This window comes from Phaseolus vulgaris, chromosome 11 (genome assembly GCF_051622355.1).
Source record: "Phaseolus vulgaris cultivar YP4 chromosome 11, ASM5162235v1, whole genome shotgun sequence".
Taxonomy (NCBI): domain Eukaryota; kingdom Viridiplantae; phylum Streptophyta; class Magnoliopsida; order Fabales; family Fabaceae; genus Phaseolus; species Phaseolus vulgaris.
Window position 1 is genome coordinate 48,268,263 of NC_143508.1, and position 72,089 is coordinate 48,340,351.

The following is a 72,089-nucleotide window of genomic DNA, read 5'->3' on the forward strand; positions in this document are numbered from 1 at the left end:
ATAGAAAAAATGACGAATGTATAGTAAAAAATTCATACCAAAATACCCAAGGAAGAAGGCGTAGTAAGTCCTAGACCGAGAGTGAACAAAACTGCGTTTTTGAAAACAAAACGTCATGGTTATTTTTCCCGGTATCTTCATTTTGTGATTTGTTTATGGACGTTCCTCCTTATCTGGGTGCAAACAACATATGAAAGCACTTGTGTGAACTTTTTCAGCGCAATACGGACCCAAACCAAATTTCCAGAAAGTAGGGCAAATTTTCACAAGTTTTGGTTGAGTATAGCCTTGGTTTGCACAAAATTTCTGAAAAATTCTCTTAAAATAGTTTTTCCTGAAATTCCACGTAAGAATCTCGACTGAATTTGGGACAAAACGTGAAAAATTTAAGACCAAACGAATGAGTATTTGCCTAGGAAAAAAACCAAACAGTTTCACACAGAAACGAACCTCCCTTTCAACCTTCCTTTCAGCTCTCGCAAAGATGAATAAAAAATTAATTGCTAATCTTGTGGGACGAATTTGGGGCTCAAATATTGACCACAATTCAATAGACACAATGACGAATGTCTCGTAAAAAATTCTTACAAAAATATCGAAGGAGTAAGGCGTAGTAAGTCCCAAACTGAGAGGGAACAAAACTAGTTTTCCGAAAACAAAATGTCCTGACTTTTTTCCCGTATCTTCTTTTTGTGATTTGTTTATGGATGTGCCTCCTTACCTGGGTGCAAACAACATATGAAAACACTTATGTGAACTTTTTCAATGCAGTACATACCCATAATAAAATTGCATAAAGTATGGCGAAATTTCACAAATTTTGGTAGAGAATAGCCTTGGTTTGCAAAAAAATTCTGAAAAATTCTCCTGAAATAGTTTTTTTATTAAATTCAACGTAAGAATCTCGAGTGAATTTGGGACAAAACGAGACAAATTTTACGCCAAACCGATGAGTATTCGTTTAGGAAAAAAATCAAACGCTTTCACACACGCTAACAGTGATGAATAAAAAATTTATAACAAATCTTGTGGGACGAATTTGGGGCTCAAATCTTGGGCAAAACTGAATAGACAGAATGACGAATGTCTGGTAAAAAATTTATACCGAAATACCCAAGGACTAAGGCGTAGTAAATCCCAGACCGAGAGTGAATAAAACTGGTTTTCCGAAAACAAAACGTCCTTGTTTTTCTTTTCTGTATCTTCTTTTTGTGATTTGTTTTTGGATGTGTCTCCTTACCTGGGTACAAACAACATATGAAATCACTTGTGCGAACTTTTTGAACGCAATACGGACCCAGAATAAAATTGCAGAAAGTATGCCGAAATTTCACAAGTTTCGGTAGAGGATGATAGTCTTGGTTTCCTCAAAATTTTTGAAAAATTCTCACGAAATAGTTTTTTCCTGAAATTCCAACTTAAGAATCTCAACTGAATTTGGGAAAAAACACGACAAATTTCAGGCAAAACAGATGAGTATTAGCCTTGGAAAAAATTTAAACAGTTTCACACACAAACAAACCTTCCTTTCAGCTCTGGCAGTGATGAATAAAAAACTAATTGCAAATGTTGTGGGATGAATTTGGGGCTCAAATCTCAGCCAAAACTCAATAGACACAATGACGAATGTGTGGTAAAAATTTCATACCAAAATACCCAAGGAGTGGGGCGTAGTAAGTCCCAGACCGAGAGAGAACAAAACTGGTTCTCCGAAAACAAAACGTCCTATATTTTCTTCCCCATATCTTCTTTTTGTAATTAGTGTATGGAAGTGCCTCCTTACCTGGGTGCAAACAACATATGAAAGCACTTTTCTGAACTTTTTCAACGCAATACATATCCAGAATAAAATTGCAGAAAGTAGGGCGAAATTTCATAAGTTTTGGTAGATGATAGCCTTGGTTTGCACAAAATTTATGAAAAATTCTCCCGAAATAGTTTTTTCCTAAAATTTCAAGTAAGAATCTCGACGAATTTCGAACAAAAAACGATAAATTTCAGGCCAAACAAATGAGTATTCGCCTAGGAAAGAAATGAAAAAGTTTCACACACAAACGAACCTTCCTTTCAGCTTTGACAGTGATGAATAAAAAATTTATTACAAATCTTGTGGGACGAATTTGGGTTTCAAATATCGGCCAAAACTAAATAGGTAGAATGAAAAATGTCTGGTAAAAAATTCATACCAAAATACCCAAGGAGTAAGGCGTAGTAAGTCCCAGACCGAGAGTGAACAAAACTATTTTTCCGAAAACAAAACGTTTTTGTTTTTCTTCCTCGTATCTTCTTTTTGTTTTTTGTTTGTGGACGTGTCTCCCTACCTAGGTGCAAACAACATATGAAAACACTTGTGTGAACTTTTTCAAGGCAATACGGACCCAGGAAAAAGTTGCAGAAAGTAGGGCGAAATTTCACAAGTTTTGGTACAGAGCCTTGGTTTGCACAAAATTTCTGAAAAATTCTCCTGAAGTAATTTTTTCCAGAAATTCCTCGTAAGAATATCGACAGAATTTAGGAAAAAACGCGACAAATTTCAGGGCAAACGGATGAGTATTCGCCTAGGAAAAAAATCAAACAGTTTCATATACAAACGAACCTTCATTTCAGCCCTAGTAGTGATGAACAAAAATATTTATTGCAAATCTTGTGGGACGAATTTGGAACTCAAATCTCAGCCAAAACTCAATAGACAAAATGACGAATGTATAGTAAAAATGTCATACCAAAATACCCAAGGAGGAAGGCGTTGTATGACCTAGACCGAGAGTGAACAAGACTGCTTTTTTGAAAACAAAACGTCATGGTTTTTCTCTCCGGTATCTTCTTTTTGTGATTTGTTTATGGACGTTCCTCCTTACCTAGGTGCAAAAAACATATGAAAGCACTTGTGTGAACTTTTTCAGCGCAATACGGATCCAAACCAAATTTCCAGAAAGTAGGGCGAAATTTCACAAATTTTGCTAAAGGATGGCCTTGGTTTGCACAAAATTTCTAAAAAATTCTCCCAAAATAGTTTTTCCCGAAATTTCACGTAAGAATCTCGACTGAATTTGGGACAAAACGTGAAAAATTTAAGACCAAACGAATGAGTATTTGCCTAGGAAAAAAACCAAACAGTTTCACACAGAAACGAACCTTCCTTTCAACCTTCCTTTCAGCTCTCGCAAATATGAATAAAAAATTTATTGCAAATCTTGTGGGACGAATTTGGGGCTCAAATCACGGCCAAAATTCAATAGACACAATGACGAATGTCTCGTAAAAAATTCATACAAAAATGCCCAAGGAGTAAGGCGTAGTAAGTCTGAGACCGAGAGTGAAAAAATTGGTTTTCCGAAAACAAAACGTCCTAACTTTTTTCCTGTATCTTCTTTTTGTTATTTGTTTATGGAAGTGTCTCCTTACCTGAGTGCAAAAAACATATGAAAGCACTTATGTGAACTTTTTCAATGCAATACGGACCCATAATAAAATTCCAAAAAGAATGGCGAGATTTCACAAGTTTTGGCAGAGGATAGCCTTGGTTTGCACAAAATTTCTGAAAAATTCTCCCGAAATATTTTTTTTCCCGAAATTCCACATAAGAATCTTGACTAAATTTGGGGCAAAACAGATGAGTATTCGCCTAGGAAAAAATCAAACAGTTTCACACACAAACTATTCTTCCTTTCAGCCCTAGCAGTGATGAATAAAAAATTCATTGCAAATCTTGTGGGACGAATTTGGGGCTCAAATCTCGGCCAAAACTCATTAGAAACAATGACGAATGTCTGGTAAAAAATTCCTACCATAATATACCCAAGGAGTAAGGTGTAGTAAGTCCCAAACCGAGAGTGAACAAAATTGGTTTTCCAAATAGAAAACGTCCATGCTTTTCTTCACCATATCTTCTTTTTGTAATTTGTTTATGGACGTGCCTCCTTACCTGAGTGCAAAAAACATATGAAAGCACTTGTGTGAACTTTTTCAACACAATACGAACCCAGTATAAAATTGGAGAAAGTAGGGAGAAATTTCACAAGTTTTGGTAGAGGGTCTTGGTTTGCACAAAATTTCTGAAAAATTCTCCCGAAATAGTTTGTTCCCGAAATTTCACGTATGAATCTCGACTGAATTTGGGACAAAACGCGACAAGTTTTAGGCCAAACGAATGAGTATTCGCCTAATTAAAAAATTAAACAGTTTCACAGACAAACGAACCTTCCTTTCAACCCTGACAGTGATGAATAAAAAATTTATTGCAAATCTTGTGGGACGAATTTGGGTTTCAAATATCGGCTAAAACTCAATAGACAAAATGAAAAATGTCTGGTAAAAAATTTATACCAAAATACCCAAGGAGTAAGGTGTAGTAAGTCCCAGACCGAGAGTGAACGAAACAGGTTTTTCGAAAACAAAACGTCCTTGTTTTTCTTCCCCGTATCTTCTTTTTGTTATTTTTTTGTGGACGTGTCTACTTACCTGGGTGCAAACAACATATGAAAGCACTTGTGTGAACTTTTTCAATGTAATACGAACCCAAAAGAAACTTGTAGAAAGTAGGGTAAAATTTCACAAGTTTTGGTAGAGGATAGCCTTGGTTTGCCCAAAATTTCTGAAAAATTCTCCCGAAATTCCTGTAAGAATCTCGATTGATTTTGGGACAAACGCGATAAATTTCAGGCCAAACGGATGAGTATTCGCCTAGGAAAAAATCAAACAATTTCACACACAAACGAACCTTCCTTTCAGAGTTGTTGTTTGATGGCATTAAGTATGAAAAGTCTATCTTTAACGGAGATCATCTAGCTTCATTGATGATCTAAGTCATATAGACTAAGATATCAGGTGGTGAGAATCTGAGAGGGAGTTCATACACATAGGGTCCCGTTGTAGACACTCGGTATTGGATGTTTGAACTTATCACGATCCTTTCTCTTGGATTCGTCGGTAATCTTTGGATTAGGTGTTAGTCTCTGGTAGGGACATACTTAATGAGTCTTCCGAAAGACGAAGTGGGATTGAAATGAAATCCAATGATTGTTATTGAAAATAGATCCTTGTGTGGTCTAAATGAAGTATGAAATTGATATTGAAATTTTATATGACAACATTTAGAAAAATGTTTATAAATGATTTGTTTGTTTGGTTCTTTTTGCAAGAATTAGATATGTTATGGAATTTCTTTTCATTAGCTTACCTTGCGTTTCTTGTTGTATTTAAACTGTGATGATTGTACTACGTACACGAACAGATGACCATACAGGTGTCGGAGGGTTTGGAGAGCTTTAGAGTGTTGTTTTGAAACTTATATTGTAAATATTTATATTTTTATAAGCTTTAATCATATATTAGAAATGTTTTGAAAAACTCTAAACTTGTATAGAAATATATAGAACTTGTATTGTAATAGTTAGAAGTATTTTTTTATAGTGTTACATGTAAAGAAATATTGGTTAACAAAGCATGTCAGTAGATTGATATATGAAACAATCGGTAGAAAATACATGGTACATGGAATGATTTATAACTAATTTCATATATTTTTTAATAAATGCTACAACTACTTTTTCTTCTTATTATGAATAATGTTTAACTTTTTCTAATCTAACAAATTATTAACAACCTCTTCTTTAATTTCAAAATTCTACTTAAAATTTGTATGAATTTTTTACTTTCCAATGCCATTAAATTTTTTAATTCAAATATTCATTTAAAATTAATAATGTGATGTAATTTTTGCATTTTTTTCTGTTTTATTAAATTTTTATATCATTCATTAATAAAAATAATAGTTTATATTAAAAATAAAATTAAACAACACCAATTAATATTCAGTTTATTAAATTGTTTTTATTTTAGTATGAAAACTACTTTGATTTTATTTATTATTTCAAAATCCAAGAATGAAACATAAGTATGAATTTTTTATTTTTTTTATTAATTACGTTTTAAACTCTTTATTCTCTATTTTCTTAAAAGAAAAATTATCTCAGAAAAAAAAAAATTTCAACCAGTTTTTAGTATTCATATATATCTCTAACCGTTTGAATTTATTTTATGTAAAACTAAATTTTAGTAGTGGATGAATAAAGCTTTATGAGATTCGGACACTCCTCTTAAATTGTGTGTTTGTGTCGGATACACGTATCGAATATTGACATTTGTAGGACACGTATCGATGCAGTGTCCAATTCAAAAAATATTTGTTGGATTTCTGACAATTCTAGCACGGTTTCAACATGTTTCTGGTAGGGAGAAGAGACCTAGAGAACTATTGAGAAGCTTCGTCTTCCTTCTTCTTATCGGGTGGTCGATCTATGCTTCAGCTTCCACTTCCAGACTTCCTGCTACTCCTTTGAGTTTCGGTTACTCAATCACTCGGTCTTCTGAGGAATACCAAAAAGGGGGTACCTGCAAAAGGCACTCCGACGCTCAAGTTAGCAAATGGGAGTTCGACACTCAGATGTCAAAGTACATTAATTAATGACGTACCTACTTCTTGGAATGTGCGCTATTTATATTGTTTTAATGGGCTTACCTTGTTGGGTCGGATTAGCAAGATGGATCGTGCTTAAGGTATATTACCTAATTCTTAATGATGGTTTAGCTGACTTTGATTGAGCGTAATTGGACCGAAGGTATCGGTCGGCCCATACGGGCGTGTATCGTTCGGTCGGCCCGACTGTGAGAGTTGGGTCATGGTATTGACCGTTCAACCCATACCAGTACACAACATAATTTTAAAAATAAAAAATACATAAATTTTCTAAAAACTCAAACTTATTATATAAATTTTTATTATGATTATAAAAATAATGAACAAATCATTTTGAACCAGTCATAAAAAATATCTTTCTGCTCCAAAAAAAAAAATCTGAAACATACTTGTGCACATAAATCTTTATCATCAATTGATATAATTCATAATTATATAATATATAGATTCGTGTCCTCGTATCCTATAGAGATTATATGTATCTCCGTATCTGTATCCATGTCGTATCACTGTCAGTGTTTGTGTTAAAGTTGTTCAAATTTATTTTGAATTTTTTTATAATTTTTAGTTTGAAAATATAACGAAATATTGTAATTTTTAGAACATTTGAGCAGAAAAGGTTGATTAGGAAAAGTACCTCCAAGTGTAAATGAATCTAACATAGAATTCTGTTCAGATTCATTTTTTATTGTCATTATTTGGAAAAACTTTTATAATCAATAATTGAGGTAATGTGTATTTTAAAAATTCTTAAATATAAATATATGAATTCTTAAATTTTTACCATAAATTAATTTATATACCCCTAGAAAAAAAATCTATATGAATTATAAATATTTTTTGTCGAATATTTTAATTTTATTCATTTATGAACTTGTGGTATTTAGAAAAGTTTATGAAGGGAATAAAATTATTAAAATAAATTAGTTACTATACAATTTTGAAATTAAAGAATCGAAATATTTCTATATATCATGAATACTTCTCAGAATTTAATTAGAATTTGAATCATCGTTTTAATTTATGATTATAAGAAAATTTTAATGGTTAAAAAAAACAAAAACATGTGAATATATAGTGTTGGAGTCGTTGAAGTTTGGTGAAAAGTCAGCAACTGTTGAAATTGTGCTCCTCTGACAGTGCCGATGGAACCACCGCCGCCGCCATCGTTGTCGTCGTCGTCGTCGGAGAACCGAAGCTACTGGCGGTGGAGCAAGCGGGACTTCTTCCCGGAGAAGTCATTCGAGAACGGGAAATCCTACCGGGAGGCGCTGGCTGCCACGTGTCCGCGTCTTAAAGACCGTCTTCTGAACCGCTCGAGCGACTCGCACGAGCTGCTCGTGCTCCCACGCGCCAGCGAGCACCGTATGAACCGCTGCCTCACCTGGTGGGACCTTTCCTGGTTGGCCTTCGGCTCGGTGGTCGGTTCCGGCATCTTCGTCGTCACCGGCCAGGAGGCCCGCCTGCACGCTGGCCCCGCCATCGTCCTCTCCTACGCCGCCTCCGGCTTCTCTGCCCTCCTCTCGGCTCTCTGCTACACCGAGTTCGCCGTCGACGTCCCCGTAGCCGGCGGCTCCTTCTCCTTCCTCCGCATCGAGCTCGGCGACTTCCTCGCCTTCGTCGCCGCCGGCAACATCCTGCTGGAGGCTCTCGTCGGCGCCGCCGGGCTCGGCCGCTCCTGGTCCTCCTACTTCGCCTCCATGGTGAAATCCGATCCGGACTTCTTCCGGATCCGGATCCCCGGGTTCAAACCCGGGTTCGACCAGCTCGATCCTTTAGCCGTGGCGGTTCTACTCATCACCAACGGCATTGCCGTTAGCGGCACCCGCAAAACCTCGATCATAACCTGGCTGAGTTCGCTGATCACCACATTGGTGATCGGGTTCATAATTATAGTCGGGTTCATCCACGGAAAGGCGTCAAACTTGACGCCGTTTATCCCAAACGGCGTGGACGGCGTTTTCAACGCCGCCGCCGTGGTGTATTGGTCGTACAGCGGTTTCGACATGGTGGCGACGATGGCGGAAGAGACGAAGAAGCCTTCTAGGGATATCCCTATTGGTCTGGTTGGGTCAATGAGCGTGATTACTGTGATTTACTGCTTGATGGCTTTGTCCCTTGTGAGCATGGTGAAGTACACTGAGATTGACGTTGACGCTGCTTACTCTGTGGCTTTTGTTCAGATTGGGATGAGTTGGGCTAAGTACCTTGTGAGCATTTGTGCGTTGAAGGGAATGACCACAAGCTTGCTTGTTGGGTCCATGGGTCAAGCTAGGTACACCACTCAGATTGCGAGGTCGCACATGATCCCACCTTTCTTCGCCCTCGTGCACCCCAAAACCGGAACCCCTGTGAATGCCACTCTCTTGACCACCATTTGTAGCTCTGTCATCGCTCTTTTCTCTAGCTTGGATGTTCTCTCTAGTGTGTTCTCTATCAGCACGCTCTTCATTTTCATGCTTATGGCTGTTGCGCTGCTTGTGAGGAGGTACTGCTCCAGGGAGAGCACGGGAAGGGGTGAGTTATCCAGAGTAATGATTTGCTTGTTTCTGATTGTTGGTTCTTCGGTTGTTGGGGCTGCGTTTTGGCACTCACAGAAACTCGGTTGGATCGGTTACACGGTTGCTGCTTGTGTTTGGTTTTTGGGAACCTTGGCTTTGAGTTTACTTCCCAAGCAAAGAGCTCCCAAGGTATGGGGGGTCCCCTTGGTTCCCTGGCTCCCCTCCTTGTCCGTTGCCACCAACCTCTTTCTCATGGGCTCTTTGGGCACTGAGGCTTTCTGGAGGTTCATCATTTGCACTGGTGTCATGTTTGTTTACTATTTTTTTGTCGCTGTCCATGCAACTTATGATGTCGAACATCAAAATAAAGATAATACTCAAGAAGGAAAGAATGATGAGGGAGTGCAAGATGCTACTAATCAAGAGGTGGTTGTACCATAGCGACCTTGCAAGAACACTTCTTTTTTTTTATCAGCAAGAACAATTCCTTATTGCTGCCTGCTGCTTTGTGATATTATTAGTCTGTGATTTTTGTATTTATACGTGGGAAAGGGAGCAGAAGTTGCGATTCTTAATTATTTGGAAACTTTGTTATGCTGTTGGAAGAAGCTAAGAGTAGAACAGGGAGTGAGATGCTTTCAATTTAAGTTCCAATTCCCATGCAATCCTAAACGGTTCGCCTCCATTAAGTTAAACTGATGCTACATTGAGAGGGATGAACAACTTCTTGTTTATGAGTATTCAGAGAATGGGAACCTTGATAAGCTACTATTTGGTAAGGGCATGGTGCATTTGTTTATACGATTTACATGCCCATTAGACTTAGAATTGATTTCTATTTGGATTTTGTGAATAATGAAAAGTAGGTTCAGTCCTCTCTATCATCTGCAAGGGCATTGCACTAGGCCTATCTTATCTGTCAGAATCATAGCTACTTCACCGTGATTGCCAATTTGTCACTAGAATATAAAATTTTGGTTTGGGTAAGCTATTTTATTAGGAAAAAAAATCATCCAATTACTAATCTTTCTAGGACAATGCAAATATTGTTGAACATTAAGGTTCTGAATTGTGATTGTGATCATATAGAGTTCATGATGTATATGAGATGCTATACAGCAGCATTGCAGTTTGAAATTTTAATCATTCTCTGACATTGTAATTAAATATTCATGAAATCATTAAGTTTTGCATGTGATTTCAAGCAGGATTATGACACCTTGTAAAACTTCCCCAAACTTTTATCCTTTTTCAATGACAAATTTTGAATAACTTTTTAGTTTTAGACGAAGGCACAAAAAGCTTAAGTTTGTTCTAAACTTATAATTAGCAGTGGTCTTAATTGTAGCAAGACATGAGACGAGTCTCTTCCTGTATTGGCAGGCATCAACTTGTCTTACAGCCCTAGAGACATTTATATTCCCTTTTATACATTTCTATACTTTGATTTTTTGTCCTAACTTCATGTTAAAAAGCTGTAAGTTACTCTGCTATTAATTGCAGATTCCATGCTTCACCACTTTCTCCTTGCATACTTTGGTTTGGTTTAATTAGACAGATTGAGCTGTGAATTGGGTGAACAATTCCAAACAGTACTACTTTACTCATTTTTTAAATCTTGGTGTTTCACCTATTTAGAGAAGTGCTCCTTAAATGTAAACTTCGTGTTCATGGTAATGGCTAGCTAGTCACTTGCACAAAGTACAGAGGCATGTGCTTATATGCACAATATAAAATTTTCATTTTACTGACAGACTACACAAACTAATGCTATTCATCATGTACAATACATTATTAATTCCCAGGGAGATTAAGCATACCCACTTTAAAAGTTCATTTTCTTTCTTCAACTCCCTAGTCATGCCAATATCAAGATTATGGCAAACGGTGTTGGCAAAGAATATTTATGGAGACTTTTAGACCTTGTTCCTGCTTTAAAAATGAAAGTGATAGAATTCAGATGAATTGTTCTTGATTAGAGTAAAAACTAAGAGGAGTTCTAAAATGACCAAGTAAAAGTAAGGTTAAATACTCCATATATTTTAAGTGTATGATTCGTCTTTTATGTCAATTCTCCAGTTGATGGAAGTTAATTAACATGGTTAGCTTACTGGTATATCATACTCTGTGACATTATCTTTCAACGTGTTTTTGACATGACTCATAGGTAAGTAAGGATCAAGCTAAAGAGTTCTGAAAACATAATTTCACTTTACAAGTTACTGAAGAGACATTGTTTTATGTACTCTGTTCATGTATAAAAGAAAAGACAAGTGAATATCTGATAATAGAGTACGTACAATGTGTAAATATGTAAGTTTTCATTATGAACAAATAACCAAAGTTGTTCAGATATCTTATATTTCTTTTCCGTGCATTAAATTATGTGCACTCTTAATTCTTCATATTTATGTTTTTCCAGTACTTCATTTTTATCGTTGTTTACTTTAAAGTCAATGTTAAAATTCTAAATTATTTTTATTTCTGCTCAAACTTTTTATTCAAATTTGAACATTGTGTTCTCAATTGCTCATATTATCTGCATAAATGTCTGAAAATATTCAGATCAGAAGAGTCAGTTTGCACAACTAATCAGTTTAATTATCATTTAAATTTAATAAAAAATCATTAAAAAGGTGGAACTTTTATTTTCACATTGTGAAAACTGATTCCTTCTCAGAATAAATATAAAGTTGTTTCACTATGAAATAAATTGCTGTATTTATAAGATCATTTTGTTAATTATTGTACTTTCATCAATTCAAATTGAAAAATTAGAGATTGCTAGTCTAGATAAAAAAAAAAACATAAATAAATTAAAATGTTTAATTTTCAAGTAAAATAGGATGTAAAATATGTTCATAGGAAAATATATAATGGTATGCTTATAAACATTAAAACTGGTTTGGTTACTACAACTTTGTACTTGCATATATAGCAGCAAAAACTGCAGTACACAGCAGTAAACATTTCCTTATAACATGGATCATGTTTTCATTTTTTGGTACATTCATTGCTGTGATGACAAAGTTGTCATGTCCTTGAGAAAGACAAAACTAGAGGCTAACCAACCTACACTACTCAAAAATTTTAAAATTTCTGTGACAGACCTTTTTTAGAATTTTAACAAAGATACAAATTTGAGGTGTCAACCATTGGATGGTACACGGTAATATTTCCCTTTACACATGCACCTGTAAACTACAGGACAAGACTCTGCAATCATGCACTTGTAGCTCACTATCACCCTCTTGCAAGGAAAACATGAACCACATGCATGAGAACAATCTGGCAATGCAGACCCAGTTGGGTAGAGTTCCATTCTCATGTCTTTCTTTGCTCCATTCTGCAAATTGCAAGTAGGTAAACAGCCATTAATCTTTCCAATCAGTGTACCTAATGGTTAACTTCTGAGTTCTAATCTCTTTTCAACAACATTAAGAGTCTGTTTTCATAATCACTTTTAAAAGACAAAAAAAGTCTTTATGTTATTCTTTCATTTTCTAAAAATTTGCATGGATAGGTTTATTCAACATACCTGAATATATATATGGTTAGATTCTATGAATAGAGAAATGAAATTACTGGAAACAAACCTCCTCAGTTGCTGCTTTCTGTTGTTGCAAGTTGATAGACTTAACTGGAAACAAAAGTAGAAGCAAATATGACTGTTCTACACTAAAAATGTTCATTTAAGCAGCAACATCATCATAATGAACAAATAAATCTATTTTAAAGGGACATTTACTGCTAAAATATTAGACATTCCTTCTAGAAAATTTCAATTTCATACCTCCTCATGCAGAGTTCAGTGAGAAGTATTATGTGATTTACACAACCAATTCAAAACATTGTGCTGCCTTTAAGGTTTTACTTGTACATTTGATTGGAGCATGTGTGCATAAAAGTTGTGCAACATTCAAGTAGATGTTAATATATTATTACTTACCATGAGTAGGGATCATCCCAAGGCTCCACCCATTAGAAAGTAAAAGGAAGAAGGAAAGTAGAAAGAAAAACTTGAAGGCCTCAAATGACAAAATGCTCATATTCTCTGAAACTATATGAAGAGTTGAGATTTATTTTCATGAGTAGAATAGATGCATGAAAGTGAGGAAGAAGGAGGAAGATGAAGTTGTTGATGTGAATGTAGAATTATATATACATGAAGATGCAAAACTCCTTTTAAATGTACTATCAGGTACACCTGCTGCATTTCACATGATCCACGGCCTTCTTCTGAAGCTTTCTTACTTACCCAAAATAAAAACATTATTATTATTATTATTATTATTATTATTATTATTATTATTATTATTATTATCATTTAAAAATAGTGAAAGATTTTAAAAAACAAATACAAAAAATGATAATGGTGATTAAATTAAATTAGTGAGTGATTTGTAATGTGATGCTTTGTATCAAAACAATAATGTGTGTGTGTGTATATATATATATATATATATATATATATATATATAAATCTAAACCTTCTATTTATTATATATACTATTATCATTTTTTGGAAACATAGAGATAAAAAGTGTTTTTTTAACTAGTAATATATAATGAAATTAACATCTGATGTACATAAATTATGTTTTTCTTTTTATTTTTACTTGTAACAATTTTATTATGCCATATGAAAATGTAAGTCTAATGGGTGAGATTCATTATCATATTAACAATATGTGATATGTTGTTTTAAGTTTCAAATTTTAGAAACTGTTTTATTTATATATACAGATTAAAATTAATATAAATATTAAATTTTAACTCATATATATATAACAAAAAAACTTTTTGTTACATAATAAAAAAGTAGATATCGCAATATTAACAAAATTGTATATATCAATATCAAAATGGCATAACCTTCATATATTGAAAGTAAAAATATATAATTGTTACACTTATTTATCTACATTTTATTTCGTATTAAGAAACAATTATCACGGTATAAAGTAATTATTCAAATGAAAAAAAATAGTTAACATAATAGTAATTATAACATAAAAAAGTATTTATTAGAACGTTGACCTAAGAATAAAATTGTTTGGAAAAATTGTTGTAAATAAAAATTAGTTACCAAAATTTATATTCTATTTACTAGTTTACTAGTATATGTGTATTTTTATATATAAAAGACATAACTTTGAAAAATAAAATATAAGTAATTTTGCAAGAATTGGAATTAAGGAGTTATTCAAATTATCTTTTAGTGGAAAGGTTATACAATTATTTTGGTTAGAAAGACTTGGTGGTTATTCATTTTATTAAATAATAATTTTTTTTTAAATTATTGTATCAACTTAGTTTATAAAATTACAATAATTAATTAAATTAAAAATATTAAGATATCAAATTTATACGTATTTACTATTTTTATTTCGAGTAATAAATCAATAGTGCTAATAGTTTTATGAATTAGCTTCAACTATTGCTATAAAAAGATACACAAAAGGTTCTTGTGCATGTCAGAGCCTGTTGTACCTTTTTTTATACTATACTTTTTGCCTTATAAAATATAAATTGATAAAAAAAATTGTATTTAATTGCATTGATCATCAAGTATTAAAATTGTACAATTTGATTTTCATGTTTCAATTCTTCAAATATTTCGGTAATTCGAGTTTTTAAAAAAATATTTAATAAATTTTGCTGATGTTACATAAATATATAACATGAGATAGATATGATATTATAAATTTTGTGACAACTGACATTGATAATTTAATTTTGTATATCACATGATTTACTATAGTCTCATGTTAATATGTGAATGATGCATTACAATGTATTTATTATTACATCATTTATCTCTCTCATAATCTTTCATAACATTTTAAAAATTCACTACAATGATTTTCTTAACATCAAATTCATGCAAGTAAAAAAATAAATAAAGAATCAAAATCTTATATATTTATGTGTATCCTTTTCATCCTATCATATATGTGCATTAAAACTACATTTGTCATAAAAAATTCAACCATAGAAAATGCATTATCTTGACAAAATTGATTTGATTTCACTACCCAGCATAATAGATATTTTGTATAACAAATGCAATGTTTAAGTAAAAAAAAATGAAATTTCAATGATATAGTATAAAAATAATTTTAAAATTTACTAAAAATCAATGTGTTTAATTACATAAAAATGGTTGGTTATACAAAGTGGTTAACCAATTGTTTACAATATATACATACAAAATATTACAATCAAATATGTATTTTATCATCAGAAAGATGAAAATAATATAAGATTTTTAATTTATTTAAAATTAATTGTATACTACCTCTTTTATTAATGTTTACAAATGCAATTTTATGCTTATGCTTATGTCTCATTATATAATACTTGCACTTATAGCTTCTTAGATGATGCAAGCATTACAAGTTAAAAACAAAGGTTAAATATGTTTTCTTTATCATGCATTATGATAATTTTCACTTTCATCCCACTATTTTGAATTTTCTTAATTTAGCCTTTCTTTTATTTAAAAGTGAGTCAATATAATCACTTTCGTCAAGTTCATGGTGACTGTGTTACTTTGATAGAGATGTTACGTTTTACAATCATCAACAAGTCAACTTTGACAAATAACCTATCATTTGTCATTTATTATTTATGTCATGTCACAATGTTGTAATACAAAGTCGTTACCATTAATTTGATGGAAATGATTATATTAACTCATTTCTTACAAAATAGGACCAAATTTAAAAATTCAAAATAGTGAAACGAAATTGAAAAAACATCGTGATATTCTTATAAAAAATCCTATTTAACCCAAAAACAAATAATTATAATTATAATAATACATTTGATGTATTTAGCCTTTCCTAACAACATAACAATCCCCACAACCTCAAATTTTTCATAACTCTATAAAAAGTAATGCACATTAAGATAGTATTAATTATTAAATTTACTAGTATTAAATTATATAACATGGGAAATACAATAAAAAATAATTATGCACTTAGTATATTTCTAATTATCAAATTGTTAGCTTTCTTGTGTAGTGTACATAAGAGAATCATAATATGTGGGTAAGGAATATTAACTATCAGTTTCTAATGACCCTACAAATTAAAATAATGTTAGTACCAATTAAATTTCACATCAATTAACATTAATTTATAAAGTGCATGTTTATTTATACAAGGTACTAACTACATGTGAAAACGGGTCAAATATATAAGGGTGGTTGAATTGTGTATTTAAAATTTTTGAAAACTTTTCGCAAAGGTTTGCCTGATAGACGTGAATAGACAAATTTTAATGCTAAATAGACACACTCTCAAGTAAGTTTTTGAATGGATTGTGTATGATGTCTGATGACTCTTCATTAGACGCAACTTTAAGATGACAAAACGCATTGTCTAAATACTTCTCAAAGTTCATTTTTATAAATCTCTACTTCTTATATTAGTTACAGATTAATCATATGAAATGTAAAAATATAAGGATTGGGAGATATTTACATAAAATACTTTTATATTGGTTCGTCTGATAATTCAAATTATTAATTCTTAATCAACACTATCAATGTTCCACTAATGTAAACTAATGTGGTACGATATTAGACAAGTATTATTTGAACTAAACTACAAGTACTTTTTTACACAACCATTCATGCCTAAACACGAGTATTCTTTGGACCAACCATTCTTAGCTAAACACGAGTATTATTTAGGCACAACCATTCCTTATGTAAACATGAGTATTCCTTAAAATACAACCATGCCTAGTTAAAGCTGGATTTTCTTTGAACCCAATGACTCTTGACTAAAACACTTTGATTAATAAAGATTGTGATCTACGAGATCATGTGGTTTTGCCCACTAAAAGTGTATTCAAACTTTCATCTCTCTTAGGACATCCTAAGAGGGATACACGTTTGAACACACATTTCTAAATAGTATGAACAAAAACAATTTTCTTCCTCACAAAAAGAAGGCTAAAGATTGCTTGAAAACTTGAAATCGTTAAAACAAATTCATAAGTGTCGTCAACCTTTCTTTTTTAATGAGATATTCTCTATATGAAGTTAAAAAGAAAATAGTTATTGCAAATCCTTTCATAGTCATTGTTTACAATTCTTCCATATTTTATAATTTGGAAAAGATAATATCTCAATTTTTTTACTTTCAATTGAACATTATTAATATTATTTTTATTTTATTCTTTAAATTTTTATTTTTTATTTTTCTATTATTTCAAAATATCATTTTTCACATATACTTAATTGAAATGCTAATAACTTATTTTGTAACACACTATTTTAAACACATTTTTTATTTTTATTTGAATTTTGTTTCAGTATGTTCAATATAGTCTCATATCGCTTAGGAGTCGATGTCAAAGATAGTTTATGTACTCCTTTCTCCTTTAACCTACTAAGGTTTTTAAGAACAAAACTATGACAGAGCTCCGGATAATACTTCCTGGTTGTCTCTGCACCTCTACCTCCTTTATCACTAAAAGGTCATTTATGAGCCTTAGCTGGTGATCCGGGTTGTTTTCCTCTTGACGATCAAGCTTATGCCCCATCGTCTCACTGGCCGACCTTAACCCTTGTTATTTTGAGGTCATATCTAGTATTCAGAGTTTGCATCGATTTGGTACCGCTCTCGCGGTCCGCACCTAGATTCAATTAAATTGCAACGAAATCTTTCATAATTTTTCAATTTATTCTTTTTTATTTTAGTTGTTTTTGTTTTTTTCTTTTTCTTAGATTCAAATCCGAAAGGAGTTAAGTAAATTAAAAATCCAAAGAAGGTTATGTCCCAGGTAAAGTAAAGATATCTGAGTAAGCGTTGATTGATTGAGTCTATAGATGCTATCCCAACTAAATTGGGATCCAAACAAATTTATCTAAAATAAAAAATTAAATGAGTATATTTTTATAATGGTCCATTAAATTGCCACCAATAGTGAAATATCTATTAGAAATAATGCGTTAGAAAATCTTTTGTTACCATTGCTCATCTACTTAATATAAAAAATGGGTATTTATCTTATACAATTCAATTACTTAAATACATTTATTGAAAAATGAGAAAGTGCTTCGTGGAAATAAAAAATAAGTGAAAAGTTAACCGTGTTTACAGAAAAAAGATTTTGTTTTCTAATTAAAATATTTGGAAAAGAAACCGTATATAGATGTTCCTAACCATTTTGTGTATATTTTTTAGGTATAATTAAATTTTAGTTTTTCAAATTTAAGATAATTTTTTTTGTATTAAAATTTAAAAATATTATTTTAGTCGCTCAAATTTAAAAAAAAAATTAATATTTGAAATTTATTATTAGAGAGTAAAATAATTTTGAAAATATAATTTTCTTTCCAGGAATTTAGTAATTATGGACTAAAATTGTTATTTTTTTATATTTTAGAAACTAATTTTTCAGGATAAAGATTGAAGGACGAAAACAATATTACTCTCAAAATTTAAGAGATAAATAACTCTTTTTTTAATATTAATTATTTCGCATACATTTATGTGGGTGTGTTGTTTATTTTGCTTAAAAATTATGCATTATTTCACCTTTTTGAATTATTGTACAAATTCACTAGGAATAGTATGAAAATTAATTACCAAGATGAGAGTGGAGTACTACACTAATACTGTTTGTAAAAGATGTTTACCAATAAAAAAAAATTATTATAAATTCATTAAATATAGATTGCTTAAAACTAAAAGGGTTTATGTTTATAATTAAAATACATCAATAATCAACTTTATAAACATAATTCTTAATAAAAAAAACTTAAAAATATGTATTCTTCATTTGGTTGAAATGAGGGAAGAAATTAAGGAATTAAAAATACGGAATTAACACTACAACAAAATCATTTAATAGAAATCAATTTTAGAGACAAAAAATAATTAGTTATTGTATTGACTAAATTAGAGACCATTTTAGAAGAAAAAAAAATTGGTTTCTAAATTAATTTATATTATTCTTAAAACCAAGGTTTTAACTGCCAATTAGAAAAATCTTAAAAGCTAATTAAATACTAATTTAAAAATTATTTAATAGTAATAGAAATTAATTTTAAAAATTTTTAAAAAATAGTCTCTAAAATATCTTTAATTTAATCATTATAGTAACTAATTATTTTTTGTCTCTAAAATTGGTTTTATGATTTTCTTTATAGTGTAGTGAAAATAAAAAATTGGAGGAATCCAGCATATATTTTATCATATTTATCTTTCTATTTCTATATTTTTTTAATTTTTATTTTTTTTTTAAATTAAACATCTTTATTTTTGTATTTTATTTCACAGTTATTTATAGTTATTAATTTTGAAGCAATGAGAGTAGAGAGGAAGTGGGGACATAGAAATAAATAAGAAGGAAGAGATGCAGAGGTGATAACTGAGATAAACGTGAGATCATGATTTCAGAAATAAATGAACACCTTTTATTGTACCTTTCACTTCAAACTTCTTATGACCTTTTTAATTCATGCATCAATTTCTGTCTCTTCTTTCAATGGGGATTTTAAATTTAGATTCACATCAACTTAATTTTAATACTTTAATCTTTTAAATTTATATTTGTTTTTATAAAACGAGTTTTTAAAATTTAAATAAAATTATTAAACTTCAACTATTTCTGTAATCCCTTTCATATACGACTTTAAAACTAGTATTTAAATTTATATTAATGTACACATTACACTTATAATAAATTATCACACAAATAAATTATCATAATGAAACAATTCTATTTAAAATTCATCATAATTACAAGCATAAATACATATACACTACATATGGATTCATATCAAATGATAAGGAAAGCATTCTAAAAAATTCGTATTAAGCATTTATTTAAAAACTAACATTTTAGTACCTTAGATATATAGGTATTGACTACATGGATTGGGGTAAGCTTAAGGTATATTCATATCTAAAAGAAACTCACAATAGATGTTTTGGTGATACAATAAACTTTATTTTAACTTCTCATTACCTGATGTCTTAGTTTATATAACTTAGACCATTAGTGAAATTAGGGATCTTTGCTACAACATATCTCTTTGCTTAATACACCGATTACAAATCATTCCAAATTTGTGACTTTAAATTCATACATTTCTTATCATTCTCAACAACTTTTTTCATACAACAGAATTCATTTAAATAAATACACAATTCAATATTCTATTTACATTTATATTTAACATTCATATTCAATCAATTAAAAAAAAAAAGGAGAAACAAATTATTTGAGCAAAAATTTCTGCAATTAAGCGAAATTTCCTTCGGTTGAGCCAAAATAGAGCCAAGAACAAATATTACATTTTTGCTCTATTTTTCACTTCAACATGCAATTAATTTCATATTTTTAATTTTACTTCAAAATCAAAATCTCAAAGTGCAACATAACAATTAATTTACCAAATTATCACAACTAAATCAAATGCTATTTCAAATCCATCATCAAAAGATCTTCAAAGATAGTTTCCCTTACCTATGTTCTCAAGTAATTTTCAGTTCAAACAAGAGAATCAATCAAAATCTAGAAACCTAGAACAAAGTACCCAAACATAACAAAATTTCAATATAAGTTTAACTAAGTTGAGAGGATCACTTTTGACAGTTAACCACGACAAATCCAAAAGGAAAAATAAAGTATTGCAATTGCGATCAAACTTCAAAATGAGATTTGAAGAAATGGAGGTAGAAAGAAATTAGAAGAAAAGCTTTGTCATAAGAATACGCATATGCAACCTATGTTTATGTTAGTTTACAAGGATTGAGTTTTGTCGTTTTTCACTTTTAGGCATTATCTATATATTTAGTTATTTTGTTTAATACATCAAATTTTATGAAACTTTATACATCTTCGGTTCCAATACCATTAGGATTCCATAATGTGAGGCTCACATGACACTTTGGTAAACAAAATTTTCCATAGCAAATTAGAAGAAAGCTTGAGATGGGCATAATTTTCTTATGCAACCCATAAATATGAAAATTCTCACATTGTCATTATGGTTTAAGAAAAATCAACCTTCAAATTATGCAATCGATAAGTTATTGCTTAACTGTGCAATCTAGAGAAGTCATTTACAAAGTGTGTAATCTTGGAAGTATTTTTTAATACTGGATTGCACATTCTAAAAACATTTTTTACTTCTAAATGGTACAATCTGAAAGTCATATTTTTGCATAAAATAAAAAAAATTTAGATTACATAATTCATAATTATTTTTTACTTGCAACCTAAAAACTTTTTTTACTTATGAATTGTAGTTTTAAAAGTCATTTTTTACATTAATATTTTTTTTTCAAATTGTACAATTCAAAACTCATTTTTCCAAAAAAAAAAATTAGACTGTCACATTCAATAATATTCCAAATTATACAATCCAAAAATCCAAAAATATTTGACTCTGAAAATTGTGTAACTCAAAATTGCATTTCATACCCAATCTGAAAGGTTTTTTATGCAAAGAAAGATTTACAAATTGCACAATCCAAAACATTTTCTTCCTTATCAATCACAACACATAAACAAGAGTAGCGTCGATGGCAAGGAGGCAGCAGCAACAAGGGTACAATTTAGTCTTTTAACACATAGAAAGAGGCAAAGATATATGAAGGTGCAGGAAGAAAGTCTGAACAACATCGTAGTAATCCACCAAGGAAACCAAGACAATCCCAACAAGCACAAAGTTGTTATTGACATGAAACTTGAAGGAGGTAAAGAAGTTTTTAAACTTTTCTTTTTTACTTTTTCAATTTCTTTTCATTTAAAAAACTTCTATTCACAGATCTTTCTTTTCTTCTCCAATCTATTTAATTCCTCTCTACCTAACAGAAAATTTGAAATATCAACAATGAGAATCTTTTCAATAATTTCATCTAATATTTTCTGTCATCATCTATTCCTTTTTGGCCACCAAACTGACATTGCTTCGTTGGTCACACAACAGTCAGACTACTACTACTTGCATGTGCAGATCATCTTAGAAAAATTCCCATCGCACTTGTTCCATAAACCAAAATCTTGCAATATTCATTCAACATTTTAACTATATCTGCATGCCATTTAGAAAATGACGAGTTTATATATACACAAGCAACGGGGAATAAAAAAACAAACAGAATGCCTACATGAAGTATATATTCTCGAATTCAATGGCTGATTTTGATTACTGAATCAGGGAGGAAAGAGTCAATTTCGGTCCAAGAAACCCAAGTTGGGTCAGTAACCTGAAATCAGTCAATTACACAATTAATCACTACAGTTGAACAATCTTAATACATTAATAGACGACAGTGTGGTTATTATATCAAGAGCTTAGTATTTATCATTAATCAAGGCATAAAACTAATATCAATAAAATGAATGGTGGAAAATTAGGACAATGGAAAGTTGTTTAATTTAATTGTCATAAACTTCAAAAATTTCAAGTCTGTTGAGATAACATTAAATCACCACATCCAAATTTTGCTTTGAAATTCAGAGTTCTATCATGGTTTTGTTCTTAAAATGTACCTTGAAAGATTAAGATAAGAAAGTGTATTTATATTGTCTTTGGCCTTAACTACTAAATAATGTGGAACTATATCTCATTACTAACAAGCTTGGAAGATTCTTTTTATATATTAAGACATATTGTTTAAACTTAAAATAAGTGTATATGAAATAAGCAACTTTCAAAAAAAATAACTTATTTAATAAGCAGATAAAATTTGATTTTTAAAGAAGCAAAAAATCTGCTTATTTTATTAAAAAAGAAAATTTAAAAATAAACAAACAAACAAATCGTCCATTGTAGTTAGTGATCTAAATGAAATTGCAAACAGTTGATCACATTATCACACAAATACAGCTCTCCATCTATGGTTTCTCAAAACCGACCAAATCATGGGAGATGCGGATATTATTTTACCAAAATGGGGCATCTATAAACTATAGTCAAATGTTGAAGGAAAACAACTTCCCCTTCGCTACGTGTTTGTGTTACAACTAAGTGCTACTGTAAGACTAATCCATTAGATGGTTGAGCCTCATCACTTCAATACCATACCAACTCTTATTTCATTAAATTTAGACCTCCTCACATTATCATCTCTTAACATTCATAGAGAAAGTCACTGAGACATTCACTTGGGATTGGTGAGATGAAAGGGTTGGATATTATGAGATGCTTAAATCTCACATCAAATAGTATCAAATGTTTGATGAAATATTTGTGTTTAATTCTCGCTACTTTATAAGTAGCTTTTAGCCAGTAGGTTCCACTAGTGCTTGGGTGTTTATTAGATTCTCAAGATTTTAATCACATCAAGTCTTTTATTCACTCAGTTTAGGACTGCTAACAGCTACATATTTAAAAATCCAAAAATTGAGAATGAGGTTGTGGCTAAAGTGATTCCAAGGAATGAACTTCAATATATCAGGTCATTTGTGTGAAATCCCATTATCAAAGGCAGCAGTAGCAAAATAGCAGACAACACAATGCCAGATTTTTTAAGACAGTAAATACTGGCTTATTAAGAATAAAACTTATATACTGTACTAACGTGACAACTGATGTTATTCTCTTATCAAATTTGAAGCCTCATCTTGGTAATATATAATGTATTTATGAAAATGAAAATTTCCAAAGTGAATCTCCAAATATGATTGAAAAACAACATCAACTGTACAAATAATAGTACAGTATGCAAGTTTCGTCCCCTTATTAATAGAATGCAAACAACAGGTGCAACTTCATCCACAATTCAAAAAAGAAAAGATGCAGAAATATTGACACAAAAACAAGAACAAAATTTATAACCAGCGATTTGGATACTGACTCATACAATACCCAGCAATGCTGCTTTCAGTACTGGCGTGCATTTCGGTTGAGCAATCCTTGAAAAGATAAATAAAGATCTTTGTTATCTGACCCAAATATCTCATCTGCTTTTCTTAAAGTTTCCTAAAAGAACACAGAACAAGTGGAGCAATGATTACTTGGAAAAGTTTCAGTTCCAAATCCAACACTACAAATATTCAATATTTATTTACCTCCCGTGTTTGCTTCTGAGCATTTAATTCCTTTATGTTGGCAAGGAATGCACTGAACTGCTCATATGAAAGACGACTCCTGAAAAGGTGATACATTGAATCAACTAACTAAACTTCTAAAATAAATTGAGTCATAGTTTACATAGACATGGAGAAAGAATTCACCTGGCCTGACGAAAAAACTCCTTTCCATCAATCTTTGGAGTACGACCTAAACAATTTTTTACACATAAGTAAACTACTGAGAATATCGAAATACTGAAACACATTGAAGAAACACCAGGCGCTCTAATGCTTCAGATGGAACAAAGCCCTAACCAGCGGCATAAGATGGATAACATTTTAATCAAGAACTGCAGTAAGAGGTCTAAGAGCAAAGAAATATGACAAGCTTCAAGGACCAGAATTAGCGAGATGGGACAACAAATCAGTTAACAACGACAAATCATATAAACCTGGAAGTGCTCGTCCCCGAGGTGGAGAATTTGCTGCTGATGACTGCTGACTAGATGGATACCATGAAGAGAGAGATGCACGCCCATCATATGGAAGTTTGGTCGGAGAGGTGGCACCAGAAGTTTGCTTGGGTGATCCAGCAGCAGAATACCCTCTAGGAGACCCAGCCGTTGAAATCACCTTTGGAGTTCCAGTTGGTGTAAGACGTGGTGTGATATATGGGGTCAAAGAAAACCTTTGCCCTGAATACCTGGAAGCTATAGGAGCAAAAAGACAAGAACAAAAGGGAATTACCATGCCTGTAAATATTAAACATTTTTTTCCAGTTAAATTCAATTGTTTTAGATCAAAAGTCCAAATTCTTAATTTTCCAGTACAAAAGTTTATTTCAACGTTTTTGGTTTGATTAAGTAATATAACTTTCAGTCTTCACTATACAAGAACTTTAAATAAGCATGCCAAGGATGACAAATAATACTCAAGGAAGTGGAAGATAATTCATTTCCCAATGCTATATATTGACTATTAAAGTTAACTTTCATACATAATTTCACACGAATGATATAATACCTATATCAAGAAATAGTGTTAGTTGATTATAATAATTGAGCAACAACATTATCATGTTTGAAATCAATGATCTCTGGAAAATTCATCTACCTTCATCATTTGTTTTACCAACATCTGCAGGGCCGTTGTATGAATGATGTACCGTATAACCATCATCATCTGCAAGCAATACGTAAAAGAAATGCAAGTAAAATAACTTTCAACAAGCACTTTTATAACAATTCACATCACCAGGAAGAGATACGTGCAAAATTGATAATTAAATAATCAATGAGGTAGGGACTAGAGAGTACCCTTATCAGGATATGCCTTTGGAACTGATTGATCACAGGTTCCAATATCTATGGTTTCAGCAGCATGCTGTAACAAGAGCAAAGACTTTGTTTAGGAAATAATAATAATACAGGTCATTTTCAGCAACAAAAGCAAATGTAATCATTATAACTTATAAGTATAGCTAGATATACTGAAGCCTTACCGATGCATTGTCATCAGTTAGCGACTGCATCAGTTGTTTTTTAAAAGTCTCCAACTAGAACATAGAACAAAAGAAAAGATGTCAGATCTACATAAAAGTAGGCGGGAAGATTTAAAGTAATATCATTTTGACAATCTAGTCAAACATATGTGCTCTTACAATGAAAAATATGCATGCAGTAAAATAAAATAAATGCAATTTTGTATATACATGGAAACATACTTACCCACACCAATCATTGAGTTTGAAATCATGACATAAAGAAAAGGATATATTAAGCCTATTAGTGAATAAAAAAAATGTACAAACTCTCCTCCTTAAAGCTACTTTAATTACACTTTTCTTCCTTCTGTTAAGAAAATTGCACTCCTCTCCTTCAAGTTTACAATTCATTTCTTCTCCTTAAGTCCTAAAATCAGTAACATAGTATTCAAAATTAGTTGTCCATGCATGATATTGAAATTAGTGGAGAGCAGAGAAATGACCGTGGAAGTCATTGAAATTAGTGTAGCCCAAAAACGTGATTTTAAGTTTGAGAATATCCGAGGTGCCCCCCATAGCAAAGTCATGGAATTATTTTTAAATTTTGGAGTTTCTTAGTGTGGAAAACATGTGTAGGTAGTAAACAATAATTACGGAATTACTTTTCTTGATCTCAGAAACAATACATTGGTAATTAAAGGAAAAATGAAATCCTAATAAAAGGAAATAAATCTCTAGACATAAAGACTCTAAATCTGGAGTAAATAAACTCCTAATCCCAATGCCTTTAGGGATTTCTTACAAACAAATCTATATTTATTATCCAATTAATCTATATTTATTGTACAGTAAATGTGCAATATTTACATCCATATTTCAACACCCCTCTCAAGCTGAGGAATAAAATGTCCTCCATTCCCAGCTTGGTCAGCCACCTATTGCTTGGACAAAATGTATGGCATGCATACTAAACCTCCTATTTTTTCTGTAATGAAGTGTTGAATCTATTTCTATATGCTTTGTTCAATCATGCTAAGTGGGGGATTATGTGCAATGTCTATTGCTGACTTATTACCACGATAGAGCTCCATGGGTCCCTCCAAATTAATCTTCACATAGCCCTTGTGCCATGGACCTGAATTCTGATTCAGCATATGATGTTATGTTGCCACCACATTCTGTTTTTTGCTTCTCCATTTCACCAAGTTCCCACCTAGGAAAGTACTATCTCCAGTCTTCTATCAACAAGAGAACCTACATAATCTGGCATCAGTGTAGGCTTGAAGTGTTAGGCTTCCATTTCTTTTGAACAGTGTTTCCTTTCCAGGGCTACCCTTCAAGTAATGTAGAATTCTATAAGCAGCTTGAAGATGAGATTCCTTCAGTTGGTGCATAAACTGACTAATGACACTCACTGAATGAGCAATGTCCGGTTGTTTGTGAGCCAAATATATTAATTTTCCAACCAGTCTCTGATACATCTTTTTGTCTGCTGTTGATTCCTCTTCTGCCTTACATAACTTGAGATTAGGATCCATTGGAGTTGAATCTTGTCTGCACCCAATTTTCCCAGTTTCTGCCAACAAATCAGTTGTTGCTGAATCTTGGAAAATTATAGCTACTCCAACACACCCCCTCATGTCGAGGAATGAATATCTCGAGTGTGGGATTAGATATTTATGGACGGTCTAACAAGAGCCCAACAACAGTGGCATAATATAAACCATGGGGATCACCACTTTGGTTGTGGTAGACCAATTAATCAAGTATGCTCATGTTATCTTGTTGGCACATCCTTATCCAGCCAAAGTTTTATGGCCCTTATGAAGTGATGGAAAGGATAAGTCCTGCAGGATACAAACTGAAATTGCCTGAAGGGAGTGAAGAGCATCTGGTATTCCATGTCTCTACTGAGAGATTCTTGTCAATTGGAAGCACCAACCAGCCTGTGAAAATTCACGGGAATTCATTGGATGAGTTCCAGGAGGAATTACCAGAATTTCACCTTGAGGACAAGATGGATTTTGAAGGATGAAGAGTAAATGTGGACCTAAAGACCTAGTGTAACTAAAGTTTATGTGAGAAGGTCTAAGAAGGAAAGGGTGCAGGACAGTGGGCAGCACCATACCTAATTATAACGAAAAGCACAAATATTTAAAATAATTGCCAAGGGCAGTTGTGAAGTAGGAGGTAGCTAAAGTAAATGTGTGGGTATCATGGGGAAGATATGAGAGTATATGTGGAGGATAGAAAGAGGCAGATGGGTATGGGGAAAATTAGTTATGACTTGTGGGAGAGACTAGGCACTCTTTAATTGTCTAGAACTTGCAGTTTATTCTGCAATTTCTCACTGTAAGAGAATACAAGAATTTGAAATCACACTGATTCAGAACAGAACTTTCCTAAATTAATCCAAGAAATGTTCTGTTTTTAACTTCGTCTAGTGGTACCTATCAGAGTGTAAGCTAAAGAGTGAGTTTGTTAAACATATGGGATGAGCTGGCAGTTTGTTATGTCCGTTTCATTGAATGGATTGAGAGAATATTCAAGCTGTTGGATAGTCATAAAAGGAATGGAGATAAAAAATGGAGGAGATAGTTTGTTGGTGGGCTAGACCCTAAGGGTGGACAGGGAACTTACCTCAGAGGAGCCATAGGCACCGGGCATTGTATGCATTTCTCTCAATATCAGTATATTAAAATTCTGCGCTTGAGTTTTTTAGATATTTGTGCAATTTTTCTGGTTTCCTAACAGTATGCAACACATAATGATACGATTGGAACAAAATATTGAGGCAGGTAAAATCACAACAAAGAAGTTAATATTGCTTAACTATTTTCTTGATTGATAACTTGAAACAAACGCCCAATAACATTTCACTATCTCACCAAAATGTAAAACATAGGAAGGGATTAGGAAACTGAGCATGGTTCTAGCACAAACAATGGCAGCAGCTGAAAATTTCTGAAGAGCATAGGCAGGGCGGATATACATACAGAAAATAAATAAAGTTAAAACGACAAAATCAAATAAATATTCACCTTGGCAAAGTCTCGACTCAGCTTCTTCACCGTTGCTGCCAATTGGTCTCTTTCCTTCGTAAGCTTTATCTAAAACCAAAAGGCAGAAGACATAATCACTCACCATCAACTCTAAATAACACTATCTTGTTAACTTGTGCAAAATATTCAAACACATAAATTCTCTCTAAGCAAGAGCGTCAATGCCAAGCTTCTCATTCATCCTCTCTTCTCCTCACCTTATATTTAGTTCCTTAAAAATATATTATCCGACATCAATTACTAAAGACTCACACTAGAAAATAAATCATTTTTCCCTTTCATTGCAAACAACCAAACACAACAATTTATGATAACCAACCAGCACCAACAATCAACAATAACCATCCCACATCCACTACATCCCTTCCCCATTTTCATCCGCCTCCACTCTTCTCAATGCTTATCTCACGCGAGTACAAAAGAAGCCAATTTTACAAAATGGATAATCATCATTGTCAATCAGGCACAGGCATGCCAACAGAATAGTCTTCTGAAATAATCATTTTTGTCTCAAAATCAAAATCGCTACAACATATAATCTCCCATGTTTAACCCAGTCAGTCTTTTAAAAACCAAAAACTAATTCTTTAAATTTAATCAGTACACACCCAATTCAAGTAAAATCAATTTTTTATTCTTTGCTGATAAAAAAAAAGTAAAATCAATTTTCATATCAACAGCTGGTTCAACACTAAATATCAGTCACACTGATTTCCTCTCTCAAGCTTTTACAAAGTCTACATTTGGAAGAGCTTATTTAAACTCACCTTAGGACATAGCATACTGACTTGTAAAAGCATTTGAGAGAAAATATACAAAATAGGTGATAATTCATAAAAGTTGTTTTCAGTTTCCCTTTAATAAATAAGGTGATTTTTATGTTCATGAACACGGTCAACGCAGCATCCCAAAACCGACAACCAAAAAAAAATAGAGGTTTATATATGTATTAAGACCCTAATTATGTGCATAATCATTTGTAATTAACTTTTTTTAAAAAAGAAGGAACATGCGAAGTGAGAAGGGATAAGAAGGCAACGTTTTCGTTGAGGGCGTTGTTGAGGGTGGATTCGGACTGGTGGCAAGCGCGGGTGAGAGAGGAGAGGCGTTCTTCGAGGTCGAGGATGATTCGGTCCTTCTCTTGAAGCTTGTGGCGGAGGCGAGAGGAGTCGGATTCGAGAGCAGAGACACGGGAGGCGATGGCCATGGAGGTTATCTTGCGAGCGAGATCGAGCTGCTGGTAGGGGTCGGTTGGGATGACGGTGAGAATCTCGTCGGGGAGGTCGAAATCCACCGCATTGCTCACTGAACCCGTGCTCTGCGACATGCCACTCAACCCTCGCCACCACGATTCCAGAGAAAGGGTTTCGTTGAGGTTGTTGCAGAGGTGGGAATCAACGAGAGAGGGAAAACTATAATATTCTCAATTCATTCATATTATTATTATTATTATTATTATTATTCCATTTCTTTCTTCCTTATTTCCTCATTCTTACTTTTTTTTAATAATAATCATTTTTAAAAATTGAAATAGTTATTAAAAAGTAAAATTATTTAATTACCAAAAGCATATATCTTTTCATCATACAGATTTGTCAAAAAAATAAAACTGTGTAATTAGAAAATGTTAATACTTATAAGAAGCGTGTTCTTTCAATATAACGCGCGTTATTTTATTTTAATATATTTAACATATATTAAATTTCAATATTTTATATTAATTTTAATTTTATATATATTTTAAATTAAATAGTTCGTGTTTTGCTATTCCAAAGCGACACCCATTACATTATTTCTTAAATATAACTATTTTTCTGCTTTTGCATTATATTAATATAATTGTGTTCCATTTTTTAATATTAAATTTATAAATTTTGCTAAAAATAAATAAAATAATTTATATATATTGATTATTACAATATGTTTTTGACCTTAAAAATAAACTGAATTTTTTTTTCTTACCACAGTATTAATATATTGGAGATTTTACTCTTTTATTATCACTAAGTTTTTATTTTTACGTTTTATAATCAAATCTTAAATTTCTGAACATTTTATTACTTGAATTGAATTTTTGTAAATAAAATAAAGTGATTTTTCAATCACTTTTATTCTTGGGTTGAAATAATATAATACAAAATTTCAATTTCTCCTATTTTTGTTTGCATTTTCATAATATATTTATTTTAATAGTAACGCGTCTCAATGTTGTGACGAGAGATTAAAATATTTATTTTATTTTGAATTTTGAAAAGTGGAAAAATTTAAATTTAAAATTTAAAAATAATATAAGACAGCTGGTGTCTTTTTCTTTGGATGGGTTACTTGCGGGTTTTGTGCTTTTCTTGTGTCCTTGTCTTCGTTTTAATTTTGAATTGTTTCCCTCCAAAATGTGCTTTTTTTTTTTGTTAATTTCCCTATTTTTATGAATTAATTCAAACTTCAAATATAACCGCCATTTTTTTTCTTTCAAAAAATAATGTTTATTATCCCTGTTGGTTTTTTTCCTAAATTTTGTTTTTTCTTATTTTTTATTTTTAAATATATATATAAACTTAATTATATTTTAATATCACGAACATTCTCTTGTTCCATGGTAACTTTATTTCGTGAGGATAACTGGTAAATTTTATAACATACCTGCTTTATTATTTTAATAATTTAAATTTCAATAAAAAAATCTAACATTTTTAAAACTTTTAAAACTTTAATAAAACTTTATGACAATTTTAAATTGTTTCAAATGAATTAATTTATTAATTTGGGTTTTAATATTTAGTTTCTCTCTTTTTTTATTTTTTCATCATCTTCTTTTTTTTGTTACTCCCTATTCTTTTACTTGGTGAATTTTATCTTGTAAACATGATTTGCCCTATTTTGGTTTGTTCCTGTACGAGTGTAATTTTACAATTGGGTCTGGAAAATATTTAATTTATATAATATTTATCGCATTTAAAATAATTTTTTAAAACTAAATATTGGATATAAGATTTGATCATGTCTAACTAATTATTTTTATTATACTATTATTTTATTTTTAAATTATTAAATAATAAATATAAGATTATTTGTGATGTCGTACAAATATCTAAAATTTATTTAAATACAAAGTTCTCATATTAATATATAAATATACACATACTTTAATTGATAGAAACATTTTAGAGTTTGAAGAAAATATATGTTCAAACGGTCTCTTGTTTCAATTTTAGTATGCCTAAAAAAATGTGATGATTGAGGAACTTTTACCACACCTTGTACTATTGGAGAATTAATAATTGGTAATGCTTTGTTGGATTGGGAACATCTATTATGTAGGAATGAGAGAGGTTGCATGCAGCATGAATTCAAATCATGAATGGAAACATCTAAAAAAACAATGTCTAACACACTAAGAAAAAAAGAAAAGTGAAATAGAATTTTATAGTGGTTCATCCTAACTTTTAGACTATGGTTTCTATTGGCCCATGATTTTCAAAGACGCGTGGAAGATCTCATTTACATGTGAGCAATGTCAAAGATCATGAGTTGTTATCTCTCGTAGGCAACAAATGCCCCAACAACCTATATTGTTCTATGAAGTTTTTTATGTGTGGGGTATTGATTTTATGGGAAAGTTGCAATCGTACAAACTAAAGGAAATTCCTCTAGAGGCATACGAAAACTTTAAGTTTTGTAAAGAGAAGACCAAAAATCTTCATGATCAGTTCATTGTTAGGAAAAAGTTTGTTTAGGTCATAAATTTTGTTGTTTAATTCTAAATTGAAGTTTATGCCTTGCCATTTGTCACGTTGGGTTGGACCCTTTTTGGTTACTCATGTTTATCCATATGATGTTGTGGAGTAAATCATTCCGACCTCTAACAAGACATTCAAAGTCAATGGTTACCATATAAAGTCTTTTCATGAGAATCCTCCTCTTTTGGATGAGATGGTTAAATAATTTGATATGCAAATTCCTATCTATCCTCACACTTGACAAAGGACTCTTTCTTCTTCCCTTTTATTATTTCATTGTTTCTTTTGATATTTGATTTATTTGTTTTTACGTTAAGGACAATGTATAGTTGAAGTTTTACGTTAAGGACAATGTATAGTTGAAGTGTGGGGAGAAGAATCATAGTTTTAGTCTTTTGTTTTTTTGTTTTTGTCTTTGTTTCATTTATTAGAGTTTTTTTTTGCTTATGCTAAAATAAAAATAAATCTGTTTTCTAGGATTGTTTATGGATGACCTTGTTCATAACTATTGAAAAATTTGGTTTCTTGATCTTTGTTGTATGTATTTCCTTAAAATTGATAAATAAGTGGGTTTTATTTGAAGTTTTATTATAAAAATGCCCCTTGTGAGATTGTGAGATTTATCGCTTGAACGTCTAACAAACCATCCAATGGATCGTCCAATGGACTGTCTGATGTTCTTTTTAGTATGTTTTCACTCATTTTTACCTATACTATAAAACTTGAGTTGATTCTTTATTTTGTAACTGTGTTTTACATGTATGAATTGATATGATTGAGACATTCTTTGTTTAAGATACTAGACATATTTGTTAGAATTATAGGCCTTAAACAAGAAGGGGGTGAATTGTTTATGAAAGATTTTCGTAACTATTGAAGGTAGATTGAAAGACAATGAAGAATCAATTAATTAGAAATCAGTTCAGCCAATTAGAAAACTGTTTTTAATTTGATTGCAGAAAATCAACTGCTCGGTGGTTTATACCAGCAGTGTTGAAAATCAAAGCAAAGGCAATTTTAAAGAGAATAAGGATAGAGAGATTAACACAAAATGTTGATATTAGTTCACTCTTTACTAAGAGCTACATCCAATCCTCAACAACCATTGAGAATTCACTAAGTAATCAAACATTGATTACAAACAAAACACCAAAGTGATGATGATCTTGAACCCTTCAATAACACACACCACCGTTGGCAAACAACACAATGTTTTCATAACAACCTCTGAAACTGCACAACACCAATTCACATAGAATTACAGCGATCACAAGAGAAAGGAATAGAGTACACCTGGGTGTAAACTAAGATTAAAGCACAGTGAATACAAGAAAAACTTATTCTACACTTGAGAATGATCCAAAGCTCTTTGAAATCTTGACAATCCGATTTGAATGATTTCTCTTAGTTAGTTTTTTAACCAGAAGCGTAAAACAACTTATTTAAACTGCAACAGATGGTCAAAGCATTTAATTCAAGAACCAAAATCAGTTTTAATCATTTAAAATAGATTAAAGTCACTTAACAGAATTTTGTTAAGGTTTTTAGAAAATCAATCGATTGAAAACACGAATCAATCGATTGAATTGGTTTGACATCAAAGTTAAACAAAGTCAAGTTTTTTCAAATCCTTTTCAAAATACACTAAGTGTAAAACAACCGGTTGAATCGACATTTCAACAGGTTGAATTTTCACTTTCTTTAGAAAACATATCTTTTCAAAAGGATTAAGATTCATTAAATCTTGGATCATCACAAGAAGTGGATTTGGAGACATCAAAGCACCTTGTTCAACAATATTAGCCTATCTCTTCATAGATATTATACTTCTTAGCCCCTTTAAGCCTATAGTCTTTTTCTTGTTTTTAACTCTCACTATAAGCCTTTAAATCAGGATTGTACTTACGTCTTGTAATTACATAACATGAATAATGAATATAAAATTTCTTTTTAACCACTATAAAAGGATATATATATATATATATATATATATATATATAAAATAAGTAAAGCTCTACGTACGCGAAAAGAAAAACATTACTTGTGCATGATTAAATTGTCGCATATGGATCATATTGTAGTAAGGAAGAGGATGTAAAAAGATTTAGTCAACTTTAATACTTCATCAATTCATGTACTGAGGAGATAATTTAGTCCTTCTAGTTCACACATAAAAGAAAAATAATTGTGAGAGTCCAGAAAAAAAAGAAGTACTAGAGACAGAGACCATAAAACAATCCAAGCCTAATGATAATAATAATTTTAACAGAAGGATTGATTAAATTTTTGCTTCCTTCAAAATTAGTTGATATATAACATTAGGATCTTGATGTTTTTTAATACTAATATCTCTTGATGTTCTCCATGGGTAGAGGCACAAAACTAACAATGTGATGTAGACGAAAGTGAACAATGAAAAATGAGGAGAGAGAAAACGATGTGAGGAAAATTTATTACGTTGCATGCATTAAACGTGGCCATGCAATTGTTTATATTCAGAGAGAAGAAACAAAATATTGCGACATTGGGTTGGCCCAATTGTAAGGACCAAACCACCAACCCCCCTTCCCCCCTCAAACTAGTGGGTGAATAATCATAACACCAAGCTTGAAAATAAGCCTATGAAAAGCTTTACTATTGAGAGGCTTCGTGAGAATGTCTGCAGGTTGATTGATTGTGCTTATGGGAAGCAAATGAAAGAGACCTTGTTAAATTTTCTCTCTTATCGCATGACAATCAATGTCTATGTGCTTGATTCTTTCATGGAAGCTATTATTCTGGGTTATGTATCTCGCAAACTGGCTGTCGCATAAGAGGCTTGTGCAATAACACAAAGATCATCAAGCAAGTAGTTGAGCCATTGAATTTTAGAGCAAGTAGATGTTAAAGCTCGATACTCTGCCTTAGAAGAAGACCTTGATATTGTGCTCTGCTTTTTGGTTCTCCGTGATATCAAGGATTTTCCAAGGTAGATGTAGAACCCCATAGTGGATCCGCGAGTGATGGCACAAGAAGCCTAATCAAAATCGCTTAAAGCTTTAATTTGAATATCGATATTCTTAGGATATAATATACCTTGCCCAAGTGAGGATTTTATGTATCTAAGAATTATTTGAACAACTTGGTGATGAAGCTTTGATGGAGCCTAAACGAGCTGATTGAGGAACTGCATCGAGAAGATGATATCAAGTATGGTGTTGACCAAATATAGTAATCTTACAATGATTCTTCGATATCGAGATGCATATTGTATAGAAAAATCTTGATCAAAAAGTTTGTCATTCTTCTTAACCATGGGTGTGATAGCAGGTTTTGCACCCAACATAAAATATCAAGAGCATATTTCCTTTTACATACGTGTCTTCCCTCTTTAGTTCTAGCAATCTCTAATCCTAGAAAAAACTTTAAATGTCCTAAGTCCTTTATTTTGAAGGTTGCATTTAAAAATCTTTTAATAGTTTCTATGTCTTTCATATTATTTCCAATAATAAATATATCATCCACGTATATAAGAAGTGAAATGAAAGATGTTTCATATTTTCTAATGAAGTGAGAATTGTCTACTTTAGATTGAATGAAGTTAATAGTGTGACGAAAATATGTTAGTTTGTCATACCATTGCTTACTTGCCTGTTTTAGACCATATAGAGATTTGGTTAAATGACAATCTTGGTAATTTTTTGTTATGGTGATCACTATGCCAAAACACGTTATTCACTTCAAGTTGTTCCAGGTCTCAATCCATGACGGCTACTACAACTAAGATGATGTGTATGGTAGTAAGTCTTGCCACAAGTGAGTAAGTGTCCATATAATTGATGCTTTCATGTTGTGTGTAGCCCTTTGCTACGAGTATGGCTTTGTATCTCTCGATCTTTCCATCTACCTTATGTTTGATTTTGTAAACCCATTTGCAGCCGATCAATATCTTGTTGTGGGGAAGATTCATTACTTCCCAGGTTTTGTTGGGTTTAAGAGTTTTTATTTTTCGTAGCCTCCATCCATTTAGGATGTTGTTTGGCCTCCTCATAACATTGGGGCTCAGTTTGAGAAGAAATCGACAAAGTGTATTTTAATTGACTTGTTTATAACCTTTTATAAGACATAATTGAATCGAGAGGGTAGCATACTTTTCTGTTGCTTTTCAGTTTTCCATCATATGGTGATATAATGAGTTGATGATGGTAGTCTTCTAGAAATGTTGGTGTTTTATTGATTCTGGTAGAACGTCTCAATCCTTCTTGTTCATCATGATTCCTACCTTCGCCTTGCATAGGAGCATCATCGTACACTTATTTTGTGAAGTTATCATCTTTTTACATAATAATTTGATCATCTTTATCATGTAGTTTACAAAAAGAAAGATTCATAGAAAACTAACATCCCTAAATTTTTACCCATATATATAATAAAATAAAAGTAAAACAAACACTATCTACTTAACATATGAATATAAAACAAATATCCCTCTTCATAGGGATTTTAATATATACATCAAAAGTTTTAAAAACAAACATAGCATTCAAATTAAAACTATCACATCCTCCAGCTGCTCACTTAGGAGCTCTATTACCTGCAATCTCATCTGCTCCCGTGTACAACACGATCATCACAAATAAAGAAACAAACTCAAACAAATAACAAGGTAAGCTAGCTATAACAAAATTTTCTATATAATTTAAATTTCAAATTAATACACAAAATACATAAATTCTCATTCAATTTCTCAAACATTCCACAGAACCATCAAGTGTCTATCAACAAATTTCAATATTCATCTTTCTCATGTCAGTCATCTACTGACTCACAACCATACACATTGACTCTACTTCCGGAAGACTTGTGCGTTGACTTAAACTCAGAGATCTGCACCTGTCATACTATCTCATTGTGAAATCCACACAGCTATGCGCTTAAATAATCTCAATATCATCTCTTTCCTAGTATGACATGGTTAATTCATATAACAGGTGAAGTTAATTATCTTTCAAACAACTTACCCATTCATATGAACCTCCTTCGACTCTCACCACCTGAATAACTTCATCTATATGATTCGATTATCTCAGGAGAGTCAGGATATCTCCTTCTAGACGAATCCCTAGTCAATGCACATCCTAAACAATCTTAACACGGTATTTTCTTTCCTGAAAATACTATGTCTTGATTAAAATTCATATTCTGACTCTCACAATATCCAAATCACACTATCAAATCATACTAAAGTTTAGAATTTCCAAATCACACAACAATTTATTCACTAATCATATAAATATTTTAAACTTTTCTAAACAATTCAATTATATCTAAAAATTCACTTAAACACATAATTAAGTTCCAAATATATGCTTTCTAAATCAATCATCATCTAAAATCAAACAACCACTTCTCATCAAACATCTCATTTAAGTAATTCAACAAAATATTCACAAACATTTCAACTCATTTATATTATCATTCAAACATTTTAAATTTTCAAACACAAACAATTTCAACAACTTATTCACCTTAAAATCAATATAAAATATTCAGAATTAACCATTTCAATCAATATATTACTTTACTTTTCAAAAGAGACAATTCTGCAAGTAGAAATTTGAACTGGTGACCATGTCACTCCCACATCCAGATCTTCTAACCTAGGGTTCTATATAAAATATAAAAACTAGCTTCCCTTACATGTATAAAATATATGTACTTGAGCAGATGCTCACTAAGAGCTCCAACCCACCAAAAGCTTAAAGATAACCTAACCTGCACCACAAAGTCCTGATCACAAATCTAACTATATCACTAGGACCCTGATCTAACATAGACTAATTCTGAAGATAAAAACCTCACATGCAAACTTAAACTAAAAGGCACCCTAACCAGATGAAAACTAACTCAAAGAAAAATGAGCCAAAAATGAACTTACTCTATCTAAGATTCTGATCGGGCAATCTCGTAGAGTTCACTGCCAGGAGTCCAATGACAGACTCCGATCGTCAAACTGGTGAGCGAGGAGATCAGAATCTTAGAGAGAAGGGAGAGGAAAAGGAAGAGGGGAACAAAAATGAACTTACTCTATCAAAGATTCTGATCGGGCAGTCTTGTAGGTTTCGCTGCCAGGAGTCTAATGGTGGACTCCGATCGTCAAACAGATGAACGAGTAGGTCAGAATCTTAGAGAGAAGGGAGAGGAAAGGAAAAGGAAATTTCTAGAGAGATGGTGGTTCTTTTAAAATGAAACTTGAATAACTAATTTTCTATTTATATAGCTTTTTCACTTTAATAATAAAATATTCAGGTGTCATTTTAATTGTACCATTTCTACTCTAAGACTATTTTTCTCAGTCCTTACAAAAACAACGTTTCTGGATATGAAAACTTCTTTAGAATGAACATCTACGACAATGTAACATTTTGTACCCTATTTAAAACCAATAAATATACACTTTTGTGCCCTTGGATCAAGCTTATGTCTATTTTGTTTGAGAGTAAAGGTAAAACAGAGGCATCCAAATATTCTTATATCAGAGAAACTAGGAGTATAGTCATACAAAAGCTCATAAGGACACTTGTTTTTAATAACTGGAGAAGGTAAACGATTTATCAGATAAATTAAATATACAGGTGTAAGACAAAAGGGCTTTCGGTAACTTAGACTAGAACATAAGGCAATGTGTGATGTTAAGAATATGTTGATGTTTCTTTCTATAATGGAGTTTTGTTGTGGTGTTTCATTGCAAGAAGTTTGATGAATTATGACATGTTTATCATAAAACTCTTTCCAGGATAATTCTTTTCGTTATTGATTCTAGTAGCTTTCATGTATTTGACAAACATTGTGAGTGAAAACAAGTTGGCATTTCAAAGACATGAGATGTTGCACAAATATTATGTATAAAGTGAATTCTGGTATGTATAAGACATTATGCAGTATAATGCTTTTGGATAGAAAAATTGTTTCGACACAAATAATAGTAACACTCTAATTATTAGGTAGCTTGACTTTCACTGGTTTTATCTTATGATAGCTCATAAATAAAGATATAGAATAAGCTATGTGTTATGTAACTCTTGTGTCTAGAATCCATAAACACTTACCTTTATTACCTTTGTTGAGGCTTTGCTTCAAGCATTCTCCCAAAGTGTTGTTTATCACCTTTTCTTTGTTTTTAGAACTCTGAATCATGTCCACGAGTTGTTGAAGTTGCTCAGAATGCAAGGCTTTAAGAATTTGTTTGTTGAGCGTTTTACTGTGTGGAGACTTTTCATTCTCGATCTTGCCTTCTTCATCCTTTTAAGGGAATTTTTGGTGTAATTGGTTCTCTATTTCATCCAGGATGGAAAACCATGTTTTGAGTAACATTCATCAGTCGTATGATTCATTGTTACAAGAAGAACATTGTTTTCCATAGTTCTTCCCTCTTCCTCTTCCATAATTGCGCCATCCATGACCAACATTGTTAGTTTTGTTATTTGTTCTTTGATTCTATTGATTAGCGCTGTTAATCAAAATTTTGGTATCGATACCTATGTTCTCCTTGAGGTGTCTTTCTTGTTATAGGACTAAGGAAAAAACGTGATTGATACCTGATAATGGCTCCATTAGCAGGATTTGTGTTTTGACAACACTATAAGTTTCTCCCAACCTTTTCAAAAAACACACAACGTACTCAGAATCTTTGTAACTTGCTATAGTCTTCATCATGTTGTAGTTGCATTTCACCATGCAAACACAAGTAGGTAAAAGCCGTAAGAATCCAGTTCTTCCCACAGAGTCTTTTAGTCTGTGTAATAGTTTGTGATGCTCCTCTCTCACTTTTTAACGGAGTTAAACTCCTGCAGAAGATTCGAAACACGAAAATGGTTACTCTTTGAGAATCTTTCTTTAAGGTCTTCCCTCAATTCTTTTTGCGTTATCAATATACATCATGCTCTGTGTCATTTGTGTTATCATTATGCAACAATTCTGATATCTCTCCATTGACGAATTTGAATTTGTTCTTTGAAAGCAACATAACGATCGACTCTAATACCATCTCGATGCTCTCCATGGATAGACGCAAGAAACTAACAACTAAATTTAGACAAAAATAACTCGAAAAACGAGGAGGGAGAAAACGAGAAAAAATTCATTAAATTTTGCTTGCATTAGACGTAACCATGCACTTGTTTATATACAAAGAGAGAGAAGAAAGAAAATATTGAAACATTGGGTTGATCCAATGCTAAGACCCAAAACATGAAAAAAAAACTCCAATATCTGATAAATATGTTTAGTTCGATAATAATTCTATTCATTTCAAAATAATAATAACATATATATAATTAAGATATTTACAGACACATTAAGTATGAAAATTAATCCATCAGTGTCGTCCATTCAAAAGAAAACCCTATTAAACGTTGGAGAAAAAAAAGCTGAATAGTTTTTGAATGGAGTCGATGATAAACTTATTCAATCCCTTACAAATAAGGGCACGTAGCAATGCATGCCCAATGAAGAACAATAGCTAACATGACCACAAAGACTCGCCCATGTTGGGGTGATCAACGACCATGTCCATGGAAAAAAGGGAGTTGGTGGTGGCCATGGCAAGTCTTCTTGGTGGAGACAGGTTTTGTGAGGATGAATTGGAGGGTGCAGGAACTGGTTTTGGTTGGTGAGAGGAACTTGAAACCTGGCTCATTCTCATCTGCACCACCTCTGCTTCTGCAAGTGCCAACTGGGTTCGTAAAACATCAACTTGTTGCTGCAGAGAGGATATGGCTCCCACACATCCATACACGGGATCTCTCACCCTTGCATTCGCTTCATACACCATTGAACTCACAGCATCACTTCGTTGGTACTCTGCTAGCTCCTGAAACAATGTTATAACCCATTCAATCCACCTCAGAAACTTCTTAGCACTCACTTCAGTTAGTATTTTAACACTTTGTTGTTGTTGTTTTTATACAAATTAAAGCATTTTTATGAATGTTCCAACTCTTGTGAAAACATATGTTTGAGATCAAAATGTCTCTTGTTTTTTTGTAGGATTTTATATAGATCATTATGGAAACTGTAGGTACCTGTAATGTAACACACCACCATGTTGAAGATAATACTGAAAGTCTTATTATAATTAAATTATAAATAAATTGTAAATTTTATTTTATTATTTAATTTTTCAAAGTTGAATAAGATTTAAATTCATATTATAAAGCATTTGGATAATTAATTATGTTAATTCATATTAAAGATCCATGCCAATTAAAAATTAGAATTAAATTATACATATATAATTATAAATGAAATATAAATCTTATTTTATAAATATAATTTTGTAAATTAAGTTGAACCTAAAATATATATCATTTACCATTACAAAAGAATCATGAAATAGAAATAAATTTTAGACACAAAAAATAATTAGTTGATATATTGACTAAATTAAATATTATTTTAAAAATTAAAAAAATTATTGGTATCTAAATTAGTTTTTATTACTCATAAATAATTTTTAAATTAGCATTAATTAACTATCAAATTTTAACTATCGAGATTTTATCTATTAATTCTGAAATCTAAATAATTGATAGTTAAAACCTTAGTAGTTAATTAAATATCAATAATTTAAATACTAATATTTTTTTAGTTTTTAAAATAATATAAAATCTAGTTAATATAATAATTAATTAATTTTTATTTTTAAAATTGATTTTTATTTAATAATTTTTAAGTAGTAGTGTATTATTAAACTTGTCTTTATTCTAAAGGTGGAGATTGAGTTATACTTGTAATCAAATAATTAACATTTAGTTAACAGATTTGGAGGTTAAGAAAGTATCTTATATTATCATAGCATGCAAGAGAATATATCACAGAAAAGAATGGAGAATGGGTTTTTTGAGGGTGTTCTTGTGCTGCTAGAATCTTAATGAAGATGGTAGATTGAAAGTGATGTCCCACTTCATTTTTGCATCTGTTGAACAGGTACAGTGCAGCATGAAAAAAGTAAAAAAGAAAACACTTTAACATAAAGAACTCTTCCATGATTGGATGGAAGATTCTAAGTGAGGTGTCTGATATGCAGTGCATGTGTGTAACATGGCTTTAGCAATGATTATCAGAACAAATTGGGAGGTGAGTGAAGAATTTTGGTTGCTTACAAAAAGCTACACATCACACTCAATTAGGTTACAATGATTTGTGTGAACATGTGTGAAAAAGTGAAGTTATTAGCCTTAACTTGAGTACAGGTGAAAGGAATATTCAGGTGGAAGTTATGGGTATGAGATGTTGACCTAATTGCATGTGTAGACTGGTTTTTTGAAGTTAATCCATGGTGAAATGATGAAAATCATCTTTCTATATGCTTGGTCAAAAAAGAGTTGCATGAATAATAAGGTGTATGTGGACACTTTGTGCTTCATTGGGGAAAACAAAACATGAAGTTTTGTTGACTAAAGAGAATATATAATAGTATGAAAATCATAACCATGGCTTAAATAAAGGATGCAATAGACTAGGACAATAATATACACCATGTGATATCATAATATGTATCAAAATTTTGGCTGCTAGTAAGAATTTAAAATAATAGTTAATACTATATTGTTTACCACTCATGGTTATTATATATATATATATATATAAAGAATTATTAAATAATAATTAAATTTAAAAATAGAAAAAATAATTAGTCATTATATTGACTAAGTTAAATATCTTTTAAAAATTAAAAGATTATTAGTATTTAAAGTAATGTATTTTCTATTATTAGTAAAAAAATTATAAAATAATTTTTAAATTATATCTAATATTAAAGTTTTAGTTATTAATATTTTAAATTAATTTTAAAAGATTAATAGAAATTAATTTAGAATATAAAATAATTAGTAAAAAAATTGGTTAGATACTAATTTAGAATTTAATTTTTAAATTTTTTTAATAATTAAAACTATAATTTAAATATTAATAATTTTTTTACTTTATTAAATGATATCTAATTTAGTCAATAACTAATTATTTTGAAATTTAAATTAGTTTCAAAATTTAATAATTTCTTTTGTAATGTATTTAATCAATTTTAATTTGGTTCAATATTACATTTCTAAAATACCAAAATAGAATTTAAGATGAAATTTGCATCGTGTTCATTTAAGATCGAAATTTTCAATCCAATAATGAGTTGGCAATGTTTTCTAATAATATAAGTATCTATTAATAACTATGCATTGCAAAATTATAAACAACATTTACATGTCACTATTTAACTAAAGAACTAAATAAAAATATATAATTTCTTTTATAAAGATTGATGTTAGATATTATTATGCAACTTGACATTTCAGCATAGCTGACACCTTAAGTAATAACAATAACATGTCTTTAACATTTCAGCTATGCTAAGACCTTAAATGATAACAATCATATGTCATCACACTATCACATGATACAAGATTTTCTTTCATTACTTTTTTTTATTCTCATTGTTTTTTCTTTCATAGCATTTGGTATATATATATATATATATATATATATATATATATATATATATGAATATGATGAACATAATTAGTTAGTTAAAAGAGATATGATGGTATGTCATGAATGTGTCATGCTTACAAAAGAACATTTCATATATAATTAATTTAGCCAGCAGTTGAAATATCTTGATCTGGGAAATCAAAATCACTTTCAGACATGCATAAGTCTCCATCAATGTAACCCATGATTTTAAAGAGAAAAGAGAAAAAGATGAACTCTATAAGCTTTTTTTTCTTCTTCTTTCTTAAATATCATTGATTAAACGAACCCAGCATTAAAAAAGGTAACTGGTGGTCATAAAGAAAGAAAAGAATACAAATTACAATTCATGGCCAATAATAATAATAATAATAATTACGTTTCATATCTTTTTAACTTTATCTTCTTGACACTGGGTGTAGCTTCTGAGCACTAAAGCTAATTTATATATACTTCATCCTTTGTCTTCTTTATATATATATATATGCTAAGGAATCATACTTTAATAAAGAAGAACGATTATTGTAGATTTTGTCAAATTTTTTCATAGATGTTTTTAAAAAAACAATAATAAAGTTTTTTCATAATGAATTAAAATTAATTTATGTATTAATTAATATTAATTTATAGATTTATTTATTTATTTTAAAATTGTTTATAAAAAAAGTTGTATAAATAAAATATATGTATTATTAAGTTTACACAAAAAAATTATTAAATAAAAACTAATTTTAGAGATAAAAAAATAATTTATTATTATATTGACTAAATTAGAGATTAAAAAATTATTTGTATTTAAATTATTTTTTATTATTGATAAATAATTTTTAAATTAGTATTTAATTAATTATTAATTTTAAATTTAAGTAATTAATATCTAAAACATAGATAATTAATTAGATACTAATTAAAAATAATTTATTAATAATAAAAACTAATTTAAATATCAATAAACTTTTAATTTTTAGAATAATATTTAGTTTAATCAATATAACAGTTAATTATTTTTTTTTTAAAAATTAATTCTTATTTAATAATTTTATAATAGTATTAAATAACTGTAATTAAGTACTACGGAAGTTAAAGCGGAAAAAAAACAAAGAATGAGTAAGCCCTTTAAACTTTGTTGGAAGACTACTTTCTTCTTCCATAATAACTATAATTTAGTAAGTAACTTTATTTAAGAAAATTAAAGGCATTAAGGAAATATCAATATTTTTCATGATAGTAAGCAGAAACAGAAAACCCTAGAGCAAGTACTGATTTTTCTCTGAGAAATATCATAGAATGAAAGTATTGCATAAAATAGATGAAGATATGAGTATATGCTGTTTTTCATTTCTTTTTATCTGATCAGCACGTGACTCTGTGTGTATGTTATGTTAACCTTGCTGATCAGATTCTTCCCAATATAAATAAGCTACTTTTGGCAAAGCTGCTAAAATCTAGCAAGTGGATCTTCTATTCCATCACTTTCCTTGCTTAATACACTGATCTCTCTCTCAGACACTCACTGCTTAATACATCACTTTCCTTGCTAAATCACAGAATGTAAATCCAAGTAAACTATGTATATAGAATACACATCATATATATATATATATATATGTGTGTGTGTTAGGTTAAATTATTGCTATGGTGGTTTACTATAGCCATTAGTTACTTTGCAGTTTGAGACCAAAAGTAGCTGCAGCTTCTTGTCCAATACTTTTTCCTTATGTTGTATCTATTTTACCATAACTATTGCAGAAGTAAGAATTGTGTATGATGTTTTAATGTCTGCTTTAAAAAAGTGCAACCTATAGGATCCAAGTTGACCAACCCTAATGAAAGTGATTGGGAAGTTCTTTAGTAGATTTGACTGCTAAAGAATGATAAATATATCATGAGCAGATAGTATATATCATGAGCAGATAGTTTAGGTTCTTTACGGTAGTTGTAGGGTTATTTTTTTTTCAGAGTAGTTATTTGGAAGAATTTGTGTTGTTAGGTTTTTATCGTTGTTTCGTATGTATATATTGTTTATTATTGATAAAAAAAATGAAAGGGTGTTTGAGAATTGAACCTGTAACATTTTGTTGACATTGCTAGCCCCAAAAACCTTGTGCACACTGGCAAACTTATGGGGCTCATCTGCAGGAAAATAAGGAGCAAAGACACAGTCCTGTGCGCATCTCCTTCGAAGAAGCTTGCATGCTGCACATGGTGACAGTGTACCTTGTTTTCTACCAGCATCCTTCATTTCTTGAGGGAGAAGAAGAATAGGTCAATATGATAAGCACTTTGAGCTGAAAGATTCAGTTGGAACCTGGAGAAAGCAAGTTGGGTAGGGTAAGTTATTGTAGGATTGAAAATGAGCAAAGGAAAAACTTGATCGATGGAAAGGGGAGAGGGGGTCTTAAGGAGTGTGGACATGATGTTATATAGAGACGTTTTGGGACAGAAAATCTTGGAAGGGTCCCATGAAAGACGAGCCTCTAGATTTTGCTAGACAAAATCATGGATGTTGATAAGATCTTTTGCCCCCACATGTACATTATTTTTTTTTTGACACTTTGTTTCTTTTGTTTTTCATGTTTAACATATATATATTCTCATGTTTTGAACAAACTGCTGATTTTTATTCAAAAGGGACATGTTATTTCCCTTTCTTCATCTTTTTATTGTTTACAAGGTAAACATAGAATCAATCACTTTGTAGAATATTAGTAATCAGTTTGTAGAATATTACTATTGTTGCGGTTTCTTATTTGGCGTTTTTTGTGGATCGGATACAAGAGTTAATTGGAAGGGAAATATGCCTTCACACAGATTGAGAATCATTTTATTACTAATAGGAATGTTGACTAGTGCTAAAACGGTGTTTAATGAAAATTATAGACATTGTTTGAAAGTCACATATCGTAAAAAAAATGGATAATATTTTCTTAAAATATGAACATATAAGTGGGGACACACTAGTACAAAATATCACTATAACGACACTATATAAAGACAGTTTAGTTAAAACCATCGTTAAAAAAAACGATGGCAAACTTGTAATTATAAAGCAAACAGAAGCATTTATAATGACGATTTTTTGGGAGGATTCGTCGTTACTTTAAGGTTCAACGAAAATAAGGACGGTTCTGGAAAGGAACCGTCGTTACTTTTTAGGGTTTCAAAAATTTCGCGCACTCATTTGGCAGCAGACTTCATTTTCGCTCCTCCTTCACTCTTACACACTTCACTTTTTCTCCGTCTTCACTCCTCCTTCACTCTTACACACTTCACTTTTTCTCCGTCTTCACTCCTGGCCACTACAATAGCGCCTCTGCTCCTCACTCACTGTGTTGATCGCCATTGCTTTACGTCGCTGTTCTCACTCATTGTGCAGTGGATTATGCTCGTCACCGTAAACCCAACACCACCGACCAACTCCCATTTTCACTTTGCTACGCTCATCGTGCCCACGCCATGAACCAGTTGCCACCGCGCCACCAACTAACTCACCAACGCCGTGTGTCGCACCAGTGACGTCACGTGTTGCCCTAGCCGTCGTCGCGGCGCCACGAACCAACTCACCAACGTCGCGTGCTGCCAACCTCCTCCGCGTGCCGCACTAGCCACGCAACATGTTGCCCTAGCGGTCGTCGCGGCGCCATGAACCAGCTTCCACCGCGTCACGAACTAGCTCACCAATTGCGTGTCGCCATCCTCCTCTGCGTGCTGCACCAGCCATGTCGCATGTTGCCCTAGCTGTCGTCGCGTCCCGCGCCCTCCATCGCGTGTTGCCCTAGTCGTCGTCGCATCCAGCGCCCGCTCTGGAAAACTTCCCTTTTCCTCAACTCCACCGTGCGCGCTAGAAAGCAAAATGTAAAAAGGTTACTCTCTCCTTCATTTCACTTCTCATTGCTTCTCATTCTTCTTTTTTGCTAATTCAACATGGCAGAGTCAATTTGGGTCTTCAAGGTGTGGTTTTTAAAATCAATATTGGCTAACATGTGATGTATTATTGTATCTTATTAATGTGGAAACCCTTGTAAGCGAAGAAAAATAAAACTAAAACATTGATCTTCTTACTAGCATAAACAATATATGTATTCCATTTCAGTATTTTCCATTTATGATTACTTGTAACACGATGATGTTTTGATTGTGTCCATGAGAGAATTTGATTTCTCCCAATAGAAATATTTGGAGATGATATTTGTTTTCTGGGGCCACCTGCGCTGTGAATATTTGATCGTTACCCATGGTGGTGTGTGAAGGGGAAACCAGAAGGATGAAGAGAACTAAAACCACTGGAATTAATGGGTGTTAGGTAGGAATTTAAAGGCAATTTTTGCATAAGAATGTATAATATTTTAGTGTTATTAATGTGTTTTAATTGGAATTGTTTATAGCATTTTAAGGATGTTATTATACAAATTAATAGATTAAATAATAGATGATAATAGTTCATGAAATGTTTAATTCTACAAATTATCAAAATAAAACTTCAAATTCAGATTGGATAAAAAACACTGTATTTCATATTGGAGCCGTCTTTAAAAATATTTTTTAAATTGTTATTTACTAGTCAAAGTAACGACGATTGATTACATGTGTCGTTATAGTTCATTTATAACGACGGTTCTCCAATTGTCGTTATAAGTGACTTGTTTATAACGATACTCAGAATAACAACGGTTTAGGAACCGTCTTTATATGTACTTTTTAACCGTCGTTAATGTCTATTTCTGTAATAGTGAATAATTGTTACCTATGGGCTATTTTAATCACCCTCCAAATCCTCTTTCATGTGTGCTCATTGGTTTTTCCAGTTTTAAAAGCTTTGAACGTTTTGCACTACTACTGGTACATCCTTTGCCACTTATTTGCATTATTTGTTTGTTTTTTCTTCCATTTTTAATTATTAATGTTGCGTTTTGGTTGTCTTAGGTTGTTTGTCTCCAATTAAAAATTCATACTTCTTTGTTCCTAGCTTCCCCCACTGTCGTTGTTGGTTCCTCCATCGTTGTCATTGGTTCCTCCATTCTTGCCTCCTCCTTGTTGTTGCAGTGTTTGTATTCCACCACTAGGTTAGTTTTTTATTTATTTGATTTTATAATTAGTATTGAAGTAATTTTACAATTAATTTTAGGATTTATAATTAGTATTGTTTTAATTAGTATTATTTTAATTAATATTATTTTAATTATATAATTAATAAAATTTTATGATTAATATTAGGGTTTATAATTAATATTATTAAAATTTTATAATTAATATTAAGGTTTATAATTTATATTATTTTAGTTATATAAATAAGATTAATAAAATTTAATAATTAATATTAAGGTTTATAATAAATATTAATGAAATTTAATAATTAATATTAGGATTTATAGTTAATATTATTTTAGTTAATGTTATTTTATTTATATAACTAATATGAATGAAATTTTAGTTTTATAATTAATATTTTAGTTAGATTATTATTTAAATGATTAACTTGATTATTAGTTGTAATTGTTATAATTTAGAATTGATTATTTTTTAATTATATGTATAATTAGAATAGATTATGTTTTGAATTGCATGTATAATTAGAAGTGTTTATTTATTGAATTGCATGTATATTTATAATTCTTTAAGACGTGTTGGTATTGAGTCCCGAAATATCCGACCCTCGACAAATTGTTAAATTTGGATTGAGATAGTCAAATTTAGTAGACTTTCATTGAGATATCTTTAGTTTCTCGTTAGAGATTTAATATGTATATTTGTCTATTATTTCTTCAATTGTAAGTTTTTTGAAAGCATTTTATAAAATGCAGAGAAGGTTGTAGTGACAGTAAATGTATTGAGTCTTGAATTGTTCGATTGGACAGTTTGGGAAGAGCAATCAATTTTTATTAGTTCATTAGTATATAACTTGTAATCTACATCTCATATATTTTACATAATTTTGGTTAATTGCATTGTGTTGTTTTTCGGGTGCATACTCAAGAACAATGCAAAAATGGTACCAAAATTTCGTGAAATATAAGGGATGATGATTAAAGTGTATGTCTATTCAAATAATAAAAGTGAATCTTCTCGAATGAGATATTCATACCTAATAAAAATGTGAGATTTTTCATGCATTAGTCAACACCTCAATGACTATTACAGAACATACATATGGATCGAGATTGGATTAGTTAAGCCCGCAAAAGTGATGAGTATGAAAGAGGAGTAGAAGAAATTATATAATTACGTAATGCCAACAGTAGTGGTGATGGAGTAAATTTAGGTGTTTGTGCATTAAATGTTTGAACGGGAGAAAATTGGATGTTATCAAAATCACAGAGTACCTTCTATGTGATGGGTTTCTACGATCATATAAAACTTGGACATGGCATGGTGAATTATTACATTTACCAAGTGTGTGCATATCCCAAGAATATGTTCAGTCTATCATGGATGATGCAGTGGGTGATGACTGATTGAAGGACATGATTTGTGATGTTGAAGTTGAGTGTTTGAAAAAGTGCATGGATACAAAAGTATGTCAAACGATGCGAAGACTCCGTTGTATCCTGGATCAACTAACTTTACACGATAGTCGACAGTGTTAAGATTGATGAATCTAAAGGCAATTAATGGATGTACTGATAAAAGCTTCACATAATTTCTTTTGTTGTTGGAGGAAATGCTTTTAGAGGGAAATACTCTACCTAATCGTAATTATGAGGCCAAAAAGATTCTTTGTCCGATGGGTATGGAGTATAAAAAGATACACGCATGTCCTAATGATTGCATATTATACAGGAATGAGTTTGAATTCTTGAAAATTTGTCTGAGATGTGGGTTATCACGTTACAAGTTGAAAGATAAAGATGAAGATAATATCCAAGAGATGACAAAGCATGGATCCACAATGAAGGTTAAGTATGAACACATTTTATGGTCTGTTTTACTAGTTATTTACATCTTACCTCCTACATTGTACATGAAGTGAAAATACATGATGCTGTTTATGATGATATCCAGTCCAAGACAACCAGGAAATTACCTAAATGTTTATCTAAGCCCCTAATTGAAGATTTAAAGTTGTTGTAGGATCATGGTATTAAAGTTTTTGATGAGTTTGCTAATGAAACTTTCAAAGTGCATGTCATGTTATTTTGCATCATCAATGACTTTAATGCATATGGGAACTTATTAGGGTATAATGTCAAGGGTCATAAAGAATGTCTAATATGCGAAGAAGATATCATTTCTCAACAATTGAAACATGGAAGGAAAACAACATATCTTCGGCATAAAAGATTTCTTAGAAGTCATCATCCTTACCGGAGGTTCAAAAAAGACTTTAATGACCATCAAGAGAATGACAGTCCACCAACTCCATTTACTGGTATTAAGATTTATGAAAAGGTAAATAATATACACCACACCTTTGGAAATTCGAAAAAGAAGTCATCTATGACAAACATATGGAAGAAAAAGTCCATCTTCTTTAATCTTCCGTATTGGTCGAAGTTAGAAGTCAAACATTGTACTGACATAATGCATGTAGAGAAGAATGTGTGAGATAACTTAATTGGTACATTTTTTAACATTAATGGTAAGACGAAGGATGGTCTAAATGCTCATTTGGATTTGCTTGACATGACCATACGAGGCAAGTTGACACCAATACAGGTGGGTAAGAGTACTTATTTACCCCAGCCTTTACACCATGCCAAAAAAAAAAAGTTTTTGTTAATGTCTAAAGGGTGTGAAAGTGGCACAAGACATTCATCAAATGTGAAAAGTCTAGTATCTATGCAAGATTTGAAGCTAATTGGGTTAAAGTCTCATGATTGTCACATCTTGATGCAACAATGGTTGTCAGTAGCTATTGAATTCGTGGGATTTTACCGAAAAATGTTAGACACACCATAACCCGTTTGTGCTCATTATTCTTTTCCATTTGTTGTAAAGTCATTGATTTGGTAAAGTTTGATGAACTTCAAGATGAGATTTTTGTTATATTGTGTTAATTGACGATGTTTTTTCCTCCGTCCTTTTTCGACATCATGGTTCATTCAATTTTGCATATGCTAAGAGGGATTTGATTTTGTGAACCAATGTACATAAGATGGATGTATCCTGTTGAACAATATATGAAATTTTTGAAAGGGTATGTAAAAAAAAAATTACCATCCAGAAGCTTCAATGATTGAAAGGTATATAGCAGAAGAAAGTATTGAGTTTTGTTCAAAGTACATGTCAAAAGCCAATCCAATAGGCCATCCAACCAACTCATGACACACATGCATTCTATAAGTAAGTGTTTACGTAGCATACATGTGGTAAGCAAATCTCGATCAGAAGTCTTGAAAGCACATTTATATATATTGAATAAAATTGATGGGGTTATCCCTTATTTATATGTTCATAAAGTCATTGTGAAGGCAAACAACCCAAATCAACAAAAGCAATAGGTGTTAATGGAACATAATAGAACTTTCATGCCTTGGTTTAAAGACGAGGTGTTAAAGGATTCAACGACATTTGAAACCTTGATCTGGTAGGCAAATGGATTGAAGTTTGATGTCCTTTGTTGTACAGGTTACGAAATCAACAATTGTACATTTTACACAAAGTCTTTAAATAAAAAAGTATAGTTCAAAATTGAGGAGTCACTTTTGAGACCTATTCGATGCAATTTTCCACTTCAAAAGATGAAAATCCTGTAGTTTGATTAATGTCATACTACGATGTTATAGAAGAGATCTGAGAGGTTAGTTATACTATGTTTTTGGTATAATTACCTTTTTGGTCCCTACACTTGGGGTCAATATTCAATTTAATATAGTAGTTTTTAAAAAAATAAATTTGGTCCCAAGGTTTTTAAAAAGTTTCAATTTGATCCCTTTCGTTAAGTTTCCACCAACAACGTTAACGGTTGATGACGTGACGCACGCAGTGGCATTGGTTTGCACATGTGGACTGAAGGAAATTTTAAGGTTTGGAAATTAGGTAAAGAAGATTGAAGAAGAGGAAGGTGAAGGCGGCAGCGACTGCGATGGTGGAGTCAAGGGAGGGACGACGACTATGAAATGTTGACAGCATTTGATCCCAACACTGACTTCCATTGATTATGCCTCCACCAGCTCCACCTCTTTCGCAGGCTCGTTCCTGAAGCCCTACTCTGGTTGCTCCTCTCTTTCTATAATTACCTGCGTGGTTCGTTGATTGTGTTCAATTATAAGTCCAATTTCATGCATCCAGTTGATGGACAAATGATTACTAAGATAGGGACTAAATTTTCTTTTTTGTAATATTCACGACCAAGTTGGTTGTTATTTACAAATTTATAAACTAAGTTGGTTGTTTTTAAGTAAGAGATTAATTTTTTTATTTTCTTAACTTGAACTGAGTGATGTGATTAAGGAGCTATGTTGTTTTTGTTGTTCAGGTGTATGTTAGACCAGATGGTAGTTATGTGATGGGATTGGTTGGAGCTGACGAGTTACGTTGTACCCAGGAGATGCAGATTCAAAGACCATTGTCATTCTTGTAGGACATTTTAATATTCTTACAGGCTTGTGTGTTGATGAGGCCACACTTTCAAATTTTCAAGTGTGCTTATTATCTTGAGCACACAATGTGTTTCTGCTTCTAGAATCAAATGTTGTCAACATTTCATAGTTGTCGCCCCTCCCTTGGCTCCACCACCACAACCGCCATCGCCTTCGCCTTCCTCTCCCTCATTTTTTTTTCCAAATTTCCAAATCCTAAAATTTCGTTCAGTCCATGTGTGCAAACCACCGTCACTGTGTGCCACGTCATCAACAAATAATGTTGTTGGTGGAAACCTAATTGTAGGGACTAAATTGAACCTTTTTAAAAAACTTGGACCAATTTTTTTTTTAAAACCACTATATTAAATTGAATATTGATCCCAAATATAGGGACCAAAAAGGTAATTATACTTATATTTTTTGTACCAGTTTTCAAGTGTAAGTGGGTTGACAATAAGAGTGGTGTAGAAATTGATGAATTAGGATTCACACAAATTGGTCCTAACATAGAATGATAGGTGGTTTCTTCTTCTTGCATTGTTTTGTTTTGTATCTTTGAACGGAGTTGCGAAAGCTTGTTGGAATGAGGAAAAGAAATATGAATTTGAAGTTATGGGTTTGGGAGAGTGAAATGTGAGGTCAACTCACTAGGAAGGATTCTAGGGATGGCTACACAAGAGACTATCCTAGAGAGAACTCAAGAACAAGTGTTTATGGAAAAAAAAATGGGCAACATAACTTTTCTCATTCAAACTAAAAATTACAAGAGAGGTGCACTTTTATTATAGGAGACTTGGATGTCTAAAATAATAATCTTAACCTAAAAACTCTTCATTAGCAAGGTGATAAGTGGCATCAAATGTTCCATGCTCATGATCCTCTTAAATGAAAACATAACAAGTGTCTTCCTCTCATTTGAGAGAATCCTCTCAAATGAGAGGTTGAAAAATGTCACCTCTTAATTGGTATGGATCCTCTCCACTGAGGAATATCCATGTGGATGTTCATGCTTCTCATGCCACACTCATTCTTCCCATGTCAAGTGGTGGTCACTCTTTTCTAACTTAAACGAGTTATTACTATATGCACCCACTCTTCTCTTAGTCGAAATACAAGGCTCAAAATTAAACCAATGCCTAACACATGGCCTAAATAAAATGTCCTAGTATACTTTTTACAAATTATTTAAACTAAAGCCTGGGCAAAAAAATGTTTGACTTGGTCTTAATGAATCTAGTTGAGTCCTAGTCTTCTTGTAGTTCTTTGACCAAGGCTCTAGTATTCTTTCATGGTGTGAAAGTCTTCTCTGATGTGCTTTCTACATTTCTTCCTCCTAGATTTATCCTCTTTAATGGGCCTCCTTATTTTTGTAGATGTTGTGGCTGGACGATTTCCATCATCCTCTCCCTCTTCAAATCTGCATTGTTGTTTCAAGACAACAACCTTATTATTGTTGGAGATTCATGTTTTTTCTCCAGGATCAAACACCCATCTGAAACCAAACAGATGAAGTGGCATATATATAGAAAAATCAAGAAGAACAAGATTCTTCAAGCCACAATTTTCTCTTTCTGATTATTATATTTTATATATAATCCCACAATTAATTGAAGAAAGCTCTCATGTTTAAGTCTAATTAATTATTGCATTTAAAATTGTTTTTTTATATGGTAAGAAAAAAAATTGGCAAAGTATATTTCTTTTGTAAAAATTGAAAGAAATGTTGATAGATGTTTTATTTTCTCCAGGTTGCAACCGTGTGAACAATTATATAATTTGTTTGTAAGTTTTCTCTGGTGACTTGGTGGTCAAATTTGTCATATTACCTGTTGTTATAACTTTATGTTCTTTTAAATTTGTATTACTTTTTTTATATATTTATTAGTCTTAGACCATAAAAATATCTGATTTTTACTTTAATAATATTAAATATTTAATTTTATAATTTCAGTAATTTATTATTTAATATACTTATCATATTTGGGTAACATATTTTTTATTATTATATTCTAATTTAAAAGATGAAAAGAAAGAGTATACTTTCAATAAAAATAAAAATAAAAATATTTTCATTATAATTTTTTTTATATGTTATCTAAAAATATTTTTCTTTGTCAGAAAGTAAAGAGATTGATACAGATAGTGAAGAAAGATGTAGCAGCCAAATCAAACACACTTTTGTTTTTCCACTGGAGATGCATGCATGTAGAACATTCATGATTGCAAAAGGACATGGACATGTTCTATAATATTAGATTTTGTATTCTTTTTTATTTTATTTATTTTATTTTATTTTTATTCAATCATCATTGGCAATATTTTGTGTTCTTTTGAAAACATGATTTTTTTAACAAAATGAGTATAGTTTCTAATGCATTTGCCTTTATTTTAAAAAAGTTTACCCAAGTTTTTAGTTTCTGAATTTTGGGATAAGTGGTTCTCAAATAAATAAATAAAAAGTCTTTTAATCTCAAATTTCATAAAAAAAAGGAAAGAGAAACATGAATAACAAGTTTTTTTCAGATTTAAAGTTTATGATTTGAATTTAGAGTTTAAGATATAAAATTTAAAATTACTTTTAAACTAGCCAGTGCAATTTTGAATTTTTTAAAATTAAACTAAAATAAAATAAATAATTCTTTTACATAAAATTTATATTAAACAGCAAGATTAGCCACATGAAAAATAACATAACATAAAAATAAAATAAAATATGATAAAATCACAATAATGTGAAACCCACAAATATTTTAAAATAATGTTTATTTCCCACAAAAAAATATTTATAATATTTAGAATTGGAGAATTTGGTTGTGAAGTATAATAAAAGCACAACTACTAAGTATTTATTTTCCACACTTTGTTTTCTATTTCAGTCACTTCAATTCTTTTTCATCCATAATCAAATAATTAACGACCCCACTGCTTACACTAGTCGGCAGCTATACACAACAATTTTGATTTTTCTACGAAAATTATTTTCATTTTTTCTTCTTATTTCTGTATCCTAAATATTTTTTGTTGAAAAGTTTTATGTTATATATTGGTCAGAGTTATTTCTTTTATTAGTGTTAAAAGAAAATGTTATTTTTAAAAAAAGTTGGAAGATATGTTTCTTTACCTTCTAACAAAATATATTTCAAGAAATCAAACAATGTTTTATAATATAAAAAATTTTAGTGTTATTGTATGAGTTTTGGATTATTAGGGTTTAGGATGAATTTTCTTTTTTATAAAAATTTGAGAGTTTTTTTTCTCTTTGTTATTGATTTAGAAAGAATAGAGACCGTACAAGAAAATTATTAAATAAAAATTAATTTTAAAAATAAAAAATAATTAATTATTATGATGATTAAATTAGATATTATTTTAAAGAACAAACAAATTATTGATTTTTAAATTAATTTATATTATTAATAAATAGTTTTTAAATTGATATTAAATTAGTTATCAAGAAATTTTTTTATCAAATTTAAAATTTAAATAATTGGTAGTTAAAATTTTTGTCGCTAATTAGATACTAATTTAGAAACTATTTATCTAGAAACTAATTTAGAAGCTAATAATTATTTTAGTATTTAAAATAGTCTCTAATTTAGTCATTATAACAACTAATTATTTTATTATCTTTGAAATTAATTTTTATTTAATATTCTTATAGTGAGATATTGGTAAAACTTTCTCAAACACACTCAAGTTAGTGACATGGAATTACTACAAAAAACAGTGTAAAAAATGACGGTTTTATTATGGCGGTTATTAATAACCGCCACAATTTTCAGTATAATATGTCATTTGACTAACCGCCACAATTATCTTTGTATAATACATCATTTCAGTATAATATGTCATTTTTAACTGTTGCAATTATCCTTAAAAAAATAAATTCCCATTTTTTTTCCCTCCATACACCATTTCTCATTATTCATTTTTTTAAAACTTGCTTTCACTTGGAAATTGGATTTTTTTTAAAACTTACTTTTCCTTGAAAAATAATTTGTTTTTGAAAATTTGCTTTGAGTTTGGAAACCAAACCCTAACACCTCTTCCCTCTCTCTGCTCCACACCCCTAACGTCTCTTCCCTCTCTCTGCTCCACACAAACGAAACCCTAACGCCTCTTCCATCTGGTTGCTCCTCACGAAACCCTAATGCCTGTGTCCTCTCACGAAACCCTAACGCCTCTGTCCTCTCACAAAAGTAACGCTCACTCTCGGGTCCGCCATTGCCACCTCCGCGCAAGGATTCAACGTTTGTTTAGGTTCGTTTCGTTTCGTTTCTTCTATCTGCAACTAAAACCCTAACTCGTGTTCAATTTCGTCTACCATTTTTACTCGTTTCAACTGCATTTCGGGTATCTCTGCCTCTGGTCTCTGTTATCTCCAGGAACTAAGTCTCTTGGAGATCACTGCCTCACCCTATCTTAGGTGGCCTCTGCTTCTCTCATGTTGGTTTGGCAATCTCTGCCTGTCACTAAGAATTTTTATTTTTAATTGTGAATATCATCATTATTAAGTAATTTATTTTATCATTTTTGAGAATTTGTATGTATATTGTATATGATATATAAACAATTTAGGTTGAATTGTTAGCTTGAAGCAGTTGATAGATTAACATGTTTTCCAAATCCTACTTTCCTCTAACATATAGAGGTTGCTATTATCAGCTAAATTAGGCTCAATGTCTTATTAAATATATTTTTGGGTTTTCGGTTTAATGTCTTGTTATCAGTTAAATTAGGCTTCAACAGATTAGAATAAAACTGTTATACTGCTTGAGGTACCTCATCTCATGTGCAAATTAACTTAACTATCATTGTTTGTGTATTTATTGCGGGAGAAGATTCATAAGCTAGTTCTTTCTTGAAACTATATGTAAGTTGTATTCTGATTGCAAGTGACCATGCATTTGGTGTGATTTTTCATTCTTTCTGGGAATCAACTGATGCACAGTCATCGTCTAAGACTAGACTTATATTAGTTGAAATGATTAAATAATGTATTAGTTTCACAGAGGTTTATACCATTTAACCAAATTTAAATAAGAAAAATGATTTGAAAAAGAACATGTTAAAAAGGATGTTGACATTCAAGACCTTGGTGAAATATCTGCAGAAGCTCAACAATATATTTTCAATTTGCAATCTCGTTTGTCTTCCATGAAAAAGGTACTTTGTAAAAATTAGGGATCGTCTTGTTGATATTTGAATTGAAAGGAATAACCATGGGATTCATGAAGTCTTGAATGGCCTGTGAAATGTTATGCTTCATGGACACTGTTAATTCTTGATTTTCGCATATTTTATGGTATGCTTCATCCTTTGATTCATGTTCTGTTTTATTTTTGTGCTTGATAATGATTGATTTGCATTCAAGATCCTTAATTGCATATAGGTCTGTAATACATTGTTAATTCTTGATTGTCGCAGATTTTATGGTATGCTTCATCCTTTGATTCATGTTCTCTTTTGTTTTTGTGCTTGATAATGATTGATTTGCATTCAAGATCCTTAATTGCATATAGGTCTGCAATACATTTAGCTTGTTTTTCTCATTTGGATTTCTTTTTTGTTTTGCGGGACACTTTTAAAGGAGTTACATGAAGTAAAGAGGAAAAGTGTTGCTATTCAAATGCAACAGTTTGTCGGAGAGGAAAGAATGATTTATTGGATTACTTGAGATCACTTCAACATGAACAGGTTTTTCCCTTTTCTGGAATTTCTGATTTTCCTTGCATTTGGACCTATTCTCCTTTGGTGCTTTTTGCTCTGTTACATCTGTGGCTCATTCTCTTAACCATGAATAGGATTCTTTCTGATATAATTTTTCTGATAGATGCAATGATACAGAGCATAACATAAATAAATAACTAAGCATTTGTGTTCTGTTCTGCACAATACTTTTTTGCTTGTGTGCAGTGCAATTTTGTACGATTTTGGTGAACATTTTATATGTATAATAAGAAATGATTCTTTGTCTCTGTCCCTAGAGCTTTCCCTATGCCACATCTACAGAATAAAACTTAGTGTGAAATATACTGACTAGATGAGTATTTTAACCTTAAAAGTTCCAAGATTATACATCTAGATGGGGAGAGCAGGACTGTGCTTTGCTTCGATTGCTCCTTTACTCTGGAGAAAATTAATCAGTAGGTTTTTATCTAAATAGTAAAGAGATTGAATTGAAGCCTGCTTATTCTAAACAACTAATCAAAACTTCTATTCTTAGAATGAAACATAGTGTGGTTTTGATTATTTTTCACAACATGAAAGGTTATGGTCACTGAGCTTTTAATACTGGAAAATGAATGCACGGTTCTCTATCCTGCTTCTGCAAAGGCTAGCCATGAGATTGGGACATTAGATATCTTATTGCTTTGTTAAAAAGATAATATTTAGAAGTTTAATGCTCTGGTCATCTTGTTGTCTTTTTGTTTTCCTATTCTTCTACACTTTTAAAGAATTAAAGCTAACCAACTCATAGGAGTCAATTAACTGGACCCACAAACTTGATGAGTTAAGAAGAAATATTTTTTTTTTCTCAAAAACTGGACTCAGTTTTCTTAAGTAACACAAGATAAGCCTATCCAAGTAGGCTCACACATTTGTCTCTATCATGTTAGGCTATGGAGAGATGTAAGCTATCATAAAGGTGTATATTTGAACAAAATTTTCCATAAAAAAAATATGTTAAATGAATTTCGTTATAAGTTAAAAATTAACTTATACAAAAATTAAAAAACAATAATTTAAAGAAGTTATATTAGAGAATTATTTTTTACGCATGAGTTAATTTCAAATATTGAAACATAGATTTTGAAATATTAAATTAACGTCTCACCAAATTGATTGATTGGGTCGAATACGTAGCGATGATGGGCCTACAGGACAACTTACAGATTGTTTTGTTTGGATTGTCTTTATTTACTGCAAATGTGAAGTTCTTGCATGATTTATTGGTGGTAAAGTCAAATTTCAAGTTAAAATAAAATTTCAAAATTGTAGCTATAATTTTGCTAAACTGAAGGTGAGATCATGATGATGTGGTGTAGTGCGATGTCATAGTTGTACTCTTGCGTCTTCACTTGAAAAAAAAAGGTATCATGTGCCAGTAGGGCAAATTAATACTTGACTATTATCATGCTCTTTACAGAAAAAATCAGTAAATCAATTGAATCTTATCGATGAATTTTTCTTGCAGGAGGTTTCAATTAATAGTATCATCATTTGAAAATTCCAAAAAATTCATATCCCTACTCTTTTAATACAAGCTATCAATATAGTGTGTAAGGCGGTTATTGTATTTTATGCATTAATCTGAATCATTTTGTGAATCAGGACTTCTTTGGAAAACCAACATTTTGAGTAGAAAATTCCAACACTTCTAGGCACCTGGCTGAATTTTGGGTTGGTGATTTCGTTTTCTTGTGTGTTCAATTTGAATTAAAAAGAAGCTGGACTATGAATCCCTTTTTTCTTATTATGAATAATCTATATGTTTTTTTTTCTGCTTTGATTGCTGAAGTAATCTAATGATAACATCTATCTTTGATGTGTCTAATGGACATTTTTCAGCTTCACAATCATCTAGTTGCTTCTCAGCTTCACAACCATCACTCTAAGTAAGTTTGTTTTAGTTAACTTTTTTTACTCCAGTTTAATATATAATATTCATTAACTTAAAATTATTTATTTCAGGCATCAGATTATGGAAGTGGTGCTCCATCACCTAATCAAGTAATAGGATCAAGTGCCGGAAGCAAAACTAATTAGGGATGTGTTTTTAATTTTAAACTTGATTAGGGATATATGAACTTTTGAACAATTGTGTTGTAATTTTGAACTTGATTAGGGATGTATGAACTTTTTATGTGTTTTAATTTTCAATTACATATAAACTTTTGAACATTACTATGTGTGCTTTAATTTTCAATGAAATGAATGAATGATTATAACTTTATACATTATTTTATTTTATTATGAAAAAGTGGTGGTTAAATTTTATAATTGTATAAAACAGATTATAAAAAAGTGGTGGGTAAATTTTATAATTGTATAAAACAGATTATAAAAAAGTGGTTAAATTTTATTTATTCAGTATTAAAATTACGTCAGTTAAAAACGCCACTACTTACGTATATTATGGTGCCAAAATTTTCTTCAATGATTGTAAATTGTGACAGTTATAACTGACACTATTTACATATAAAAACCGCCACTATTTACACTATGTTTAAAGTGGCGGGTGTTGCGGCGGGTAACATAAAACCGCCACATTAAACTTTGTGGCGGCTAGATCTATGGCGGTTTGGGGAACCGCCACAAGTGTATATTGTGGCGGTTATAAACGCCACTTTATACGAAAAAAACCGTCACAATATACGCTTTTTTTTTAGTTAAATTAAGAAGTATATTAAACACGAATTACTGAATTAATCTTAAAATTAAAATGAGATTTCATATGTTTAAATTATGCTTAATTAATTGATTTAGACACTTCAAAAATATTCAACCACGTAAGATTTCGAATATACATGCCAATTGGTGGCCAATACGACACACTGCACTTGGAATATAACTTTTTTTCTCCTTAAAATCTTATATTTTTATTAAAAAAAAATACTCTTGTTTCATAATTTGATATAATAATAAAATAAAGATTTGAGTAAAAATCGCTTTACTCTTTGAGAAAACTTATATAAATATTTTTAACCATCCAATAGAATTTAATTATTCATAAGAATTATACTTAAGATTTATCATTCCGAAAGCCTTGATTTTCTAGTATAAAAAAGTTATCTCACATCAAATATCATTAAGATTGGTCTGGAATGAATGACGAAAATAAATAAGCAAACAAATTAAAGATAAGTAGTTATTAAAATAAGTGGATGAATAAAGAAAAAAAAGTAAAAATATATTTTTAACAGAGATTATATTCAATATTTTTGACCATTTTAACCTTCATTAAATACGTTTTTATAAAAGATCCTAAACTAATGAATTATTGACGATTTTTATGAATTTAGAAAAAATAATTACTTTCTAATGATTCTTTAAGTTTCATTATTTTCAACAATTTCAAACCTCAAATTATTCCTGATAATTTCAATTTTCTATTATTCTTGACGGTTTCTAAACCTTCATTATTTTCGATAGTTTCAAAATCTCATTTGTTTCACACCGTTTCATACAAAATAATATGCAAAAAATATAATATAATTAATTCTATTATTAAATTATAGGTGTTTTTTTATACATAATTAATTGTATATATTGATTATTTCTTAACTTTATTATTTTTATTAAAATGAATAAACAGTATTAAATACAAATAAATAAAACTATTAATTTTCACTGTCTTTTTTTTCGTTAAACATGTTTTTACTAATTATTATTTTTTCGATTCTTTTGTTTTTTTTTTCTCTTTCCACTCTATGAAACTAGTTGAATTCCTCTCGACATAAATTTTAAGGTCATAAAAAAGAAAGATGATTGATTTGATTTGTGCATGAATGGGAGAATTAATGTGGAGTTTGGTGTTGCACGCCGATTCATAATTAAAGTGTTGGCTTGGTTAGCACGTGTCCCATTTATACGATTTAGACTCTCTCTTTTTTATTATAAATTTTAATCAATTCCTATTCATTATTTAATGTATACTATTCAAATAAAACACCTACATTTATTAACACTTCAAAAAGTTACTATTTCTTTCAATTTCAAGTCCGGAGAACGGATTAATTATCGCATCCGAAGTATTATTCATTTTGGAGGTTGGTGTTTCGTCACGATTTTGTTTTTAAAGAGAGAAAAGAGTATATAAACTGTCATTGACTTCGATTCCTGAACGATGTAAGACTATATTAACATACGAGAACACTATTCATTATTCAAGTTATATAGTAATTCAAAATCTAAATTTAAACATACATATAATATCACTATAAATACAAATATTTAAAAAAAGTAAAAAAAAAATAAAAACATAATTTTTAAATATCGTTCATATTTTTATAAATATATATGCTCATGTATATAGTATAATTGTTACAATTCATAACAAAGGTAAGTTATTGAAATAAAAAAATTTAATATACAAAAACATATATATAAAAAAAAACAATTAGATTAGTAATTAAAAAAAATACATTTTTTTTTCCAATCAACATAAACATACAAAATATATGTACCAACTACAATAATTTCATTCTAATACTAATATACAATAATCATATAGACCACACAAGGATATAAACATTAAGGATATTTAACAAGTTGAATATCAAGTGACATCTCTCGGAATACTCAAATTAAGTAACCCCTACCAAAAATTAACATATGATTCAATCCAATACTAAAATTTACAAGCGAATATAAGAATCAAGGTATCAGGGTAAGTTCAATACATCATAAATTGTGTATCTACAAGGGATCATGGTGTGTATGAATTTCATCATCAGTTTCTCACCACCTAATGTTTTAGTTTATGTGATCTATATCATTGAAGCTAGGGGATCTTTGTTACAACATAGGAGTCGATACTTAATACATAAATCAAACAATGGTTCATACATTATCCCAAATGTATGACCTCAATACCATACATTCATCATTCTCATACGATACATATCATTTAAGAATTTCACAAATCAATTGAATATACAAACTAATATTCACTTTACATTTTTAAAAGCTTCCATACATAATCCAATTCATTGGAAAGAAAAGAAAAAAAAAAGAATGAAAGAAATAAGTTTTGTTTTTTAGGTTTAGAAAGAATTTTTAGCTTAAGTGAGAATGGACTCCCTTGGGCAAACATATTTTAGCTTGAACGAGAATTTGGTCAAGAGGGTTGATTTTTTAGTGTTCTTTCGCTAGAGCGATTTTTTTTTTCAATTAAGTGAGAATTTCTTCAGTTGAGTGAAAAAAAGGTCAAAAATAAGTTTGTGTGAATGACAAATAAGTTTGTGTGAATGACTATTTTCGCTAGTGGGAGAATTTGCTTGCTTGAGCGAAAATATCAAACAATCAACCTCTACAACATCACAACCCATTTTTTTAAGTTGTATCCAAAACCATTTCATCAAATACAAGCATCAAAGAGAGCAACTTATTACAAAAGTGATGGCACACAACAAATTTCATTTCAAACTCAAACATTTAAAAAGATATTCACCTACACACAACCTCACATCGAACATCAAACCATAATCAAAATTCATTTATACTTTAACATTCATAATCCAATTACTATATCAATTTCTTATCTAAGTCAATTGTACTAAGATTCAATCAAAAACATAAATAGGTCCCCTTACGTGAAATTTCTTATTCCAAGGAATTTCAACTCAAGTAGAGGAGTCATTAAAAAAACTAGAGACCTAGAACAATGTATCCAAACATCACTAAATTTTAATATGATCTTAACCAAGTTCAGAGGAACACTTTCCTCAACTAACCCCATCAAGATGGATGACAAAAACATAAAAAGAAAAAAGAATCTTTAAAGTGAATATAAACTTACTTTGTTTGAAAATATGATTGGATGGATTTAGAGAGAAAAAACTAGAGAGAGAGAGAGAGAGAGAGAGAAAGAGAGAGAGAGAGAGAGAGAGGATAAAGAAGGAAGGGAGAGTGAGGTAAGGGGGTGGGAGGGTTACAATTATCCCTAACAACAAAAATTTTTGTCCTCTAAAATTATGTTACAAAGAAAAGGATTAGGATATGGTACTCATATTTTCTCTTTTGTTTCCCAGGTGGAATCACGTGATATAAGATCACATAACACTTTGACTATATCGATATTTCTACCACTGAGTTACTATACTTGAGAATCTAAAATTCTAAATGACTTCACTTTAAAAGACAACTTTTCTTGTACTTGTACTAAATCAGGCATCTAGAATGTGACTAGGGTCAAGTACATACTTCCTTAGTTGCAATACATGAAATATATTATGAATGTTGGTTAACGAAGGGGACAAAACAAATTCATGTTTAGCAAAACCTATTCTCTTGAGAATATAATAAGGACCTATGGATTTAGGAGTCAACTTTTTAGATTTGATTTCTTTTCCTATACTACTGGATGGTGTAACCCTCGAAAAAGACAAATAGAGAAATCTATAGGTCTTCTTCTTTGATCTATATCAGATTTTTGCCTACTTAAAGATGTTTTCAACCATCATAGTTTTGGAAATTCGACCACTGTTGTTGATAACTGAAGTGATGAAAATACCCTAGGTTTTTGTTGACTAACTTTCCTCTTGGTGTATACCAAATTAATGCTCCAATGTCTCTCTTTTTTCATCTCAATCTAGGTCAACCCTACATTCTTCAAACATTTTCACAATATTTTTGCAAAAAAGGTTCTTGTCAGCATGCCTAAGAGAATGTTGATGTGACCAAACTTGAGAATCCATATCTTCGTTATATTTCGACATGAACAGAGACATTTCACAACAACCTCTTGAAGACTTTTTTTACGACAAGTGTACCGAGTCAAAAGCAATAATTTGTCCATAAGGACAAATATCGAACCCACAAGGAACAATTATTTAAAATCCTAATGTTAACATTCACTAAGTATAAGAATATGTACAATAATTTGATTTTAGTTGATATTGACGATAGTTTGCATGAAAATTAAATAAAAGCAAAGTAAATAGTTGTTGATTCAATTGAGAAAATTAGGATTGGGGTTCATCTTTCTTACACTTTTGTATTTTGAAAATCATAGTAATATTATATCATTTGATTGATATTGATGCCCATATAAAAGTCATTTATATTGATTCCTCGCATATAAAATTATTAAGAAAGTCTCCTAAATATTGATTCCTCGCATATTTATAAAAACTCCTTAGCATTAGGATTAGATGTTGATAGCAATTAACATTTGAAATTTATTCCCAACATTTAAATATGTAAAAAGGTTTAAATTCATAAATTAGTGGTTATATTATAGTTATTTTATCAATTAATATCCATAAATGTTTGTATTTAAATATGAAATATTACTGAAATATGATATTTGTCACCTCTTCATAAGCAAAGTCTAAATATCACTTATGTTATTTGAGCCATATTTGCGCTCATATACCAAAGAAAAGGAACCCATAGAACCTTGAGATATGTACTACTGAATCAAAAATGGAAATACTTTCATGCTTATTGGAAGCACCACTTTTACTTTCTAATAGACATAATTTGTGACCAATATCACTAACTCATTTTGTTCTTCTTATCGAGAAATAATCTTCTCAAATTCAGAAGAATGTGCAATCATGTTAATCACCTTAGTGTCATTCATGTGGTGTTTTAACATTTCATTGTATGTTTCAACACTGAAATATTGATTATAAAATTGGCTTGCAATGCGGCTAAGCTCGGTACAATAAAATTTGCCATTTTTTTGCATTGAAGGGCATCAATTTTGCTTTAACAAGGGCTATGTGCAACATCAGTTACTAAAGACCTCTTCTTAGAACTAAGAGTAGAATCCGGCATCGCCTCATTCCACCCAATACCATAGTCTAAAAAGTTCATCCTCATCCTTATGAAAAGATAAGTATAGCTTAGCCAATCACAACTTCCTCCACATTAGTTAGAGTACCCAATGCCACCTCTTTATCACTTTTGTCAAACTGAGGTCTCTTAGCTCGCCCAATTATCCGCGTAACATCAAGCATAACATTCATTTCAATAGAAAATTCTTTAGTTTCATTTATACTTAATAGGCTAAGATATTCTTCAAATTGGAGTGTACCAATTGCTTCCCTTTCACTTTTTTCTAGAAATTCTTTAGGTATAACAAGCATACGACAGATAATATAAGTTAAAGATACAAAAACCTCCAAATTTAACCTTCTGAAATCCTCAATCCACTCCAAATCTTTAATCATAAGTGCTAACACTTGTATATTATTGTGACTTTAAACATTTGCAACATCATTTCCTTTCCTAGGATAGTACCTCAGTTAAAAATCATAATCTTTCAAAACTCCATCCATCTTCTCCAAAAAAAATTATACATTATTCATTGTTCGGTCTACCACAATCTAAATTTCATTATGTACTCTCATTGCTTGTGGAAAAGAAACCACACGTGTAACAATACTTCTCCATTTATACTTAGTCATGTCCAATTGTTATAACATTCACCCATGAATTTTATGTTCCACTTCAATCCCTAACAAGTCAGATAGACAACAACATACTCAACTACTTCCTTCTGTATGTTAAACCATTAAAAAAACTTCTTAAGATACTAATATATCTTAGTTATGCTTAATGCACATTAAATCATTCTTATAACTTTTATACTAAACTATATTCTCTAACTTCTTGTTTGTAAGTACACAAATCTTATCCTAAACCTTGGAATCCCTATTTACTTCCATCATGTAATTCTTGGTCTGTTTAGTATTGACACTCCACTAACTTGGGTCCTTAACCATTACATCTGACACTTAAAATATCTCCTTACTCATGGCGTCTTTAACCTGATTCGCCTTCCCCAAATGATACATAAACTTTAATTCTTAATCCTTTAATAAACTCACCAATATCTTTTGTCTCATTCTAGTTTCTTTTGATCCAACAAATACTTAAGGCTCTTACGATATTGAACATGTGAAACTAAGTACCATCAAGGCAATTCTTCTAGATCTATAAAGAAACACCACTACCACCATCTCTATTTCACGAGTAAAGTAATTCTTCTCACAAACTTGTATTTCCTTTCAAACCTAATATATCGCCTTGTCTTCTTGCATCCACACATGACCTAACCTATATGCGTGTCAAATATTACCATTATTGGTAAACTAGTCAATCTCTACTTCAACTTTATAAAATCTTGTTTTTATCTATTTAGCAAAAAAAAGCTCAATCATTGTAGTTTAGTTGTGTTGATTACATTGTTATCCTGGAAAACTCTAACATCAACCTTTTGTAACAGTCAACTATATTCAAATAATTCTTGGTCCCATAACATTCTATGGACATTGATTCACTAGACTCATTAAGTTGATATGACATATACTAAATTTTTCATATTCACCAACCAAAGCTCCCATTTATACTATTTTTTTTCAAGAATGTTGTCATTACCCCTATGTGTTCCTCATGTGCCTCTGAAGTACAAGATAAATATACATGTCATCTATATAAACTATAATAAACTTGTCCAGGAAGATATGAAATGTCATATTCATGAAATCCATGAATATGTCTGGAAAGCTCATCACATCGAATAATATCATTACATACTCATAAAGGTTATATCTAGATCTATAGGTTTCATTCTATGCATCTTCATTCTTCACTTAAACTGTAGACATCAGGATCTTATATATATTTGGAAAACATTGATTCTTCATGTTTTATACATCAAATTATCCTTCCTCAACAATCTCATTTAACTTTCGACAATCTACACATAATTTAGAATCCCTTGTCTTTCTTCTTTACCAACAACATTAATGCTCCTTATGTTAACATACTCCAACAAATAAATTATTTTCTCCATCCAAATACCCAATTTATTTTTCAACTTTACTACTCACTTGGAGCCATTTTATAAGATGTCACTAACACTAATCTTGCTCAAGCACCAGATTAAAGAAAATTCTACTTATATCTTGTTTTTTTTCTCCATCTTCAATATATTCCTCTCAAAACCTATTTACATCAAAGGGGAAAAGGAGAAATTGGTTTGATGGAATTATCTTGTGGAAGATAGGAAAAGGAACACAAATTAGATTCTTATAAGATTGGTGGACAAAAGATAATATCTTTTACATATTCCCGAGACTATATAATAAATTGATTTTTAAAGACGCCAAAATTGTAAAGCTATGCATATGGAATGATAACATTTGGGAATGAAATTTGGTTTGAAAAAAATGAGTAGTTTGAATGGAAGCTACCCTAAGTAGCAATATTGATGAAAGAGATAGCAGAAAACCACCTAACAAGTTGAGATAGGACACATGGTTATGAAACAACAGTAGAACACAAATATATAATGTTAAGTTGACTTATGATAGTTTACAACACATTTGAATAGAGAACAATGTTGAATTCTATAACTTCTTAAGGACAATTAGAGCTTTATCATCCACCCAACATCTAGCTTGGAGAGTGATTTGTAAGTCAAAACATGAATAAACATAAATTGAACACATACAATTTATGTTCACAAATAGATCTTATCATATCATGATTCTCACACAATCATATAATCAAGAAGGAATAGGCACTTACATTGATCCATGAGTGATCCTAATTGAGCAGTTACTTTATCTCCTTTATCCCAATCTATCTCTTGCAATTCCGTTCTTGTCTCACACTTTCGTGATGGTTAACAGTGAGACAACTATTATTTGCAGAGACAGAACCCTATAGCCTTTAGTACCCAATCTCCATCAGATGTAGGTTTTCATTAGGTATATCATCAGATATATATATATATATATATATATATATATATATATATATATATATATATATTTCTCACATTAACCAATGGGCCTTTATTCTATTATTATTATTAAATCATATTTGGGCCCAAAGCCCAAACTCTAAGTCATGTGAGTCACTTTATAGAAATTAATTTACATAATTTCTTACATTCTCCCACTTGACTCATATGAGTTATAATACTTTCATGATTTAATAATTACATAAATATGCGCATTTAAAAGGCTTTACATAAATTGGTTCTATCATTATTCATAATCAAGAATACAGAAATAATAAGAGTCATGACGGTTACATGTCATTTGAATCAACACATTTCCTTCCATGTACTACTATATCATTCTTTCTCCTTAATATGACTTTATAGTAAGAAATCCAAATAGGTTTAAACATAATGTCATTGTCATCAATAACAACATAATTTGTTTTCCACACCATAATAACATAATTTGCATGCATATACATAAAGTAGAAAACAACATAAATTTCAGAAACTTTATTTATCAATGAGCTCAAAGTGTCAAATAAGCATTAACAGCATTCATAATTCACTAGTAAACATAATGCCCATATTTACAACATGACTAGTAAATGTTTTGGGCGGTAACCCTTTTGTTAAAGGGTCAGCAATCATAAGATCAATGCTAATATGTTCTATTGACACTTTATGTTTCTGAACTTCTTCTTTAATGGCAAAGTATTTCAATTCCATATGTTTAGCACCTTTGGAATACTTGTCGTTTTTAGAAAAGAAGACTGCTGCGGAGTTATCACAATAAATTTTCAGCGGCTTGGCAATACTGTCAACAATTCCAAGTCCTGAAATAAAATTCCGCAACCAATTAGCCTGAATTGTGGCCTCAAAGCATGCCACAAATTCAGCCTCCATAGTGGACGCAGCGATGACTGACTGCTTCTCACTTTTCCATGAAATCGCTCCTCCGGCTAAAAGATACACATAACCAAATGTAGACTTTCGTGTATCCACACAGCCAGCAAAATCTGAATCTATATATCCAATCACCTCAAGATGATCAGATCTTTTATAAGTAAGCATGTGATCCTTCGTTCCTTGCAAGTATCTTAAAACTTTCTTTGCAGCTTTCCAATGATCCAACCCTGGATTACTCTGGTATCTACCAAGCATACCAACTGCAAAACTAATATCTGGTCGTGTACAAGTTTGAGCATACATTAAACTCCCAACAATAGATGCATAAGGTATATTCTCCATCTGTTTCCGTTCCAAGTCATTCTTTGGACATTGCATGAGACTAAATTTGTCTCCTTTCTCTATTGGAACAAGAGATGTCGAACATTTATCCATTCTGAATCTCTCTAAAACTTTATTAATATATGCTTTCTGAGACAAACCTAACAGTCCTTGTGATCTGTCACGAAATATTTCAATTCCTATCACATAGTATGCCTCACCCATATCTTTCATCTCAAAGTTATTAGAGAGAAACTTCTTAGTCTCACTTAATAGACCAAGATCATTAGTTGCAAGCAAGATATCATCAACATACAAAATCAAGAATATAAACGTGCTCCCACTGACCTTCAGATATATACACCGATCAACGATGTTTTCCTTAAACCCAAAGGACACAATAGTATCATTAAACTTAAGATACCATTGCCTAGAAGCCTGTTTAAGCCCGTATATTGATTTCTTAAGTTTACACACCATGTGTTCCTTTCCTTTTTCAATAAACCCCACTGGTTGGTCCATATAAACATCCTCTTCTAAATCCCCATTCAGAAAAGCAGTTTTGACATCCATCTGATGCAACTCAAGATCATAATGAGCTACTAATGCCATGATAATTCTAAAGGAATCTTTCTTAGAAACAGGTGAAAATGTTTCTTTATAATCAATGCCACCCTTTTGAGTAAAACCTTTGGCAACAAGTCGGGCCTTGTAACGTTCGATATTGCCATGAGAGTCACGTTTAGTCTTAAAGACCCATTTACACCCAACTCTTTTGCATCCTTCTGGCAATTCTATAAGGTCCCATACATCATTCTGTGCCATTGATTTAAGCTCATCTTTCATGGCATCTAACCACTTATCAGAATTATCATCATTGACGACGTTTGAAAATGAAACTGGATCATTATCAATACTTAAGTCATTTTCTGACTCTTGTAGATAAACCACATAATCATTCGAAACAGCAGACTTTCTTTCTCTTTGAGATCTTCTTAATACTATTTCTTGTGGTTGTTCTACTACGGGTTCATTGTTTTCTTCATGATCATT

General features: G+C 31.0%; 4 protein-coding genes across 6 annotated transcripts; 1 reads left to right on the top strand and 3 right to left on the bottom strand.

The window, feature by feature from the left end:
- The first annotated feature begins 7,482 nt into the window (after nt 1-7,482).
- LOC137819372 (cationic amino acid transporter 8, vacuolar) lies at nt 7,483-10,245 on the top strand. The gene has a single exon (XM_068623196.2). The coding sequence runs from the start codon at nt 7,624-7,626 to the stop codon at nt 9,418-9,420; it is 1,797 nt and encodes a 598-aa protein (XP_068479297.1). The 5' UTR covers nt 7,483-7,623; the 3' UTR covers nt 9,421-10,245.
- A 1,669-nt stretch (nt 10,246-11,914) lies between these two features.
- On the bottom strand, nt 11,915-13,113 carry LOC137819377 (protein EPIDERMAL PATTERNING FACTOR 2). Its single transcript, XM_068623211.2, has 3 exons — nt 12,929-13,113; nt 12,576-12,619; nt 11,915-12,325 (listed from the first exon to the last, which is right to left on the bottom strand). The coding sequence occupies exons 1-3, from the start codon at nt 13,026-13,028 to the stop codon at nt 12,128-12,130; spliced, it is 342 nt and encodes a 113-aa protein (XP_068479312.1). The 5' UTR covers nt 13,029-13,113; the 3' UTR covers nt 11,915-12,127.
- Nucleotides 13,114-22,005: 8,892 nt separating this feature from the next.
- On the bottom strand, nt 22,006-30,007 carry LOC137823418 (uncharacterized protein At4g15545). 3 transcript variants are annotated; one of them, XM_068628540.2, is made up of 10 exons: nt 29,618-30,007; nt 28,558-28,626; nt 25,535-25,588; nt 25,350-25,416; nt 25,147-25,215; nt 24,486-24,743; nt 24,196-24,241; nt 24,031-24,109; nt 23,817-23,941; nt 22,006-22,223 (listed from the first exon to the last, which is right to left on the bottom strand). In XM_068628540.2, exons 1-9 carry the CDS (start codon nt 29,903-29,905, stop codon nt 23,843-23,845), a joined length of 1,029 nt encoding a protein of 342 aa, XP_068484641.1. In that variant the 5' UTR covers nt 29,906-30,007; the 3' UTR covers nt 22,006-22,223; nt 23,817-23,842. The 3 variants fall into 3 exon arrangements, with proteins under 3 accessions (XP_068484641.1, XP_068484655.1, XP_068484650.1); XM_068628554.2 differs by having other exon boundaries at nt 23,828-23,941; nt 29,618-30,003; XM_068628549.2 differs by having other exon boundaries at nt 23,823-23,941; nt 29,618-30,000.
- A 10,601-nt stretch (nt 30,008-40,608) lies between these two features.
- Nucleotides 40,609-46,195, bottom strand: LOC137833208 (LOB domain-containing protein 4). The gene is made up of 2 exons (XM_068641571.2): nt 45,883-46,195; nt 40,609-41,166 (listed from the first exon to the last, which is right to left on the bottom strand). The coding sequence occupies exons 1-2, from the start codon at nt 46,057-46,059 to the stop codon at nt 40,816-40,818; spliced, it is 528 nt and encodes a 175-aa protein (XP_068497672.1). The 5' UTR covers nt 46,060-46,195; the 3' UTR covers nt 40,609-40,815.
- Nucleotides 46,196-72,089: the final 25,894 nt, after the last annotated feature.

Bases quoted from the DNA above. Each gene is read 5' to 3' on its own strand.
- LOC137819372 (XM_068623196.2), top strand. From the start codon at position 7,624: ATGGAACCACCGCCGCCGCCATCGTTGTCGTCGTCGTCGTCGGAGAAC.
- LOC137819377 (XM_068623211.2), bottom strand. From the start codon at position 13,028: ATGAGCATTTTGTCATTTGAGGCCTTCAAGTTTTTCTTTCTACTTTCC. The intron at 12,620-12,928 runs GTAAGTAATAAT...TTTTGTTTCCAG, and splicing joins TGGGATGATCCCTACTCATG to TTAAGTCTATCAACTTGCAA. The intron at 12,326-12,575 runs GTTTGTTTCCAG...TGCAATTTGCAG, and splicing joins AGAAAGCAGCAACTGAGGAG to AATGGAGCAAAGAAAGACAT.
- LOC137833208 (XM_068641571.2), bottom strand. From the start codon at position 46,059: ATGAAGGATGCTGGTAGAAAACAAGGTACACTGTCACCATGTGCAGCA. The intron at 41,167-45,882 runs GTTCAATTCTCA...ACATTGTTTCAG, and splicing joins ATGTCAACAAAATGTTACAG to GAGCTAGCAGAGTACCAACG.
- LOC137823418 (XM_068628540.2), bottom strand. From the start codon at position 29,905: ATGTCGCAGAGCACGGGTTCAGTGAGCAATGCGGTGGATTTCGACCTC. The intron at 24,744-25,146 runs GTAGATGAATTT...TTGCTCCTATAG, and splicing joins TGGTAAAACAAATGATGAAG to CTTCCAGGTATTCAGGGCAA. The intron at 23,942-24,030 runs GTAAATAAATAT...GTGTTCTTTTAG, and splicing joins CTCAGAAGCAAACACGGGAG to GAAACTTTAAGAAAAGCAGA.